Raw genomic sequence first — 72,089 nt, forward strand, 5'->3', positions numbered from 1 at the left:
ACTTAGGGTAGAGGTAAATATTTGAATTATGTGTATGACTAAGAAGAAAAAAACTGAAAATAATCCAATTCCACTACCCAAACCCGACAAAGCTAAGGGACCGGTGACCCTTGGGCGATCAACTTTCATAGACGACATCATAAAGAAAGCCGAATCTCAGCCATCAATAGGTCCTAGAAAAGTTGCTTCCAGACAACCTACTGGCTCCCTTCGGGCCATAGGCTCACCATCTGTAGCCTTCGCTGAGGTCCATAGCAAAACAAAAGAGACTGAGAAAAGTTTTCAAGAAATTGAAAATTCTCGCCAAATTTCTTTACAAGAAGGGAATTCTAGTAATCTTCATGAAGGAGGAGGAGAAACAGGGGAAACAGAGGAGCCAAGATCCCCTCAGGTAATAATTCAACTAGGAACACTCAGCACCCCAGATAAAGGGAGTGCCATTAAGTTCATTCAAGAAGGAGCAGGGGAAACAGAGGAGCCAAGATCCCCTCAGGTAGTAGTTCAGCAAGGAATGCTCATTATCCCAGACCAGGGAAGCGTTGTTAAGCTCATTCCCACCCCTTCTAGTCATCCTAGGAATAACTCTCTAGAGATCCCAGAAGGGTATTGGCACATATTTGATCAAATGGCCAACAACTCACAAACACCTCAAACCTCCACCCTGCAGTATCCCATCATTGACACAACGGTCAACATGCCTATGAAAGCCATACCTCTCCAAAATATTCCTACCTTTCATGGGCTAACATCAAAGGATCCAGACGCATTCCTGTTCGAGTTTGATGTATTGTGTCGAGGGTATGATTATACCACTGACCCCAAAAATTAAAATTGTTTCCCTCTATATTGAAAGGAGCAGCCTTGCGATGGTTTATGGGATTAGGTGGAGGCACAATAAATGATTGGGAGAAAATGAAGACCGCTTTCCTAAAAAAGTATTAGGAATACAGTAGATCTAGGGAATTGAAAGATGAAATATTCTAGATGGTAGCAAGACCAAGTGGAACATTAGAAGAATATGTGGAAAAATTTCAATATAACCTCCAATGATCTCCATATGCAACTCTGCCTTTACTTGATAATGTGCTGAAAACTACACTAATTAAAGGGATGAAAGAACAATGGGTAGAAACATTAAATATTATGGGTAAAAGAGATATATATCAGGAGAATTATGCTGACATCATTAATCTGTGTATCAGGTGTTCAAGAGGCAGCACGAGATTGAAGCCAATAGAATGCGACATGACCACAAAGGACAACAAAATCCCCGGTGGAGGCATAACTCACGCAGAAATTGGCAATCTACTAGAGGATTTCAAAACTGATATTTTAGGGACCCTGACAATGCAATTGGACATTATGCAAGCCAAACAAAAGCAGGCAGAAGCAGAACAAAATTTGGTGATATTCTGTCCTAGATGCAGAAAGAAGCATAGCCACAAAGAGTGCCCGCTGGACATGGTGCAAACCTGCACCATATGCACGAAAGATCACGCCACAGAAAGTTGCCTGTCACTCCCAGGGCTAAAAGCAGTTTATAAAGAGGCAGAAGAAGATACGAAACTAGTCTACCTGCTCAATTAGCATTGCCAATGGCAACTACGACAAACAGGTATGCAGACTGATCCATCCTCTTTCTTTCAAATGTCGCAATATAATTCACAACAATACATGGGAACCATGTGGCAGAACTAGCCATATTTTTCCAATTAGTCACAATAGCAATCCCCTATGCCACCTTGGCCCAGCCAATCAAATCAAAATAACAATTGGCCAAATTCCTTTTACTTCTTGTTGTTTTGAAAAAATAATGCATATCAATCCCAATGGCCACCCTCAACTTCACAGAACCAGAACTGGCAGTCAAGCTGGCAGAGACCTATAAATTAGCCAGCAGGAACAATCCCCCTAACTCAACCCACACTACCAGCACCCTACACATTGCAACAGAATCTTCAGACCAACTTACAACCACAGCTCACAGACGAACCCAAACAATAGACCGGTTCAATCCATACAAATTACTGAAGGAACAGAACTAGAAACCGTTTTAAGGGAGTGCAATGACCTTCAATTAAGATCTGGGTGGATAATAGAATCAGAGGGGGATGAAAATTTTCAAATTGAAGATCCATTACCTGTAGAACAAGCACCACAAGAAGAGAACATGGTTAGATAGAAAACTCATGATCAAGCAACCACCTCTTCTCCACCATTCCCAGAAAGACTAATCATACCTCGCCCAATTGAACACCCTGATTTTGATCTTCTGGAAGAATTGAAAATTTTTTGTATAGAAATACCACTCCTCCAGGCTTTTCAAGACATCCCAATTTATGCAAAAACTATTAAAGAATTATGTATGAAAAAGCCAAAGAGGAAAATAACAACAAATCCAATAGTCCATGTAGTTGGTACCTTATCTGATTTACTGGCTAGATGGATTGCTTTATTGGCTTGCTTTATTTGCTGGATGGCTTGGCTTGCTATTGACTACTCGCCGGGTGGGGCAGGAAGAGAAACACCTGTAAAATATGAAGACCTAGGAAATCCTATAGTCATGGTGCAAATAAATGGATGCTCCTTCCCCAACGCCTTAATTGATTCAGGAGCAACAATCAATTTTCTTACAACCGCAACTTGTCAAAAGCTTGGCATTACATCCTTGGACCCAACCACAACCTTGTTGGAGTTGGCTGACCAATCGGTAGTCAAACCAGAAGGCACGTTACAGGATGTAATGGTGTCTGTATACTCTTGGGAATACCCTGCAGACTTTCTGATTATCAATCCTAGAAACCGACTCGATGGACATCTCTTAATTCTAGGTAGAACTTGGCTAGCAACTGCGGATGCTTACATTAGCTGTCGAACAGGCAGCATGACTCTAGCAAGAGGAAGCAATGTAAAGAATTTAACCTTATATACTTCAGCTCAACCAAGCTTAACAATAATCAAAACCAGAAAACAACCTGTATCATATCTAACTGAAAATATTAGATCACCGCTAACCATAGAAGATGCTCTCAAATTTAAAGATCAAACAGAATATGACATCATTAACACTTATATTAACCAACTAGATGTCGGATCCCATCTAAAATGTCACATGATTGAGGTAGCATTCGATAGCGAAATAGAAGAAGATCCCCTAAAAGATATTAACGATCAATCAATACCAACTACCTTTGTTTATAACAACAAAACCATAGAAATTGATCCAAGAAAAACTTTGAATATTAACAAAAACCTGACTGCTAACGAGGAGAAGAAGCTTGTTAAACTCTTGAGAAAATATAAAGAGGCCTTTGCATGGGATTACCCGGACCTGAAATGGATTGATCCCCAATTAAGCATGCACCACATTTATACAAAGAAGGATACCAGGCCCGTTTGACAACCTCAACGGAGGTTATATCCTCATCTTAAAGATATTGTCAAAGCTGAACTACAAAAATTGGTAGATGTAAACTTTATCTACCCAATATCTAACAAAAAATGGGTCTCTCCTTTAGTAGTGGTGCCAAAAAAGAATGGAAAGTGGTGGATAAGTGTTGAATATAGAGAGCTTAATAAAGCAACCCAAAAAGACCATTTCCCCCTTCCATTCATTGACCAAGTCATGGACATGTTGGCAGGAAAAAAATTCTTTTCTTTCCTAGATGGCTTCAGCGGATACAATCAAATTCAGATTTCCCCTGAAGATCAGGATAAGACTACCTTTACCTACCCTTGGGGAACATTTGCTTACAGGGTCCTCCCTTTTGGGCTTTGCAATGCCCCTACCACATTTCAGAAGGCTATACTCAACATTTTTTCAGATCTGATAAATGAAGGGCTCGAGGTGTATATGGATGACTTCACACCTTACGGAGATGACTTTGAGCTATAATCTCAGCTGCTGGAATCCAGGTAGATCCAACAAAAATTAAGATAATCCTTTTAATACCTACTCCTACCACACAAACAATGGTACGCAATTTTCTGGGATTTTCTGGTTATTATAGAAGGTTTATAAAGAATTTTTCTCAGATTGTTGCACCGTTATATGCACTAACAAGTAATATTGATTTCATTTTGACCGATAAATGTGAGAACGTTTTTGAAAATTTAAAACAGCTAGTATCAACAGCCCCAGTATTAAGGGGCCCAAACTGGGATCTACCATTCCAGATTTCATCCGAAGCTTCAGACACAGCCATAGGAGTAGTTCTTGGTCAAGAAGAAGATAAAAAGCCATATGCAATATACTATATTAGAAAAAATCTATCTCCTGCTGAATTAAATTCTATTGTTACTGAAAAATAATTTTTGGCTGTAGTCTATGCTATCAATAAATTCCGACATTATATAACAGTGTACCTTGTGGTTCTATACACTGATCACTCTGCTATTAAATATCTACCCAATAAACCAGTTACAAATGGAAGAGTGACAAGATGGTTGATTCTTTTGTAGGAATTCGATATAAGAATTAAAGATCGACTAGGAAAAGAAAATCCAGTAGCAGACTTCCTATCACGAATGCCAAAGACAGATGACTTGGCAGCAGTGGAAGACCAATTTCCAGATGAACATTTATTTGTTGTAACAGTCAAAACACCATGGTATGCGGATGTCGCAAATTATTTGGCAGTGGGAAAATTACCCAAGCACCTAATGCCTAATGAAAGAAAACAAATAGTGCAGCGCAACACATGATTATCTTGGATCGGAGGCTATTTATTTCATACAGGATCTGATATGCACATTAGAAGATGCATTAGGGAAGATGAATTTTTCGACATTCTGAATGCATGCCATCACGGGTTGTGCGGCAAACATTTTGCATATTGTAGGACTAGTCACAAAGTTTTGCAGATGGGCTATTATTGGCCCACCATTTTCAAGGATGCCAAGAAGTTTGTCCAAGCATGTGACAGTTGCCAGAGAATGGGACGCCCCGGGAAGTCTGATGAAATGCCTCTGCACCCGGAGATGGTTATTGAACCTTTTGAGTGATGGGTGTTAGACTTCATCGGCCATTTAAATCCATCCTCTAATCAAAATAAATATATATTAGTTGCAACAAAGTATGTGACTAAATGGGTGGAGGCAGAGGCCCTACCAAGGGCAACAGAGGATTCGGTAATCCACTTTCTTTTCCAACTATTCGTGCGATATGGCTTGCCTAGAGAGGTAATCACAGATGGAGGGCCACAATTCATAGGCCATAAGTTCGCTGCAACATTAAAGAATTATCATATCATGCACAAGATCACAACTCCATACCACCCACAGGAAAATGGCTAGGTAGAAAGCACAAATAAAGTGATCGAGGCAATACTCACAAAAACAGTTGCATCACATAGATGTGACTGGGCTACCCGATTTCCAGAAGCCCTGTGGGCATATCGTATGACATGGAGAAATACCACGGGATATTCCCCATACCAATTGGTGTTTGGAAAAGAACCTATCTTCCCAATTGAATTCAAAATCCAGATGGTTGGGACCTTATGAGATACAAAAAGTGCATGACAATGGCACCATCACATTAGCCACCATCGACGGGTCTAGCTATTCTTTTAAATCAAATGGACATCGAGTACGACTTTCACAAACCGCTTGCTAGTGAGTCCTTTTTCCAGCAGTTATAGGAAGATTCCACCATACAAATTCTCACTGAGGAGGACAACCCATCCTCAGCATTGACCCAGTAAATAATTCATTTTGTCTTTGAATTTTGTACATAAATTCTTCTCTCTATTTTGATTGAATTTGCTTGTAAAAACTGTAAAGAAACTCTTTTTTTTTTTTCCTTTTGTTGTTCCCTCCAAATAATAGTTGCCGTCCCCTCTAAAGGAACACCAATTTTGTGTATAGATTTTCGTGTTGTTCCCTCCAAGGAACAACTATCGTTCCCTTTAAGAAATAGCAGTTTCGTGTGTGCTTGCTTTTGTTGTTCCATTTAAGGAACAATTGTTGTTCCCTTTAAGGAACAGTTGCCATTCCATTTAAGGAACAATAGTCTCCCATATATTTGATTTTTGTGTTGTTCCCTTTAAGGAACACCTGTTGTTCCCTCTAAGGAATAACTGTCATTCCCTTTAAGGAACAACAGCTCTGCATGTATTTGTTTTTGTTGTTCCATTTAAGGAACAACTTCCGTTTCATTTAAGGAACAACAGTCTCCTGTATATTTGATTTTCGTGTTGTTCCCTTTAAGGAATAGTTGTTATTCCCTCTAAGGAACAACTGCCATTCCCTTTAAGGAACATCAATTCTACGTGTATTTGTTTTTGCTGTTCCATTTAAGGAACAACTGTTTTTCCCTCTAAGGAGCAGTTATCATTCCATCTAAGGAGTAGTAGTTCCCTGTATATTCGATTTTCATGCTATTCCATTTAAGGAATTGTTTTTTTTCCCTCTAAGGAATAGCAGTCGTTCCCTCTAAGGAACAATAGTTTCGCGTGCGTTTGTTTTTGATGTTCCCTTTAAGGAACAGTTGTTGTTCCCTCTAAGGAAGAACAACCGTTATCTCCAAGGAACAACACTTTTGTGTGTGTTTGTTTTTTGTTGTTCCCTTTAAGGAACAGTTGTTGTTCCCTCTAAGGAACAACAGTCGTTCCCTCTACGGAACAACAGTTCCATGTGCATTTGTTTTTTGTTGTTCCCTTTAAGGAATAGTTGTTGTTCCCTCTAAGGAACAATAGTCTTTCCCTCTAAGGAACAATAGTTCTGTGTGCGTTTGTTTTTTGTTGTTCCCTTTAAGGAACAACTGTTGTTCCCTCTAAGGAACAGTAGTCGTTCCCTCTGTGGAACAACACTTCTGTGTGCATTTGTTTTTGTTATTCCCTTTAAGGAACAATTGTTGTTCCCTTTAAGGAACAACTGTTGTTCCCTCTAAGGAACAACAATTTTGTTTGGGTTTGTTTTAATGATGTTCCCTCTAAGGAAAAATAGTTTCGTTTGCGTCTGTTTTTCCGTTGTTCCATCTAAGGAACAACTGTTGTTCCCTTTAAGGAATATCAATTTCGCATCAAATTATTTTTCTTTCTTTTCATTGTTCCTTATAAGGAACAACTGTTGTTTCTTCTAAGGAACAATAGTTTCGGTGTGCAGTTTTGTTTCTTTTTGCTGTTCCTCCTAAGGAACAATTGCGGTTCCCTTTAAGGAACAACAATTTTGTGTGTTTTTTGTTGTTCCCTCCAAGGAACAACACTTTTTGTGAAATGTTTTCTTTAGAAAATAAGCACCTTGTGAATATTATTTCACTCTCTATGATCCTTTATAGGGAAAGAATGCAAACATATATATAAGGATACAAATTTGAAGGCTACTGGAACAAGCAAATCAAATATTATCATCTTTAATGAGATTGCTTTGTATTGACTAAAAAAGGGAAGGACACAACCATCCATATCACTTTGCTTTCCTTATCTTCGCTATAAATAAAATTCATTGATTATTTATACCATGATGGTTCTTCCCTAACCCCTATAATTCTCTTTGCTCATTATCATTGAATAAGAGTAAGGGCATATTTTTTTCTATTGGTATGTTCAAACTTCTTCCACCATCCCTACTCTTAAGAAGTGTTGAGCCACCCTCTATATATAAATAGGAAGTGTTATCGCAAATATATATATATATATATATATATATATATATATATATGTTTTCTAACAATTTCATGATTTGTCAGGTGGAGGATAGGGGGTCTCATCATGAGCCAGCCTACCATGATCATAAAGAAGCAGCGAAGTGGAATTCCCACTATGGCCACCACACCAGGGATATGATCCAATGGATGCATCAGAAAAAATAAAGTCCTTGGAACAGGAGGTCTCATCATGAGTTGTCCTACCAACTTTTCACTCCTCCCCAGTGAATGGCATTGTGATTCATCTGGTCACCAAACCAGCACAATGGCCTCCATTCTGACATCATAAGGCACTTTCCTAATTATACATAAAAGATCATGGTTCCAAAGGGTGAAAAAGCAACTCTGTCAAGGTTATAAACACATGTGGGCAACAAAAGCTCTGCTGATGGTATTGGAGTCAAATTTTCAACATCAATAGTGACTATAACTCCATTTTCTTATTCTTTATCTTTATTACAGAGAAGATTATATCCCTGATTTATTTTTTGAACCTTTATGCATGAGATATCTTTTAAAAAATCAATCATAATGGGTTAAGTGGAATAATGACCGCAAAGCATCTTACCCACGTAAGATGTCCTTTCTCCCTTTTCGAATCATTCCACGACATCTCCACATTTATTCATAATTCTCGTTTATGCATCGATTTCAGTACCCCGATATTTTTGTGATCCTATCATAAATATGTATACCTTGCCATTTTTACCACTCCTGTATGTTGTCGCCAGAGCATCATTCCTTCATTTAACTGATCGAAGGCGACCTATTATTTTAAGGGGGGGAGAGGGCGACTCCCAAAGCACTCATGCATGTGTGTTAGCCCTTTATTTGGTTATACAGGACTATACAACATTCCATAATAGCAAGTCTTTAACGCTAGCTATGCTGAAAAAGTATTATCTAATATTAACAACTTGTTGTTCCATTATTGTGTTACCTGTCTATTGCTGTGTTACTTGTGTTAAGCTAACAGTGTGCAGAATTTAGGAAAAATGGGAGGAAGAACGGTGTGCAGGGAGCCATTGATACTAGTTGTTTCCAATGCCGCCAGAGAAATTTTAGTCAGAGTTGGATGGGTTGCATATTTCACACGACTGCAACAACCAAATGAAGCCATCGCTATCGAATTCTTACAGAATTTACAGAATGAACATTCTATGATAAGAGGAAGGCAAATTACAGTGACAGGTGCAGTAATAGCTGAAGTGTCTGGATTACCAGCAGTTGGACCCATATGGACTCATAAAAAATTGAGGTTGCAGGACGCTATTGCAGTTTTTCAGGATGAGGGACAGACCTTGATTGTCAAAGACAAAGGAGTTCAACCTTCATCCCTTGGAGAACTATGGATAGAACTGGCCAGAATCATTCAGAGCTATATCACATGCGACGGAAGAAAATATGTGGTAAGGCCACAACACCTTAAATTATTAGTAGTTCTAAAGCAGAAATGTTCTGTAAACTTGCCTGTGTATTTGAATTTCTTATTGCATGATGCTACTTGAAGCATTAAAAAATCCCTGCATATAGAAACTGTCGTGAGTCATCATTTCTTAATTAGGTTGATAGTAAGCTATAATCTTACCCAGCAACAAACAAGTTGGGAAGAATTAGTATTTACCATAGAAGGTGGGTTAGCTTTACCTGCTCCTAACCCTGTCCCAAAAAGGAAGAGAACTGCCAGCACAACAAACAGTCCACAAAAATGCAGACGCTCTGCCAAGACAAGCTTGGGAACAACTAAAAACCTCCAGGGTAGCAGCAACCAACCCTTAGAACTATCTAGTCCTAAAAATGAGCAACCTTTACAGCTGGAAGGACGGGATGACCGGGAGTCAGAACTTGAGGAGGAAACAGAGCACTCTAGTGAAGAGGAGAGGAATGAATCAAAATTCCCCTTAACTCCCAACACAAGTCCCCTGCGAGACTTATTTGATATGGAATTGGCCCAGATTTTGGCCAATATGAATGAATTTATACAGCTTGAAAGCCCGCTCAACTTTAATGTTGAAGCAGCACAATCAGAAGAAAACTCTGCCCATAATAAGAGCATATCAGAAAATATAATCGGTAGAGAAGAATCAGGGGCAGAAGCCACTCAGGAAGAGGCAAACCGAACTAGTAATGCACCTCCAGAAGAACCTAGTCGGGTCAATTTAAATACCAAAGATGTGGGACAAATAGGAGAAATAGGAACAAGTCAGGGTAAGGACACAGCTCTTGAAGAAAAAAACGCAGATAAGAAACCAGCATAAATGATTTGTGGAATAGTTGTTCCTTCCAAAAAGAAGAAAAACAAAGTTAAAAGGCTTAGAAAGGGACAACAAAGGCTGCAGAAATTAGTGAAACGACTCAGGCAAAGGATAAGGACATTAACAGTGGGAAACGTTTCAGGCAGAAACCCGAAAATAATGAATGCAGCCATTCAAACTGAATTTCATGATACAAAGGTCAGTGGGACTCAAACTGAGCCCATATTCACTCAAATTGTTAAGGAACAACACGTCATTGTTGTAGAAGCAACTGCCCAAATAGAGAATATACATTTTCGTAGCATAGTTGTTCAAATGGAAGTAGTAACCTCCGACAACACGGCCATCTAGACAGAAGGATGGGTTGTCCATAATAAAAGTACACAAACTATAAGTATTCAGTCCCACAACAAAAATACGTAATAGATATTCATGCCAAGGACAATATGACAAGCAGCGATCCTAGTATAGCAAATCTTCAAGAAAATATAGCACTGGCTCGGCTTACCATAGAACGGCTTGAGGAAGAAATTGTCCCCCAATAGAGGTACCGGGAATTTTAGAGGCAACTGTGGAATATGAATGCGTCAAAAAGTGAGGCATTTGAGAAATATAAAAAGGTAGAAGAGAGGACTGAGAGAATAAAGCTCAAATTGGAAAAGGCTAGGGGTCAAATGGATACTATTTGCTCCTTGTATACTGACATATTGGCATGCAGATCTCTTGCCAATAACTATGCCCTATTTTTGATGGAAAGATACTAACAGTTGAAGATCAAAGCTGTCAAAGCTGGAAAACCAATAGAGTTGAAAACAATTGATGATTTTATAAACTGTTGTAAGCATCATGGGATAAAAATACAAAGGCTGTTGTGTGAATTTTATTTACACAATTTTATATTAGAAGAAGAAACCGAAAAGAACCCTAGTCCTTTTATAGGAGATGTGCAGTTCCAGGCTTTCATTTCATTCACTGTTAATCAATTGAAATGGTTCAAGGTCCATAACACTTTCCAGAGGCAGGAAAATGGACTAGACCTATGTGTCAGAGGTGAACCTAAGCACCCCTTGCAAATGCTGGCCAGACACAAAAGTCTAATGAAGAGGGAAGGAGTAATTCAAATCCTAGGGCCCATTCCCAAAGAGATTGTCCATAAGGGAGTAGAATACTTCCTTTCTATTCAGGAAAGCTCCTTGGCTGCAACCAAGTTGAGGTGGATAGTTTATAATAGTAATGTACAAAACAGGGAGCCATTCAATTATAAAAACTTTAAGCTTGTTGCAGAACGCTTTGTTACTTACAACAACCTCATCTTAAGGGAAGGGCCTTATTGGCTGGGCTGTAGGTTCTGTAGCCCTATTGTTTGGTACCCTGCTGAAGGTTATAAAGCTATATATGAATTGCCTGAAGGGCAGACAGGACCTATCCTTGAGTTCTTGGCCAAAAATCATGGCTTCAGACCACTTTATGACCTCCCTTCTCCAGCTTATTCCTTGACTGCTCTGCATACAAACTACATGGTTTTCATGAGGACATGAAAAAGGGTAAGTAGGGGAGTATGTTGAGTCATGGAAAAGGTATGCATATGTTATTTATTTCATCATCCTTTTTCTTTAGTTCTATCCCTTTTATATCCTAAAACGTTAATATATCAAAGTATTATGGTAAAAATGAGGAAATCATCGGTAATTACTATTTAGCTGATCATATCCTTCTTTATGCAAGAAAAAGATGAAAAGGGACAACTGTTGTTCCCAACCAAGGAACAACGAGGAAGCAACAAGATAAGGAAGGGCGCATCGGTTACAAATACGTCCAAAAGAAAATCAAACAGGATCAATGCAAGGAGGGAAAATGTCTGAGCTTAGAAATTGTGTGAATCCCTCATGATCGAGAGATCTTGAGGGATCGTTTTTACTACTTATCCTTTTATCTCTTTCCCATTGTAAAAAGGGTCCGAACAATTGTAAACATAACGGGGGGGATTATTATTGGAGAAATTGTAACATTTATCATTGACTCTCGTTGTTGAGGAGAGCACGAACTTGCTGTAATGTTTATGAAATGATTAATATATAAAACGGTTGTTGTTCCTTCACATATCCTGAAGTAATCCAGTGGTGTTCACTGGAGGATAAGGGCTCGGCCCTGGTGGATTCACTTGCTATTCATGTATCATGCATTTATGATTCCTGCAGTGTGATGGTTTGATTGAATTTCTACTTTCTGCAATTATATCGCTTTGCTATTTCCTGTTTTCCAATTATATTTGTTGTTCCTGTTTTCATGTATTCTGCAGTAATATCATTGATACAGTTTACTGTTGTTTTGGATCTAGTTATTTAGTTAAGCATTCTGATTCAAGATCATATGCCGTAAAGAGCATTGACTATTGTTGTCGAAGCTCTTAGATTTAGATCATCTGCCGCTTATATTAAGAATTGTGTTTGATTGAATGAATCAATTAAAAGAGGAATGAGTTATTATTACTGTATTCTCGACTGATGATTGTTGTTACTTTGATGAATGTCTGATTTAGTTTCATTAGAGGATTTATTTTTTCTTTTAATTGCTATTAGAATTTACTTTCTGCATCTGTTTACTCTTGTATTTGAAAGGACTGTACTGCAATTTAGAAGCACTACTCTCTGAGTTAAATAGTTTCCACATACTGTGTACACTCTTGAAATAGAACAACTTACTTGGATTGATAATTAATGTGAAGATAATTAGGAGTTAAAAAGGCACCTTTTATCACTCAACAGGTGGCTCTGCATTATGCAAGAATTAAGACATTTCATTTACTTTCCTGGTAGGTTGTGAAAGAAGTTTTGAGATTGTCCTCTATTGTGTCATGGATTCCTCGAGTTGTTATTAATGACTGCATCCTTATTTGACAACATGCATAGCAGCTATGTTGATCAATATTTGCAAACTCCCTCAACTGCCAAAGACTTGAGATTGTCAGCACAGGAGATTCCAAACAAATATTCGAAAACAAAGACATGGAACATGTCTCCTTCCCAAGGAATGCCTGCACAAAAAATAATTATGTTAGCAGACCTTCAGTTATCTCCCTCAATCAAAATAAATTTTGAAATTTAAAAACATTATATTAATTATCCAATACAATAGAACTAAATAGAATCCCAAAATTAATAAAAGAGCCTCATGGGAATTCTTTTTAAAAGATAAAGAGATGCTCATTAGGATTAGATATATGTGATCAGACCATATTAATGCTATTTTATGACATCTGGTGGCTTTGCAACAATTAACACATTCTGTTGATGTATATGATCAGATCATTTGATTGCTATTGAATGACATTTGGTGGATCTCCATTGTGCAAGAATTAAGACATTTCATTTAATTTCCTGGTAGGTTTTGAAGGTGAAGACGACAGAACCAGTGGTTATAAAGAGAAAATGTTGGGTATGTTAGCAGTTGGTTTGCATTGCACCAACATCGTGCCAAATTGTCGGCCTTCCATGAAACAAGTTTTAGATATGTTAGAACAGTTGTTATGATTGAGAAGAATCATGAAGATGACGTTGGTCGATGGGAGGAAGTTGTCAATGAAGGCGGGGGACATTATGGACATTGTTCCATCTACCATTTAAAAGTTTTCATTTTCCTTCAATGGCCGTTCTCGATTCCCCTGTTCCTTGATCGCTCCTCCCCTGAGCAGATTGCAGCGTAGAAGGAATTTCGCTCAGACATTGCGTAGCCTAAATTGCACAGAATCCCTAAGTGCCCGGAGTCGATAAAGTTGCCGGTGGCGGCATAGGTCGAGCCTCCACAACTGCATCCAAACATCGTGCAGGGTGGGGAAACTGCAACAAGGGATAGAGGGTGTTAGTCAAAACATGTTTTCCATGATTTGTCCCACCGTCTTCACCATGCAGATGAACATGTTGATGTGGTTTCCCTATTTAATTTAGTGAAGCAGATGCCCCTTTATTCAAAAGCTCTCGCTCCACTTGTTTTGACGCCCTGTTCTGGTCTATTGTTGATGGCTCTGTAAAGCTGGACAAATTAAAGCGAAGCAGGTTATTACTCTATTATGTCTTGCATTAGTGGTCAGTCAAGATGTGTGCGTTTAATATTCGTTTTTTCGAACTCTTGAAGATATATAATCGTCTCACTTACATTTTTTTTGTTACAGAAATCCTCACTGGCGCTGTGGGACACAGAGGCATGTTACTTCTTTATTGAGTCAAAGGTTTGCATATGCATTCTTCAGGATTCAAAAGCGTTTAGGCTTTTTACATATTGATGTTCTAAGGTATTGTGAAATTTCAAGCAGGTTTCTATGACTTGCTGTATAGTTATTGTGATTGATGGTTCTCTGCAGAAAAAATCCTTGGAGTGGTTTACTACTGTTTCTTGTGGTTTCGGGCTTCTTTTCTTTCTTTCTTTTTCCCTTAGGGATTTTGGATTCAAGTGCATCAGTGTTTCGGAAAGCATTATTAAGTATTTTGAGTTAGAAAATCAAGAAGTTTTCTTTATGTCCAAATACAATTTAGTTTGTTGCTTGAAAGATCAAGCCTCAAGGGACGTTTATGTATTGGTGCCTTGCTTTAATTTCTTTTGTAGGCTATTCCAGGTGTGGTGTGCATAAGATTAAGCACAAGGATAATCCTGCAAGCATAAGGTTATGATCCAGACTTTAAACAGGAACGCAACAAATTACAGAGATAACCATAAACACAGCTATGCAGCAGAAATAATACTTCATTTCATTATGTAAAATACTGAAATATGCTTACAAACAATAATGGAAATAAACTAGCTAGGGCGATGGTAGCTTATCTCTGAGAAGAGATGTGGTGGCTACATGCCTCTGAACTGTGTTACAATGAGGCTCGAAGGCCTATTTATTGTTGAGAAACAATGGAAAACCCTTAACATTCCAAAACCTAACCCTAGAAGAGGAAACGCCAAACTGTGGGCCCTGTTTGGGTAAATTGGTACATCAACTTCCCGTGGTCGTAACTTTGGCATACGATCTCCATTTGACGCGTACAATAGCTCGTTAGAAAGATCTATCCGAACACTACCACTTTGGAGGCAACATCGGAGAGAGTCTGAGTAGTGTGGTAGTCTGAGTGAAGTCTCCCTGCTCTGCATCTGCGAGAAGTTTTCTCGATCTGCTTGCATCACGGAGGTTAACTCTATAGTCTGTATTGTGAAGTTCTAGTTCTTTGAGTTTAGACGAGACGAGATCTCCCTGCTCTGCATCTGCGAGAAGTTTTCTCGATCTGCTTGCATCACGGAGTGCTAGTCTCATATCTGGTCTCATATCTGAAGTCTGTAATTATCTGAGAAGCAAATATATATCTTGGCGCATCTTTGTTGTATATCTGGTTCTTTCTATGTTTTATGGTATCGGAGCCATCTGGTTCTTTGTCCAAGAGCTGTTTTAAATTGTCTGGTTCTTCCATTGAGTAGTATTTGTCCGAGCTATTGTCCACGAGTCTAAGTTTGCGATAAGGCGCTGGTAGAGAGCTGTGAAGGTGAAGGACTACCGTGTTTGCTTTCCTGGTGCACAAAAGCTTTGATTATCCTCTGTTCAGGTGCTTACTCATACTTTCTTTCAATGGCTGGTTATATGAATGAGTTTTCTCTTCAGAAGCCCGAAGACAGAAAGATAGCTCATAAGAATCGATGGTCTTTTATGAATAAGTTTTTAAATAAAACCAGAAATGAAGATGTTCTCTATGATGAAAAGGTATTAGTACAAGAATTTGAACCACAGCCTAACTGGACATTGCCAGAGATTGATATTGATAAACTCTATAAAATGCCTGTTTTCCAGTTTCGAGCTGCTCAGTTATTTAGATTTACATCTGTGAATATTCCTATTTCCACTGGCCAGTCTGTATATCAAATCCCACTAATACAGCCAGAAGATATCAAATGGGGTTTAGAAAATGGTTATAGATATATCCATATCGGTATCGTACAATTTGGAATTAATCCTCTAGTCCGTCCTGGTCTAAATACTTCGTGCTTGACATGTGTCCTTGATACAAGAATGAATAACTTCGATGATGCTTTATTGGGAGGATTCCAAAGTCCCCTCAATAATGGCCCTGTTTGGTCATCAGTTATCCCTAGGTATCAAGTTTCATTGACAGACCCTTATATCAATGAATTCTTGAATGCTTATATTCAGTTTTATGGTTTTAATGTTGCCCCACAGTCACAGATCGCTCAACTCCATGCTTCTACATGCCTGAGATTTGTCTCCACTTCCATGCCTCCTCTGAATCCAAAATTAACTGGTAGAGCTTTAAAAGAAGGTGTTATTGTTGGCCCTGGTAACACTGCTCCCCTACAGATTGGTTTTGCAGAATGTACTCTTCCAGATGAATGGAATAGTACTTATGTTCCACTTTCACAGAAATATCCTCAACTGCAAACCTCTAAAGTTCCTCCGAAATTGTCTCTCATCCATCATCCTGACGGATCCACTGGTCTTAAATTTACTACTCCTTCACTTACTAGATCTATGTCATCCTTCCCTAGATCTACAATCTTGGGTGGTAGGAATCCACAGATACCCCCTGTTCCTAGAAATTTATCATCAAGACATTCTGCTCCAAGAAAATCCACCTCTCAGACTACCACACTACTCAGACTCTCTCAAAACTCTCAAGACTCTAATGCCCCTAATGAGCTTACAATGCTAGTATTTATAATATCCTAGCAGGTCATCCGGTGAAAGGTTTTACTGGGAACTTGAAACTTCAAAAGATTCATTAGATCATCATGCAAGATGTCTATCACGAATCACTAAAGAACTTTGTACAAAAGTAATGAATAGTCCTAAAGATTCGGGCAAGTGGGGACAACCACTTGTTATCTCATCCCTTGGAGGCTAAGCCATATGGGGACCGAATCATGACATCTCTGAAGTGAAAAGATGGCCGGAATCTAGGACATCGGCTCTTATACAAAAGTAATTACACAGTGGAGATTTTATTCGGAGTAAATCCCACGCAAACCAAAGAACAACAAGATAAAGTAATTACACAGTGGAGATTTTATTCGGACTAAATCCCACGGAAACCGAAGAGCAGTATATGTACAAATAAATCAGGATATGAAAGGATTTCATTTGATTGATCCCTTCAATCAGTCACTGTTAGCCCTGTCTTCATAATCATGTGCATGAGTATCTGGAACAGCTGGATTATTATGGCCAAGCCTGTTTTGGTCTTGTTCTATTAATTCTTCAATTAGCTCTTCATTGTTTGGAGCCAGCACTTCATATGGGACAGATTCATCTAGCCAATATGGTGCTACATCTCTGGTACAACAAAAGAATGGAAATGTGAACATGAATGTTGGCCTGTCATGTGGGTCCACTGATATCAATCCTTTGAATCTGACAGAAAGCTTAAAGGATTCATCTTCTTCATTAGGAATGACAATTGTGTGTTTGTGGATGAATTCAAATTCTAAGACAAAATCATTTTGGACAGCTACATGCATTTCCCAATGAAAGATTCTGACAAACTCAGCAAAAGTCCTAGCGAAAATGCTTTTAGCTCTAGGCAAATATCTAAACATGAATAGCTTAAACCATGGACTCCACCAATTGTTTGAGGGATCTATAGCGGCAGCATAAAATATGACCTTAACCGAACCATGTATCCTAGCTCTTTGGTGAATGGAAAAGTAGTCTGCCCATGTCCAGTCAGTATTTTGAATACACCCAAAATAAACAGGATCTGGTTCCCTAGACAATGCATAATAAACACGCCATGGCCTAATCCTATATGGTAACTCTTTTGTATATGACCATCTAGACTCCTCGGAATCAAACCATTTTTGCAGAATGATTTGTCTTAAGCAAAATGGCAAGACTTGGACCTGTTTTGATAGACATTCTTGACAAAACTCATAATGACAGTTACTACAGACTGTAACATACTTAACTCTTTTAGACTCGACATGACTGGACTGACTTGTAGAAGCTTCGTGCTGATTAAGTGGTCTGAACATCTTGATCTCCTTGGTTTCTTGAGCACCTTCTCTGGTAAGCATGTCAGCAAGATAATTTTCTGCACCAGATTTGTAAACAATATCAAAATCAAAACCTTCTAGCCATAGTGCCCATCTTAGTACTCTGGTACTGCCTTCTTCTAACAACCTTTTGTTTGCCAACATCTGTTTCATATGCTTTAGATCTGTTCTGACAATAAATTTAACACTTTTCAAGAACAAGCGAAATCTTTTTATTCCTCTCTTTACTGCAAGTATTTCTTTATGAGAAGAAGGATACTTTTTCTCTGTGTCATTAAAAGATCCTGAGGAATAGGCACAAACCAATTCTTTTCTTCCATGCTTTTGTAGCAAAACTGCAGCCCAAGTGTGATAAGAAGCATCTGTTCCAAGTATAAAAGGAAGATTAGTATCAGGAAGCTTGAGTTTTGGCAAATCATTAAGCTTACTCTTAATACTAATTACTGCTGCTGTCATTTCATCTGTCCATCTGACACCTTTCTTCTTTGGTCTGTCCTGCAGTATATTTGTATCCTCTGATTGGTTAGCATAAAATTTTCTTATATAATTCAGGCATCCAAGAAATCTCTGCAGGGTCTTTACATTGGCAATTATATCAGGAAACTTTAATAGATGGATTAGCACATGTGGCTGAAGTTCTACATGTCCTTTTTCTATGTGTAAACCCAAGTAATCAATCTTGACTTTTCCAATCTGAAACATCTCTTCTGAATCTGAAAGTACTAATCCATGCTTATATACAAGTTGGTAGAATTGTTCTAAATGGATCTTGTGCATATTTACATCTCTGCTAAATACAAGCAAATCATCAATATATACAATAATGTACTCTACCCCACCAAAAATGTCTTCCATCCTTTTTTGGAATTCAGATGGAACATTTTTCAAACCAAAGGGCATCACAGTCCATTGATATTGGCCATGAGGAACAGTGAAGGCTGTTTTATACCTATCATCAGGAATAATACCAATCTGCCAGAATCCACTTTTAAGATCAAACTTGCTGAACACATTAGCATTAGCAATTTTGGCAAGTAATAATTCTTTGTTAGGCAGAGGATATCGAATAGGAAGAAGAGCATCATTCAAAGCCTTATAATTAATCACAAGCCTTTTCTTGCCTCTTTTCTGCTCACTATGCTTATTGACATAAAACGCCGGGCAGGCCCAAGGGCTCTTGCAGGATTCAATAAGCTTTTGTTCTAACAATTGTTCAATTTCTGCTTTGCATAATTCTTGCTCTTTTGGACTCATATGATTTGCACTGGCTTTTTGTGGCTTAGGAATATATCCTTCTCGGTAAGGTAGTGCAACAAAATACTTTTCTCTTGCCCAAAAAGCATCTGGCCTACTTGAAGTACAATCTGCACGAAGTTTATCAGAAATTTGTTGCAAAGTTTTGGGACCATGTAACTCTGCATTTTTTACGATCTTATTAATCTTGGTGAGATCTTGCAGACTATACTGGAGAGGATCCTGTTCTTCAGGTTGCACATTAATTTTATAGTCACTAGAAGCAGGGACTGTGATAGGACCAGCAGTGGTGGAGAATGTAACATAATCTTGTCCGAAAGTGACTGGCAAATATTTCTTCAGAAAATCTTGTCCTAACAGAACATCAGCACCAGTATCAAAACTATACAAAGTGACAAAAACCTGGACATCGTTCAAGAAAATAGGAAATTCAGGAGCTATGTGACTTATTTCCATTAAATCACCAGTGATAGCCCTGAATTGGAGTTTAGTAGGCTGCCAATAATAATGAGGAATAGCTTTATATTTGCACCAACTACTCATAGCACCAGAATCTATTTGAGCATCCAAGGTATACTGTTTAATGCTAGGGACTTTAATTCTTATTGGAATAACTACTCTATCTCCGATGCCCATAACATTAAAAAGCTCAACATTTTTCTTTGGGGATATTTCTTCCATGACTGGCACATTTTTCATCAGTAGGCTGGTTAATTTGGAATTACAATCATCATAATCAGAAATAAGCATTTGAAGTTTGGAAGACAACTGTAACATTTCTGACCTTGTATGGTGAATTGAAGATTCCAAATCTGTGATCTTCTTTTTAAGAGCATCAATTTGATTCATACCTGGAGATACTGAAATCTGTAAAGGTCTGAACATTGAATCGAACTCTTTTCCGATGAAGTCGTCATCATCTATTTCTTCCTCTGAAAATTTTTCTTTCCTTTTGGATGGCAGTTGTTTCTCAAGATTTTCAAGTTTTTCAGTCAATCTTCTTCTTGCCGTAAACTGAACTGGATCTAACTGTGCTAGATCAGCTTTGACTGCTGCAATCTTTGCTTGTATCTCTCCTGAGGAATTCAAACTAAACATTTTAATATCAGGAATGAAGGTTTCATCAGAATCAGATGATTCTGAATCAATTGTTAATTTCCTGATTTCAGGAATTTCACTATCCGAAGATTCTGAAGGAGAACTTGAAACTTCAAAATATTCTCCATCAGAGTGGGATATGAGATCCCAATCTTGTGGATCATGTATTGTAGAAAAGATATTCATTATATTCATCTGCTTTTTATCCTTTCTTTCTCTGCAAGTGTTAGCATAATGACCTTCTTTACCACAAATAAAACACACACCTTTTTTAGAAGGTTTTGATCTTTTCCTAAATACTACCCTTCGTCCTTTAAATGATTTTTTGGAAGGAAAGTATTTTTTCTTTTTAGGAAAGTATTTATCAGCCTTGCAAGAGCAAGAATTATCAAACTTTGACTTTTTAGAAACCTTTCTTTCACTTTTCTTGTGACAACCAAAATTATAGGTTTCTTTGAAATTATTGCAAAGCTTTGTGCTAAAGTGCATCTGTTTTGAAAAATTCTTCTTGGCTTTGCTCTCTGCACATTCTTTCTGCAATATTGTGACAATCAATTGGTGAATAGCTGCAAATGATTGTCCTTCCAAATTTACTTTATGATCTGCTATGTACTGATTAATTAGATCAGGAATTTTTCCAGGCATAGACTGGATATAATATCTCAGATAGGCAACATTATGTGGATCACTAGCCTGATACAGAAGCTTTTGCATAACACAAAAATACTCTTGCAAGTAATCAATGTCGCATAACTTCTGGGAGAGAAATAACTGTGAATGATGGGCTGAATCTTCAGGGACTAATCCAACAAATTCATGTTTTAAAGCTTCAAACAGTGCTCTTAATGGATCAGTACTATGTTCAACTATTTGATCTTTCTCTTCCTCTGCAAGCCTTTCCCACCATTGCTTTAGTATGCCAATAAAAGACCATACAATTTGAGTAACTACATCAGACCATGACACTTTGGCTTCGGCTTTCCTCTGTAATGCCCAAGCATGGACATTATGCAAAACAGCAATTACTTCATTATAATCAAGGCAATCAATATTTACTAACAATGAATTTCCATATCCTCTGGAAGAAGGATTGTCTAGCCTTATAGGTACAGATTGCAGATTTTCAGTATATCTGCTGAACGGGCTGGATGCTGATGCTTCATGTGCATTGGTATCACTGGCACCTCTTTTCCCTTTGTTGGAATGGAAAAATGAATCACTTCTGTCTCTTTTAGAATTTGATTCACCATGTGTTTGCTCACCAGTTATTCCTGACATGGCCATTATTGAAGGAGCAGATGGTTGGCCATTTTGTTTTATCAAAGAACTAAGGCTAACATAGTTCTTTGGTAGTCTTAGACTTTCAACAGAAGGAATATCAGCTAGTCTATTTTTCATCAACTCTGTCTTTTCTCTAGCTAGATTGATTCCTTTCTTGATTTTCTCAAGTCTGGCTTTATCTATTCTCTATCCCTTTAAAAAGAATTTGCTTTGATTCATCAGATTTGGAGGAGAATTTCAGCTTTGAACTTAAGACATCTACTTCTCTATATCATTCATATAACCAGCCATTGAAAGAAAGTATGAGTAAGCACCTGAACAGAGGAGAATCAAAGCTTTTGTGCACCAGGAAAGCAAACACGGTAGTCCTTCACCTTCACAGCTCTCTACCAGCGCCTTATCGCAAACTTAGACTCGTGGACAATAGCTCGGACAAATACTACTCAATGGAAGAACCAGACAATTTAAAACAGCTCTTGGACAAAGAACCAGATGGCTCCGATACCATAAAACATAGAAATGAAGATGTTCTCTATGATGAAAAGGTATTAGTACAAGAATTTGAACCACAGCCTAACTGGACATTACTAGAGATTGATATTGATAAACTCTATAAAATGCCTGTTTTCCAGTTTCGAGCTGCTCAGTTATTTAGATTTACATCTGTGAATATTCCTATTTCCACTGGCCAGTCTGTATATCAAATCCCACTAATACAGCCAGAAGATATCAAATGGGGTTTAGAAAATGGTTATAGATATATCCATATCGGTATCGTACAATTTGGAATTAATCCTCTAGTCCGTCCTGGTCTAAATACTTCGTGCTTGACATGTGTCCTTGATACAAGAATGAATAACTTCGATGATGCTTTATTGGGAGGATTCCAAAGTCCCCTCAATAATGGCCCTGTTTGGTCATCAGTTATCCCTAGGTACCAAGTTTCATTGACAGACCCTTATATCAATGAATTCTTGAATGCTTATATTCAGTTTTATGGTTTTAATGTTGCCCCACAGTCACAGATCGCTCAACTCCATACTTCTACATGCCTGAGATTTGTCTCCACTTCCATGCCTCCTCTGAATCCAAAATTAACTGGTAGAGCTTTAAAAGAAGGTGTTATTGTTGGCCCTGGTAACACTGCTCCCCTACAGATTGGTTTTGCAGAATGTACTCTTCCAGATGAATGGAATAGTACTTATGTTCCACTTTCATAGAAATATCCTCAACTGCAAACCTCTAAAGTTCCTCCGAAATTGTCTCTCATCCATCATCCTGACGGATCCACTGGTCTTAAATTTACTACTCCTTCACTTACTAGATCTATGTCATCCTTCCCTAGATCTACAATCTTGGGTGGTAGGAATCCACAGATACCCCCTGTTCCTAGAAATTTATCATCAAGACATTCTGCTCCAAGAAAATCCACCTCTCAGCTACCTGATGATTGTAAGTTCTGTGTTCCATCTTCATCTTCTACATTCCAGACTGATGAAACTCCTAGCTCTGAAGTCTTTATACCTGATATCAAAAGTTTCTCACTTCCTAGAGCTCAGTCAGAAGTTACTGCAAAAATACCAGAAAGATATTTAGAATCTGGAAATTCTAGAAGGACATTTAGCAATGGAACGAAGAAAGCAGATTTCCAATGGTTATCTATGAAAGCAACTTCTGATCCCGATCAGAATGAAAATGAAAAGCTGCATAATTATACAAACTACCAAATAGTTTGTATGCTTCAGAATATTGATGATATAGCCCGAGATGTTTTAGAAATCAAAGAGCACATCAAAAAGATGCATACTGGTTATCTTGAGACATTGGGGATCCAAGATGAAAACACACAAAAGTTGAATAATATTCAGTCAAACATGGGTATTATCTCCAAGTCTTTAGAACATCTTACAAATGCACTCCCCACACCTGCTTCTCCACCTCATTATAGAGAAGTAGATGTCTTAAGTTCAAAGCTGAAATTCTCCTCCAAATCTGATGAATCAAAGCAAATTCTTTTTAAAGGGATAGAGAATATAGATAAAGCCAGACTTGAGAAAATCAAGAAAGGAATCAATCTAGCTAGAGAAAAGACAGAGTTGATGAAAAATAGACTAGCTGATATTCCTTCTGTTGAAAGTCTAAGACTACCAAAGAACTATGTTAGCCTTAGTTCTTTGATAAAACAAAATGGCCAACCATCTGCTCCTTCAATAATGGCCATGTCAGGAATAACTGGTGAGCAAACACATGGTGAATCAAATTCTAAAAGAGACAGAAGTGATTCATTTTTCCATTCCAACAAAGGGAAAAGAGGTGCCAATGATACCAATGCACATGAAGCATCAGCATCCAGCCCGTTCAGCAGATATACTGAAAATCTGCAATCTGTACCTATAAGGCTAGACAATCCTTCTTCCAGAGGATATGGAAATTCATTGTTAGTAAATATTGATTGCCTTGATTATAATGAAGTAATTGCTGTTTTGCATAATGTCCATGCTTGGGCATTACAGAGGAAAGCCGAAGCCAAAGTGTCATGGTCTGATGTAGTTACTCAGATTGTATGGTCTTTTACTGGCATACTAAAGCAATGGTGGGAAAGGCTTGCAGAGGAAGAGAAAGATCAAATAGTTGAACATAGTACTGATCCATTAAGAGCACTGTTTGAAGCTTTAAAACATGAATTTGTTGGATTAGTCCCTGAAGATTCAGCCCATCATTCACAGTTATTTCTCTCCCAGAAGTTATGCGACATTGATTACTTGCAAGAGTATTTTTGTGTTATGCAAAAGCTTCTGTATCAGGCTAGTGATCCACATAATGTTGCCTATCTGAGATATTATATCCAGTCTATGCCTGGAAAAATTCCTGATCTAATTAACCAGTACATAGCAGATCATAAAGTAAATTTGGAAGGACAATCATTTGCAGCTATTCACCAATTGATTGTCACAATATTGCAGAAAGAATGTGCAGAGAGCAAAGCCAAGAAGAATTTTTCAAAACAGATGCACTTTAGCACAAAGCTTTGCAATAATTTCAAAGAAACCTATAATTTTGGTTGTCACAAGAAAAGTGAAAGAAAGGTTTCTAAAAAGTCAAAGTTTGATAACTCTTGCTCTTGCAAGGCTGATAAATACTTTCCTAAAAAGAAAAAATACTTTCCTTCCAAAAAATCATTTAAAGGACGAAGGGTAGTATTTAGGAAAAGATCAAAACCTTCTAAAAAAGGTGTGTGTTTTATTTGTGGTAAAGAAGGTCATTATGCTAACACTTGCAGAGAAAGAAAGGATAAAAAGCAGATGAAGATAATGAATATCTTTTCTACAATACATGATCCACAAGATTGGGATCTCATATCCCACTCTGATGGAGAATATTTTGAAGTTTCAAGTTCTTCTTCAGAATCTTCGGATAGTGAAATTCCTGAAATCAGGAAATTAACAATTGATTCAGAATCATCTGATTCTGATGAAACCTTCATTCCTGATATTAAAATGTTTAGTTTGAATTCCTCAGGAGAGATACAAGCAAAGATTGCAGCAGTCAAAGCTGATCTAGCACAGTTAGATCCAGTTCAGTTTACGGCAAGAAGAAGATTGACTGAAAAACTTGAAAATCTTGAGAAACAACTGCCATCCAAAAGGAAAGAAAAATTTTCAGAGGAAGAAATAGATGATGACGACTTCATCGGAAAAGAGTTCGATTCAATGTTCAGACCTTTACAGATTTCAGTATCTCCAGGTATGAATCAAATTGATGCTCTTAAAAAGAAGATCACAGATTTGGAATCTTCAATTCACCATACAAGGTCAGAAATGTTACAGTTGTCTTCCAAACTTCAAATGCTTATTTCTGATTATGATGATTGTAATTCCAAATTAACCAGCCTACTGATGAAAAATGTGCCAGTCATGGAAGAAATATCCCCAAAGAAAAATGTTGAGCTTTTTAATGTTATGGGCATCGGAGATAGAGTAGTTATTCCAATAAAAATTAAAGTCCCTAGCATTAAACAGTATACCTTGGATGCTCAAATAGATTCTGGTGCTATGAGTAGTTGCTGCAAATATAAAGCTATTCCTCATTATTATTGGCAGCCTACTAAACTCCAATTCAGGGCTATCACTGGTGATTTAATGGAAATAAGTCACATAGCTCCTGAATTTCCTATTTTCTTGAACGATGTCCAGGTTTTTGTCACTTTGTATAGTTTTGATACTGGTGCTGATGTTCTGTTAGGACAAGATTTTCTGAAGAAATATTTGCCAGTCACTTTCGGACAAGATTATGTTACATTCTCCACCACTGCTGGTCCTATCACAGTCCCTACTTCTAGTGACTATAAAATTAATGTGCAACCTGAAGAACAGGATCCTCTCCAGTATAGTCTGCAAGATCTCACCAAGATTAATAAGATCGTAAAAAATGCAGAGTTACATGGTCCCAAAACTTTGCAACAAATTTCTGATAAACTTCGTGTAGATTGTACTTCAAGTAGGCCAGATGCTTTTTGGGCAAGAGAAAAGTATTTTGTTGCACTACCTTACCGAGAAGGATATATTCCTAAGCCACAAAAAGCCAGTGCAAATCATATGAATCCAAAAGAGCAAGAATTATGCAAAGCAGAAATTGAACAATTGTTAGAACAAAAGCTTATTGAATCCTGCAAGAGCCCTTGGGCTTGCCCGGCGTTTTATGTCAATAAGCATAGTGAGCAGAAAAGAGGCAAGAAAAGGCTTGTGATTAATTATAAGGCTTTGAATGATGCTCTTCTTCCTATTCGATATCCTCTGCCTAACAAAGAATTATTACTTGCCAAAATTGCTAATGCTAATGTGTTCAGCAAGTTTGATCTTAAAAGTGGATTCTGGCAGATTGGTATTATTCCTGATGATAGGTATAAAACAGCCTTCACTGTTCCTCATGGCCAATATCAATGGACTGTGATGCCCTTTGGTTTGAAAAATGCTCCATCTGAATTCCAAAAAAGGATGGAAGACATTTTTGGTGGGGTAGAGTACATTATTGTATATATTGATGATTTGCTCGTATTTAGCAGAGATGTAAATATGCACAAGATCCATTTAGAACAATTCTACCAACTTGTATATAAGCATGGATTAGTACTTTCAGATTCAGAAGAGAAGTTTCAGATTGGAAAAGTCAAGATTGATTACTTGGGTTTACACATAGAAAAAGGACATGTAGAACTTCAGCCACATGTGCTAATCCATCTATTAAAGTTTCCTGATATAATTGCCAATGTAAAGACCCTGCAGAGATTTCTTGGATGCCTGAATTATATAAGAAAATTTTATGCTAACCAATCAGAGGATACAAATATACTGCAGGACAGACTAAAGAAGAAAGGTGTCAGATGGACAGATGAAATGACAGCAGCAGTAATTAGTATTAAGAGTAAGCTTAATGATTTGCCAAAACTCAAGCTTCCTGATACTAATCTTCCTTTTATACTTGAAACAGATGCTTCTTATCACACTTGGGCTGCAGTTTTGCTACAAAAGCATGGAAGAAAAGAATTGGTTTGTGCCTATTCCTCAGGATCTTTTAATGACACAGAGAAAAAGTATCCTTCTTCTCATAAAGAAATACTTGCAGTAAAGAGAGGAATAAAAAGATTTCGCTTGTTCTTGAAAAGTGTTAAATTTATTGTCAGAACAGATCTAAAGCATATGAAACAGATGTTGGCAAACAAAAGGTTGTTAGAAGAAGGCAGTACCAGAGTACTAAGATGGGCACTATGGCTAGAAGGTTTTGATTTTGATATTGTTTACAAATCTGGTGCAGAAAATTATCTTGCTGACATGCTTACTAGAGAAGGTGCTCAAGAAACCAAGGAGATCAAGATGTTCAGACCACTTAATCAGCACGAAGCTTCTACAAGTCAGTCCAGTCATGTCGAGTCTAAAAGAGTTAAGTATGTTACAGTCTGTAGTAACTGTCATTATGAGTTTTGTCAAGAATGTCTATCAAAACAAGTCCAAGTCTTGCCATTTTGCTTAAGACAAATCATTCTGCAAAAATGGTTTGATTCCGAGGAGTCTAGATGGTCATATACAAAAGAGTTACCATATAGGATTAGGCCATGGCGTGTTTATTATGCATTGTCTAGGGAACCAGATCCTGTTTATTTTGGGTGTATTCAGAATACTGACTGGACATGGGCGGAAGTTCAGGACCCGAAAAACTGCTAAAAATAGTAAGTTGTGCTACAATTAAGGAAACTGAAAATGCTGAGAGAAACAATGATGGGGGTCTAGGTGGACTTGGCAGGTGGCCACCAATATCCACCTGGATCATTCCTCCCCCCTTAGGAAGCAATGGTCCCCATTGCGTTGAGTTCCTCCATGAGATGAGGAAACTTTTGCTGAACTTAATCCCTGGTGAGCCACTTGCCCTGGTGAAGGAGTTGGCCTGCTTTGACAACTCGATACAGTTGGATATTCTGTTGGTGAGTGTTCTTGATCTGTGTGTCCATAATCCGATCAGTTGCAGTTTGTTCCATGCAATCTGGATTTAATTCTATGGGTGTGAGCTGTTCTGTAATGTCGGATGTGTCTACCAATGGTGGAAAGTATGGCCGAAGGCGGTCCACATTGAATACTGGGTGCAGGCCAAGGAATGGGGGGATGCTGAGCTCAAATGCATTGTCTCCCACAACCTTAGTAATGGTGTAAGGACCATATCGGAGTGGTCTCAGTTTCCGATAGGCTCCAGTAAGGCATTCCTTTTGCAAATGCAACCAGACTTTGTCGCCCACTTGAAACTTGTGTGGCACCCGATGTTGATCATGTCGCTGCTTGTACTTGGCATTTGATTTCTCCAGAATTTCATGGACCTGCTGGCGAATATGTTGGATGCGCTCAATGAAGCTGGTGGCCTTATCTGTTTCGGACTAGACATGAGCTGAATTTATGTGAGTAGCTGCAAGTGGCATGGCCACATCAATGGGGCATAGTGGCTGGAATCCCAAACCCACCTAAAAAGGGCTATGGCCAGTGGAGTTGTGAAGAGCTCGGTTGTAGCTGTGCTGAACATAGGGGAGGATCTCGTCCCATGTGCATGGATTCTTTGAGTTATACATGCGCAAAATGTGCACAATCATCCTATTGACAACCTCTGTCTCGCCATCAGTTTGAGGATGGAAGGCTGTGGACTTCGTGAGTTTGGTGTCTAGCATTGACCAGAGACTGGACCAAAATGTGTTGAGGAACCGACTGTCTCGATCTGAGATGATAGACTGTGGGATCCCAAAGTGCACCCATACTTGTTCAAAGAAGAGTTTAGCAGTGGCTTCTGCTGTGATATTCTTCTTGCAGGCCGCCATAATGGCCATCTTCGAGAACCTGTCGACGACCACAAAAACACAGTCATTTCCATGCTTAGTGGAAGGAAGGCTTAACATGTAATCCATGGAGATGGATTCCCAAGGTCGACTAGGGGTAAGCAACGAGGTATAGAGGTTGTGCTTCTTGATGGTCGGTTTGGCAATGACACATGCAGTACATGATCTGATGTACTTCCCAACATCTTGTCGGAGATTCGGCCAATAGAAATAATTTTGCAGTACTGCCATTGTTTTCTCGACCCCGAAATGCCCAGCAGCCTCACTGTAGTGTGCTTCCCAAACCATCTTGGCACGCTCGCTTGAAGGAACACAAAGGTGACCCAGGTGGCATAACAGGGCATCCTGGAGGTGAAAATCTGGAACATGCCGACCCTCCAAGAGTGTCTGGTATGTGTTGCCGAATTTTGAGTCGCTTTTGTAGAGAAGTGGCCAATCAGAAGTCTCGTGCCCACAAGAGTTGAGCACGGTGGTTAACGCCATGATCGGTGGTCGACTGAGGAAATCTACAACAGTAATGGAGGTGAAGATTTCCTCGTACTCCTCCACGACCTTGTCCATCTGTAGTTGTCGTGCGGAGGGGCCCTGTCTAGAGGCCGCAGTCACCGTCTTCTTCTTTCCTTGAGGGCATATCATCAGGAACACAAATTTCCCGGTTTTGGAAATGAGCTTACTGCATTGTTTTGCAGTAACCAAAGAGATGGCGGTAGGTGGTGCTACCTCTGGTATCCTGTACAACTTATTTTCCAATGTAATAATAACAACACGGGGCCTTGATTCATACACAGCATGTTGCTTCCATAAGTATGGCTGTCCTAATAATACATCACAAACTTCAAGGGGAGAAATGTCACATAATACCTCATCCATGAAGGGCTTGATGTTGTATGGAAGGCGACACTGTTGACTCATGCGAAGATCTCGTCCTTGGTGAAGCCACTGGATGGTGTACGGTTGTGGATGTGCTGTGGTCGGTAAGCCCAACCGCTTCACGACCTTTGCCGGAATGAGGTTCTTTTGGCTCCCGCTATTAACAATGAACTGTAGCGGGGAGCCCTTTACCCACATTTGGGAATGGAAGAGACGCTCCTCCTCCTCTGGATCTTCGGGTTCATTTATCTGGATCTTGGCGGTAGCAACAGTGGCGTTGGGATCCGCATCAATTATCTTCTTCCCTTTGTCATTCCCCTTGTCAGGTTCTGACTCAGAGTCGGAACATGCATCTGATTCTGAAACCTTTAGCTCAGCCACCAGTGACTACTTGGCCCGACACTCACTTGTGTTGTGAGTGGAGCTCTTATGGAACTCACACCATTTTCCCGTGTCCTTTTTCGGCTTCGTGACGCTGTTCTTTGCTTGAAGCTTCGGCAGGTTGTCTTGGGCTGCCCGCCTTGGCTTTGTCCTTTATTCTGTGGTTTAGGGGCACCTTTCCCCTGCTTTGGATTTGCAGATCCAAAGTCCCGCTTCTTTTGTTTAAACTTCTGCTCGACCTTGACTGCATATGGGTATGCTGTGCCGAGCGAGGAGATGTTCAGGAATTGTATTTCTTCCTAGATGTACTTGTGCAGGCAGCCACGGTATTTGAGTATCAAATGTTGCTCCGAATCCTTGATACCCAAATTTGTGCGAAGGGTATGGAAAACATTGGTGAACTCCAGCACGTCCTGGTCCCTTCCCTACCGCAGTGTGGTCCACTTTATGTATTCATCCTCATAGCTCCGGACAGGGTAGTACCGCTCCTTGATGGCATCCCGAAATGAATTCCAGTTGGGTGCGGTTGAAAATAGTGAGCCAGTACTTTCATCCTTCTGCTCACAGTAGGTTTCCCACCAGTCCTTGATGTGGGGGGATGCTTTGAGAAGAGCGAAAACCATCTTTTCCGACTCAAAAATTCATGAACAGAAAAATAACCCTCTAGCAGATTTAACCATTTATCTACGGCATCTGCGTCTATCTGACCCTCGAATATGGGAATTTCAAAATTAACTTGTACCTTAAAGGGCATGGCGTTTCCAGAGTAGCTGCTAGAAGCCGATGCGTCACTTGTGGGTAGCCGCTGAAGGATCTGGGAAAAGCTATCCATCATCGCGTTTCGTTGTTGCTCGAGGGCTTCTTCGAGCAAGATTTTGATAGGATCTCCTGCCCCCTCATCTTTCTTCTCATCCGCCATGGGAGGCCGTCGGGATTTACGAGGCTGGTTTTGCAAAGGTTTGACTAGTTCAAGCCCTAACTCCTTATATCCTGACCTTGTTGGGGACATGCAAAGAAAAACAGAGAAGAAGCCGACCGCTCTGATACCACTGATCCGGACTTTAAACAGGAATGCAACAAATTACAGAGATAACCATAAACACAGATATGCAGCAGAAATAATACTTCATTTCATTAATGTAAAATACTGAAATATGCTTACAAACAGTAATGGAAATAAACTAGCTAGGGCGATGGTAGCTTATCTCTGAGAAGAGATGTGGTGGCTACATGCCTCTAAACTGTGTTACAATGAGGCTCGAAGGCCTATTTATTGTTGAGAAACAATGGAAAACCCTTAACATTCCAAAACCTAACCCTAGAAGATGAAACGCCAAACTATGGGCCCCGTTTGGGTAAATTGGTACACCAACTTCCCGGGGTCGTAACTTTGGCATATGATCTCAGTTTGACGCGTACAATAGCTCGTTAGAAAGATCTATCCGAGTACTACCACTTTGGGAGGCAACATGGGTCCACGGACCTGGACCCATGTTGCCCCAGATTTCCCAAAAAACGTCGTTTAGGGCCTCAAAACGGCTTCGGAAGTTCAAGACCCGAAAAACTGCTAAAAATAGTAAGTTGTGCTACAATTAAGGAAACTGAAAATGATGAGAGAAACAATGGTAGGGGTCCAGGTGGACTTGGCAGGTGGCCACCAATATCCACCTGGATCAGGTTAACTCTATGGCTGCTGAGCAACGTCTAAGTATAGATTTTGCTCAGATCTATAAACAATGAACTCTTCAGCTCTATTTTGCGAAGTACAAGAATAATTCTTGGAACCAATACATTTCTAGACAATATTTTCTTTTAAATTTTCCAACTAATTAAATTCTTTCTTTCAAATACTAATAAATCTCATTTTATTAACACAAAATAATTAAATTCTTTCTTTCAAATACTAATAAATCTCATTTTATAAACACAAAATAATCAACTTGTTAATAAGTTACATATCCCAGCCCCTGATGCAAAGGATCATTATTTTCCCACTGACTATGCATAGTGTGCTTGGAAACAATTCACAACCTACTTATGGAAACAATTTTGAGCATATTGTGAAGTCCTCGTTACAATTTAGTGAACTTTAGTTTTTTAACTGCATGGCTATTTGGCACTATCTAGTGGCAAATACGGACAAAAATGTACATCTAATTTGTTATAATCAGGAATATGTTTTTTTTTTTTAATTTCCTTTACAATCTATCACTTTTAAATTTTAAACATGGTTCTTTGGTTTTAGCTCTCAGCCACTTTAAATTTTAAACATGGTTCTCTAGTTTTAGGTCGCAGATTATGTGATAAAAATGTGCTCATCATTTTCATTACACCTATATTTTTTTCAATTTGTAAATATTTAATACTGGCAAGCAAATAAATTTGCAACAAAAATGATCAAGAATAGTGGTTAATGATAATTAAGCCCATGCATGATACCATGTTGTTTATAGGAATAAATAATTTCTCATCGGTGAACTCCTTGCTGATGTGGAATGCCAACTTTTTTTGTTGAAAAAAGGCATCTAAGATGTATTCTTGAATTGTATATGCTTTAGTCCAGGGAAGAAATCACAGGTCTTGTCAAAGGAGATCTGTGAAAATTACTTATTATTTTTATTATATTATTTTACAGAAAGTATGACCAACAATTAGCTTACAGAAAGTATTCCTAACAGTTATCTTATTGTTGCACAGTTTAATCAAATTTGACATCATTAAGGAAACTCTGTTTTTTACTATCAACAACATTGATACATACATCTCAAAGAAGTCTCAATCTAATATTCTATATAGGTTTTGGAAACTACTCCTTGGTTATTTCCTTTGACTACTATGATTTTTTTTTGCAAATTCTCAATGTATAACTTGATGTTGGGGCATTTTCCTTCTATAGGTGATATTAAATTTGACCTCATTAAGGAAACTATGTTCCTCCATAATTAATTGCACCTAAGAAGCTCTTCCAGACTCTCATCTCAAAGAATATTGCTCTGGTCTGGCTCAACATGATTCTTCTCCCCCAATCAGGGTGCCAACGCAGTGAAGTGAGGTGGTGACCAGACATGGCCCTCTAGCATGCCCCTCATGTCAATCATTAAAGGATTGTATTGGAGATCTAACACGCCACCCTACATGGCATATCATGCTGAATTTTTTCATGTGCGAGATGTCTACAAAATCGCTGCAAGGGTTTTCTAAGCCAAGTTCCTAGGAAATCTTTCTATATATATTTTGGAAACTAATCCTGATAGACTCACCAATGAAAGCTACAAATTGCAATCCTCCATAATTAATTGCACCTAAGAAGCTCTCATGGACTCTCATCTCAAAGAATATTGCTCTAGTCTACCTCAACATGATGCGTAGCCACTATGTTGATCAATATTTGCAAACTCCCTCAATTGCCAAAGACTTGAGATTGTCAGCACGGGAGATTCCAAACTAATATTCAGAAATAGAGATGGAACATGTCTCCTTCCCAAGGCATGCCTACACAAAAAATAATTATGTTAGCATACCTTCATTTATCCCCCTCAATTAAAATAGTTTATTAAAGAAGTGCATACCTTTTCTACAATCAAGGTTGAATTCAAGGCATGGCAAGAGCCCTTGATGAAATTTCTGCAGGACCCACTTGGATTTTTGAAGCTTGCAAAGCTTATGGATGATATGCGTTGCCCTAAAGAAAATTGGAGACGAAGCTCTGGAAATTTCAATGAGGTGACAATAGGATGAGCTTAGACACATGGGCGTTGAAAGAATGTTGAATTCAAAATCAATCCACAAATTGTGCTCCAAACATCATTCAATTACCCTCAAAATAGTGCGAATTAACCACACAAAAATAACCCTGAATAAATGTGAATAAGAAACTTGCTCAAGGCCAAAATGATGTGTGCGTGATTACTAAAGGCCGCAGAAATTAGAGAATAAAATCACAAATGATGGCATGTTTAATTCATGAATTTATGGAGGATCCATGCCCATATTTATAGTGATGAAGGCAGGCAAGCCAACCCTCCAAAAATTAATAAAATTTGAAATTTAAAAACATTATATTAATTATCCAATATAGCAGAACTAAATAGAATCCCAAAATTAATAAAAGACCCTCATGGGAATTCTTTTTAAAAGCTAAAGAGATGCTCATTAGGATTAGATGTATATGATCAGACCATATAAATTCTATTTTATGACATCTGGTGGCTCTGCAACAATTAACACATTCTCTTGATGTATATGATCATACCATTTGAATCCTATTGAATGACATTTGGTGGCTCTGCATTATGCAAGAATTAAGACATTTCATTTACTTTCCTGGTAGGTTGTGAAAGAAGTTTTGAGATTGTCCTCTATTGTGTCATGGATTCCTCGAGTTGCTATTAATGAGTGCATCCTTATTTGACAATATACGTAGCAGCTATGTTGATCAATATTTGTAAACTCCCTCAACTGCCAAAGACTTGAGATTGTCAGCATGGGAGATTCTAAACAAATATTTGGAAACAAAGATGGAACATGTCTCCTTCCCAAGGCATGCCTGCACAGAAAATAATTATGTTAGCACACCTTCAGTTATCTCCCTCAATCAAAATAAAATTTGAAATTTAAAAACATTATATATTAATTATCCAATACAACAGAACTAAATAGAATCGCAAAATTAATAAAATACCCTCATCAGGATTCTTTCTAAAAGATAAAGAGATTCTCATTAGGATTAGATGTATATGATTAGACCATATGAATGCTATTTTATGACATCTGGTGGCTCTGCAACAATTAACACATTCTGTTGATGTATATGATCAGATCATTTGAATTCCATTGAATGCCATTTGGTGGCTCTGCATTGTGCAAGAATTAAGACATTTCATTTACTTTCCTGGTAGGTTGTGAAGGAAGTTTTGAGATTGTCCTCTATTGTGTCATGGATTCCTCGAGTTGCTATTAATGACTGCATCCTCAATGGTGATATATTCCATATCTCTCCAGGCAACTCAATGGTTAGAAAACTACAGAAGGTATGGCCAACAATTAGCTTATAGAAAGTATTCCCAACAATTATCTTATTGTTGCACAATTCAATCAAATTTGAACTCATTAAGGAAACTCTGTTCTTTTACTGTCAACAACATTGATACGTACATCTCAAAGAAGTCTCTATCTAATATTCTATATAGGTTTTGGAAACTACTCGGTTATTTCCTTTGACTATTATGATTTTTTCTGGCAAATTCTCAATGTATAACTTGATGGTGGGGAATTTTCCTTCTATAGGTGAGATAAAATTTGACCTCATTAAGGAAACTTTGTTCCTCCATAATTAATTGCACCTAAGAAGCTCTTCTAGACTCTCATCTCAAAGAATATTGCTCTAGTTTGGCTCAACATGATTCTTCTCCCCCAATCAGGGTGCCAACACAGTGAAGTGAGGTGGTGACCATACATGGCCCTCTAGCATGCCCCTCATGTCAATCATTAAAGGATTGTATTGGAGATCTAACCCACCACCCTACATGGCATATCATGTTGAATTTGTTCATGTGGGAGATGTCTCCAGAATCACTTCAAGGATTTTCTCAGCCAAGTTCCTTGGAAAGATTTCTATATATGTTTTGGAAACTAATCCTGACAGACTCACCAATGAAAGCTACAAATTGCAATCCTCCATAATTAATTGCATCTAAGAAGCTCTTCTAGACTCTCATCTCAAAGAATATTTCTCTAGTCTGCCTCAACATGATGCATAGCAGCTGTGTTGATCAATATTTGCAAACTCCCTCAACTACCAGAGACTTGAGATTGTCAGCATGGGAGATTCCAAACAAATATTCAAAAACAGAGATGGAACATGTCTCCTTCCCAAGGCATGCCTGCACAAACATAATTATGTTAGCAGACCTTCAATTATCTCCCTCAATCAAAATAGTGTATTAAAGAAGTGCATACCTTTTCTACAATTAAAGTTGATTTCATTGCATGGCAAGAGTCCTTGATGAAATTTCTGTAGGACTCACTTGGATTTCCAAAGTTTGCAAAGCTTATGGATGATATGCGTTGCCCTGAAGAACATTGGAGACGAAGCTCTAGAAATTTCAATGAGGTGACAATAGGATGAGCTTAGACACATGGGCATTGAAAGAATATTGAATTCAAAATCAATCCATAGATTGTGCTCCAAACATCATTCAATTACCCTCAAAATGGTGTGGATTAACCACACAAAAATAACCCTGAATATTTGTGAATAAGCAACTTTCTTAAGGCCAAAATGATGTGTGCATGATTACTAAAGGCCGCAGAAATTAGAGAATAAAATCACAAATGATGGTGTGTTTAATTCATGAATTTATGGAGGATCCATGCCCATATTTATAGTGATGAAGGCAGGGGAGCCAACCCTCCAAAAATTAATAAAATTTCAAATTTCAAAAACATTATATTAATTATCCAATATAGCAGAACTAAATAGAATCCAAAAATTAATAAAAGACCCTCATGGGAATTCTTTTTAAAAGCTAAAGAGATGCTCATTAGGATTAAATGCATATGATCAGACCATATTTTCACAATACCTGAGAACATGAATATGTAAAAAGCCTAAACGCTTTTGAATCCCGAAGAATGCACATGCAAACCTTTGACTGAATAAAGAAATAACATGCCTCCGTGTCCCATAGTGCCAGTGAGGATTTCTGTAACAAAAAAAATGTAAGTGAGACGATTATATATCTTCAAGGGTTTGAAAAAACGAATATTAAAAGCACACATCTTGACTGACCACTAACACAATACATAATAGAGTAATAACCATAATAGAGTAATAGCCTGCTTTGCTTTAATTTGTCTAGCTTTACAGAGCCATCAACAATAAACCAGAACAGGGCACAAAACAAGTGGAGTGAGAGCTTTTGAATAAAGGGGCATCTACTTCACTAAATTAAACAGGGAAACCACATCAGTGTGTTCACCTGCGTGGTGAAGACGGTGGGACGGATCATGGAAAACATGTTTTGACTAACGCCCTCTATCCCTTGCTGCAGTTTCCCCACCCTGCACAATGTTTGGATGCAGTTGTGGAGGCTCAGCCTATGCTGCCACTGACACCTTTATCAACTCCGGGCGTCTGTCTTCTCAAACGTAAACCCCCATTTCGAATAATCTCCAGTTTGAGATTCTATAAAACTGCGAAGAGAAACCACAAAACCTTGGAGAAGTTGCAGAGAAACATTTCGCGGTGGCAGAGGACGAGAATGAGGATTTGGGTTTCCATCTAGGAGAGGAAACACCTGGAAAGTGAAACCACAAAGGCTTGGGGAAGTTGCAGAGCAACATTTCACGGTCGCAAAGGACAAGAATGAGGGTTTGGGTGACCAGGTAGGGGAGGCAGCACCTGGAAGTAGTGCCGAGCAAGAAGCAGTGTGAGCAAGGGAGGTCGACTTGCGGCGTAGTGTCGAGCAAGAAGTAATGTGTGAGAAGGGCGGTCAACCTACGGTGTAGTGCCAAGCAAGAAGTAATGTGTGAGAAGGGCAGTCGACCTACTGTGCTGCATAGCGAGGTCACGAGAATTAGAATTGTAACTAATTTAATATCTAATTTTAGAATCAATCAGATGGTTGAAATTATTTGAATCATCTAACACTTAAATCAAGGGCTGATGAATGTACACGTAGGTTTAGAAGGGAGTTGATTTCAAAGGGAATGCCTTACAACATAATTACAACTAATCAAAATATATATTATTTTTTATATTACTAAATATAGTTTTCTATTTAGAAAATATTTAATTTAATTTAATGAAAACACGTGTAACTCTATATTGAGTATAGAAATAATTATATATTTCCCTCATATTAAATTATAAAATATTTTTAGACGAAATCAATCATTTTATTATTTTATTTTAATTATATTTTAAAATTATTTTGTATTTTAATATTGACCTCAGTACAGATTTTTAAATATAATCTAATAAGCTCAAAATATTATTAAAATAAATATTTAATTATAAAATGATTGTAATTTTTCACCATTTATTTTTTTAATTATTAATTCTAAAATACATAAATATAACTAAATAATAAATTAATAAAACTATATATGATTGATTATAGAAAATAGTTTAATAAATTAATTAAATTATAGAATATAAAAATGTAATAAATAAGATAATTAATTTACATAAATATAAATAAATAATCTAGAATAAATTTTTTTATTATTTTCTATATTTTACTAGCATACATCCATCTTAAATAACCCAATCACCATTTATTAAAAACTCAAAACACTTTGTTTTATTAAACACTCATTTATCAGGGTCACCTCCATTTAGACCTACTAAAAATTTTCGTGTTCAAAACACTTTGCTTTATTAAGCGCTCATTTATCATGGCCACCTCCATTTGGAGACACTAAAAATTTCCATATTCAATTATTTCACTGCAATCCTGGAATTTGAAATCTACCGCAATTTCGCAATTTTCCATTTATCAATGGACATGGACATTCAATATTCAAGGCACAATACTTTATTATTGACTATGGTTTCCATTATCTCAAGCTTTATTGTTTAACTATGGTTTCCATTATCTCAAGCTTTATTCTTTAAGATGATCCACAATTTGGATTAAGAAATGTTTTTATGAAAAAAATATTCAGACTTTTTTAAAATTGGTAAATATTATGGTGACTAGCTAATAACCATCCTACTATATTTGCATGAGTAATATATGCACCGTCACATTGCTTTAATGCTGAAGCTTACCTGGTTGTTTATAGCATTTCGTCTTTACTAGATTTTATACACTACTAAAGGGGTTTTAAGACTATTTAAGATTATTTTTTAGTAAAACAATTTTTTTTATAAATTGTTTTAAATATTGTTTTAAACTAAATGTTTCAAATTATTATCTTAAAAAATTGTTTTTATAAAGATAATATAGAACACAAGTATTATTATTTCTTAAGAGAATTTATTTTTGTCTATCAAGAGACTATAACTATGATTAAAGACATTGTCTCTATAGAGACAATGTGTCTTTTATCCTAGTTATTGTCTTTATAGAGACAATATGTCTTTAATCCGAGTAATTGTCTCTTTAGAGACAATAAAAAAATCTTTTTTAAAACAAAATATAGAATGATTATTTTTTTTGTTTATTCAGTGATTAATTCATGTTAGGGAACCATGGAATTAAACCACTAACCTCCTGCTAGCAAAGTAGGTGCTCTTCCATTGAGCTAGCACCCTTTAAAGAAATTTGTTATCTTGATCACAAAAGATAAAAATCAATGAGCCAACATGTACCGTCATAATGATGAAGAAAATTTATGTTACCTGTTGTAGCTACATGACGAATTTCAGACAAAGGGAAAAAATTTAGCATATTTCAACACATTTGATGTTGTAACACCCCTCCTTATCAACTCTGATAAGTAAAAGTGGTTATTGAGAGGAGTTAATTCCCAATGAAACTTATTGGGAATGGGATCTAAAGGTCTTTTTTTTTACTTGCCAAAATTTCAGACACTCACCCTACTTACTAGCCGCATAAAGCTCAACTGATGCACCATCTCGTAAAGACTACTTTTTGGGATCTGCTGGATTGTTCTATTTCCCAGAAGGAAATATGACTATTTTGTTTTAGTTCTCAAGTCATTATAGTACATAATAAAAAGTAGTCCATTCACCATATTATAGCATATGAGGCATAATTCCATAAATACAATACTGACGACAAAATAAAAATTTGCACTTAGGTTCAGAAATATTATTCCAAAATCTGGAATCCCTCCCCATGCAATTCCAAAAATGAATTTCCTCAATTCCTTACGTTCCTCTAGTCTTCCACTACAACTCTTATATATTCCATGACCCAAAAAGCACCAAAGTTTCCGAGTGGAAGAAAATTACCACAACATAATAGAGAGATAAGTCAGAACTAGTGAAAATGACAATGAGATTTCTTGACGTTCACTCTTGCATGATATGGCAAAGATTATATTGTTAAATGGTTCCATGTAAAGTAGTAGGCCTTTTCATATTATATGTGAACTGCCAATCTCTCACAAAAAAAGCCATTATGGATCAAAGTTTGATATGATCACCCAAGTCTCCAACCCATATATTTAAAGTTCCTTTACAATATTTAGATTACTCATATCCCATAGACAATTCAAAAAGGGTTTATTGTTAGATATGAGTCTCCTTATCATTTTCAAGAATATTTTATAAAAGCCTCTTGGTTAGGAGGATCCTACACACAAAATGTCACTTTCGTACACTAAGGCACCATGCTTCAATATATTTGCTAGATGCTTCACTCATACTCAAACTCAAAGGAAACACGTAGCCAATAATAGTCTTTTCCAAATTACTTGCAATCCCAAATTACTTATAATAATACACTCCCTGAAAAGATGCGTACTCTAATTGTTAACAACCTCTTTTTAGCTAATCTTCCCACTTTAGCTTATGTTTTTTGCTTAGCTTATGACCATAGTTAGGTACCAAAACAACAACACAAATTGTAAGTTATTATGCTAAGTTTTTCCTTCATCCTTGTTTTCTATAATCATATATTTTCCTTCATATGCACCTTGAATTATGTAGTTCTTCTAATGTTCCATTACCACTCATGGTATTACATAGTTTAAGTTCTTCTATCTATTTTTTTTCTCAACTATATGACAAAATTCCCATATGAATTTAAGTGTCCTATGAGAAATGAATTTGGTAGCCTAACAAAACAATACCAGTGAAATATTTGCATCCCAATTTTGCAATAATGTAGAAATTCTACAAACACTCAAACAATTAGCAGTCAAAGAGCTCAATGTGCTAAGGAGATATATAAGAAACCAATTAAATCAATGCTAAGCATATCTGAGTGTAAAGTCAAGAAGCTCACAGTTGGAGCAAAAATCTAACTCCCATAAACCTACATTAAAGAATATAAAATTTTAATTATCATGTTTGTAGAGATCTCAAAAACACGTACAACAAATCTAAAGCAAACTAAAATTAATTGATGTTGCTGATAAATCTAAACTAGAATAAAAACAAGAAAAAGTGTGCAACTAATTGGGACTACTTTAGAAACTACAAAGTAGTGAAATGAATATCGATAGATGAAAAATGGGAAAACTTAATATATGCTAATCCAATATTATCTCACAGACTTCAATCTTCTTATAAAACATGATACATATATTAATAATATGGTTGAGGCATATAATGTTTTCAATCAAATGAGGAAATGAGGCTTGTGTGAAAGGTTGCAAAATCCTTTGACACTAACAAGTCCCATGTACTTCTACTCATAAATATATAGATCCAAAATGCCAGAGCAGAGTTTGTCATTATGAATTCATGATTTACCAAGGCATGTCATACCTCTTGATTTGAAAAAAAATGTATAGAATGTGAAGTCTGTGGCACTAGAAAATTTAAGCATGCCACCTCATTCAAAAAATATATTATTAATAAAATAAAAAAAGTATTCCATGTTTTAAAGATTCAACTGTAGTCTGCAGAAGATTAGTTTTAGAAACTTCCCCAACTATTTGAGAAGTACCTCTTTTATATGGAAGAAAGTCATTCCCAAACAAACTGGCGAGAAGAAAAACTACATAAACCGCAACCTTTCATTCATATACCTAACACACGATAAACTTCTATAGGGTATGCACAAATACCCCTAAGGCAGATTTGTAACTCAGTTTGGCTACTATTTCTCACTACAATTAACCTAACTTTGGTTAGCTGGTATCAGAGAATCTACACACCTAAAATATTGGTTGTGAATGATCTCAATACACTGCAATATTTTGACCCCCATGAACCACTGGCTACATATCTTTATGTCCAACATAGAACATGGATTACAAGAAGATTGAATACTGAATGGTGCATACTTGGACACCTGACACGGTACTCCAAATGCTAATAACATGCAGGGTATCAAGAGAATGAAGTATTATTCTCATACACTATACATCTATTCTTGCTTAACCGCTTGAATAAATGGTATACACTTGAAGGAATAGATTACAATGGTATTACCATAATGATGAAGGATAAAGCCAGATTTCTACTCTGAATAGCTCCATTGATTTATATTGAGCTAATAGATCTACATTCTGAGTGAGGCAAAATATCATTAAGCTACATGTTTGTTTAGACTTGTGACAGGGCATGATAGTTTCACCAGTTCCCAACCATACAAATAGGGGAAACTCAAAAATGAATGAGAGATGTCAGAGTCCAAGCCATAATTATCCAAGGAAAAATTATTAATAGTGCAGAGCAGAATTCGGTGGGAACCTTAAGGTACTTGAATGATGTTAAAGGTGGAACGAGGAGCACAAGATCACATAGAAAGTGTAGAGAAACATTCCTTAATGTTTTCACCATCTTGACCACACTCTATATATGCAAGAAAAGCCCCTTAGGCTATAAAATAGTAAAAATATTTCCATCCAAACGACACAAACTCTGCAAACTCCAAGGCTAATATATCAATCAAAGGAGTGATTATTTTAGTTATGCTTATCACTTCAAACGGTTTATCACCCCCTAGATGCACATATCATATTTAAGCACATGAATAAGATGGAGGAGAATCAAAGTTGTTAAAAAATGTCTCTGTCTATCTGGAGTAGGTGACTACAAAATTCGGATTCAAAGCATGAACATAAATTTACATAAGGAGCTTGGATTCATTTGAATATTTTAAGAATGATTGTGTGTGTTTAGTCTAGCAAGGGCACCTTACTGGTAAATAAGACACAAACGTTTTCTATATATATATATATATATATATATATATATATATATATATATATATCCTATCTCTCAAACTTTTGTTCCCAGATGGAATAGGAAACCGAGTGAGGTGAATGATATTATGTAGATCTAAGTATATCCACCCTTTTCATATCCTCCATAGTTCAACTTAATCATGCTAGAGTACTAGGAGAAAAATAAACAAAATCTAGGTAAGTACTTTAACATTCCCTTTCTAGAATCAATAGCAGAGTGAACCTCCTACATGTTGTCTCTCTATTTTTTATTTGCTCACACTACTTATAATACCCTTGTGCCTTTCCACATTACTCTCATATAGATTAATTTTTATTTCCTTGAGAAAGCAGCTATGATAAAAACCTCCTCTTCTTACTTGGCTAGGACCTGAAGTCTTCAAACAATAAGACATCTTAATATATTTAGAACTGAGCTCCCCACTAAGTGGAAGTTCGATGGGGGTTGTGTCCCAGTATAACCTGTGATTATTTTTTCTCAATGCACTTAATTGTCACCTACATTACAGTCAGTTGCAGGCAATTTTTGGTCATAGATGTGATATTTGCATTATGTCATACTTTTGTCATTGTTATTTCTAGTCATGCAAATGAAAAAAAAAATTGCAACAGAAAACATGAGTAGGGAATACTCCTAACTTCCAAATGATATCCTTAACCAATCTTACTTTCTCTCATGAAATTTTTCTTTGAAACCTATAATTTTGTTACAGATCGTGTTTGCATTAGCTATCTTGTCAGATTGAAAATTCTAATATGAATTCTCAAGCATAACCGACTACATTCTTGAGAAGGAAAGAAATTAGATGAATGTGCACCAATTGGGTCACTGAGATCCATTTAACAAAAGTGTAAACCCTAAAAATTAAAACTTAAAAATAGTAGAATGTGACAAGTATCATAGAAATAAAACCCTTGGTGTCAACTTTAAAATACATCACAATTTAACGCGGGTCTTAAAGAACAGATGATTAATACTGAAGCTTAGGATTTAGATCCTAACATTCATTATTAACTCCATAAATGTTGCACGCTCCATCCTTCCATCCTCAGTGAAAAAAAAATCCAAAGCATAAAATTTAGATCCTAGCATTCATTATTATCTCCATATATGTTGCACACTTGATCCTGCCATCCTCAGTGAATAAAAATTCAAATAGAATATTATCATTAAAATACCAGACAATTTTTTGATTGTTTTTTATTGGCACCTACAAAAGAGTGTTTGATAGTCTAGGAGATATGTTTTGAAATAATACCATTAGTGTTGGACACCTAATCCTAAATGGGTTAGTGTGGAAGCTGAATGGACAAAAGGAGTCCAAGAGACCTTGGGATGTGAAACCCAACGGTCACATGTTGTACTATAAATGTTTATCTCTTGTTAATAAAAAAATGTACTGCATGTTTTATCTTTCATATTTTTTCTTGCTGCCCATGTGTGTTTAACATGGTATCAGAGCAGGCGTATTCCTGCCCTGCATAATTAATTTGAGCCATTTGCTTTATGGCTTTTCTGTGCAGTTTATTTCTACCATGAACTTCATGAATATTTTCTCATGAATATTTCTTCAGCTAAATATTAGTTGCAACCTGTTAATATCGATGTTGGTGTCTGCTCTCCATATAGAAGCGCCTCCATACCCCTGACAATGCCTGCGCTGCTCCTCCATATAATTAGCTGCTCCTGACACTGCATGCGCTCTGTCCTGAGAATTTTATGCCTGAAATCTGCTGCTGACTGACATCTCTAACCTCTGTGTTATGAAACCATCTCAAGAAAAGATAGAAAAGATAGAAAAGATAGATCAACGCCTTAGAATTCAGCCTCTTCGAGGGGGCAACCTCCTTTACATTACATAAATGAAAAATTCTTGGATGATACAAATGAAAAGACCTCCTTTCTATATATAGGAGTCTAAGGGGTCATAACATAATCAGAGCCAACATAACATTAATAATGTAAGGGCACAATAATAACAATAGTGGGCTTCTATTGGGGCACAATAGTAACAATATGGGCACTACATGGGTACATAAATATAATAAGTGGGTTATACTAATAACAATAAGGGGTTACACTAGTAGTAGAGGGGCCTAACACTCTGTCTGCCATACCGGCACTCTCTGTACCTGCGCTCTCATTCTCTACCACTACCTGCTCTCTGTCCATAAACGCCCCATTTAAAAGCGCTACTCCATCTGTGATTTACCATTATTGGTTGTCCTGACTGCCAAGCGTTTCATGATAATTAACGTTGTCCTGTTGCAACATAAACCTAATATGCGTTACGCCCCCGCCTGTCTTTCCAATGCATCTGCGTACATCTTGTTCTAATCAAAGACCATTCAGGTTCTGTTTCCATGTGAAAGCGGCTGAACCTGTGGGTTGAGGCGTGAATCCAAGTGCGTGTGAGAGAGGCATGAACCCAAGTGCGTGGAGAATCCTTCGAACAACGCTGTGGTTTAACCTGCCTATGGTTTAACGCTGGAGCAGTATACTTTCTGACAACGCTGTGGTTTATTTGATTATGTAACGATTTTTATGTCTAATGAAAGTGGTGTTCTGGACATGGTACGCATATCGTTTTCTAGAACAGCGAATATTAAACCATAAACTGCACGCAGAAACGAGGTGTATCGGTTGTAAGCAGCTCGACCGGTATAAGTATTAAAAAATTCGAAGTTTTGGGTTCTTTTTCCTGCATTTAGCGCACCGATTTGATTGAAATCTGTGAATTTCTGGCTTGTATGGAAACTCGCCTATGATTTTATTGTGTTTTTGTCAACTTTTTGAGCGGTCTGGCCCTGGATTGCTCGCTCTGTAATCTTTGGCGGTTTTCTGGAGTCTCGTCGTGGAGAGATTGCAGTGGATCTATGTTTGAATGGTGATGTACTGAGCGTGGCGCAACGAAAGCGTGGAGATGTGCTGTTATTCATATAGGTGCAGAGCCTTGATCTTCCGACATGTTTCACGATGGAATTCTTCTTTGTTTGGAGCTTTGTGAAAATACAAATAACCTCCAAAAATTTCATCTGCCCCTTCTCCATGAAGAACCATCTTTACACCCAGGGACTTGATTTTGCGAGACATCAGGAACATTGGTACACTCGCCCTTACAGTGGTGACATCAAATGTTTCAATATGATAGAGAACATCCTCTATTGCATCAACACCATCCTGGACAGAAAAATGAAATTCATGATGTATGATACCAAGACTCTCTGCAACTTCTTTAGCAGCTATTAAGTCAGGAGATCCATGTAAACCAATGGAGAAGGAATGGAGCTTTGGTCCCCACTCTTGAGCAGCCTTTGTGCCTTCCAAATAATGGGAAGCAACCGCAGCAACTAATGATGAGTCAAGGCCTCCAGATAACAGAACTCCAAAAGGAACATATGACATGAGTCTTTTAATCGCGGCACACTCAAATGCTTGTAGAAGAGCCAAGGGATCATAAGGAGTAGATGGTATAGCTTCCGAATACCAAGGTGGGAGTGCAAGCTTCAGTTGTAGCTATTGCTACTCATTCATTGTGTTAACGCCTACTCCAAGTGGTTAATATCCTCAACACATATCTCAGATTGTGCATTATCTGGATTGCCCTCGTTTGATCCTCTGCGTTTTTTCTGAAAATCGTGGCTCCAAGCAATGGTGGAAAGACCGTGTAATGGTGGCATAAAGATGACTGTAAATCTGGCATGAGCCTTGAACGTTGGTCAAAACGCTGTTGTGGTGAATGTTGGTCCAACCTGGACTCCTCTCTCAACACCATCGAAGAGCTAATTCCATGAATTTTTGTGCCCTGTAGAGCCCGTCGTACATTGATTCGAGCCATTCTGAAAATTATGGTGTGTTGGTCAACATGACTATGCCTTGAAATATTCTGGTATGTTGTGTATTGAATAATCCTTTTCTAGCCGCAGCCATGTTAAGAATTCTTTTAAAATATTAAATGGTATGATGGCATAGTGTTGATAAAACTGCGGATTTATTAGAATGGAATATGTGCGATGACCTTTTTATATATGCATTATGGTGGGCATAAATGAGTAAAAAAAAGAACGGGGGACATTTATAAAAGTCTAATCTTTCGTGTGAAATGATTTTTTTGAGGAGAAGCATTTACAATGTTCGGCTTGATTCTGAGCAAGTTGTAGTATGTGAGCTTTGCTACAACCAAAGAATGTGGGTGGGCACCATATGGTAGAGAATCTGCTATTTCGATGAACAACTCTGATTAACAGCAGACTTTGGAGTAGAGAAGTTATCACTTTATTTTTCGTGTTGTACACATTTGTGTCACTTTTAACCTCACTGTTTCTATACTATAAATATGCAAAAGAGGGTGTTTATTATAAGGTAATATTCAAAAAATGCATCCTTCGCTTACAGAATATAGATAGAAGGTTACAGTTTTGAGTGTTCAACAAACAAAAAGAGGTTATAGTTATCACAGTTATAGTCCATTTGGTCTGCGAACTTGCAAATTCTCATTTAATCAACCAGTTTTGTGTAAATTATAGCGCAAGGTATTATAGTTGGAGAAAATGGCTAGATTTGATGATGTATTAGAGTTACTGAATACACTAATACACTCCACTATTGGTGGGATGGTAAATTTCAGCAAAGACACTCTTTGTGACATTCAGACCTGCCTGCATGACACAAGATTGATTGCAACTAGAATCTCAGTTCCAACAAGATGAGCTTCAACAGATTTTTCATTCCAAATTGTTTTCTGCTCAAAACAATATGTTGTTCAAGGTTAAAACAAACACCCATCAACAACCAGCAAGTGGTGAAATTAGTAAGATTGAGGTTGAATCAGATCTAGAACCCAATAAAGCAGCAGTTGTACATGTAGATGCAGAAACTCAGTTTGCACTTCCCAAGCCCATCATTAGACCTTGGGAACAACTTGTCCACAACAAGCACAAAACTGGTCTTGGATATGACAAGGACTTGTCCTTTCATATTCCAGACTACGCCAAGCCCATTCAATTTCAAAGTGCTGGATTCATTCATGACAGTTCACTTTCTCCTCATGACAGTTCAACTTCAGCTGATCCAGACTCTGCCTCTCTTCCACAGCAACAACAACAACAACAGATTGTGAAATGCCAACACTGTGACCGAGTTTGCCATATGAAAGATCATTGTTTTGATCTTCATCCATGTAAGCACTGTCATAAAACCAGTCATTCTTCAAACAGATGCTTCAAAAAAAAACGTCCTACAAGAACAAAGATTCATCTTGGATGGATCGCTTCTTGGCAATGGGCATCAACAGCCAAGAATATATTCCAAACAAATGTCAAAACTTGTTCCAGAGTATTGAACAATCTTGCAGTTGAGTTTTCTCCATCATCTCACCTTGTATCTGACAGGGGGGGAAATGATGGTCATCTACAAGCTTGAAAGTCACATCAAGTGAGCCTAAGCCACAACCTGCCACACCAGTTTCAGAGTTGTAGCCAAAACAAAGATTCCCGTGAACATGCCTTCAGTTGGCAATCTGGGACACTTCCTTTAGCAGAAGACTTCATCTTCTTTCTAGTTTTGGAAGAATTCCAGGAACAAAATTGAGAACACTTCCTCTAGAAGAAGACTCCAGCTTCTTGCCAGTTTCGGAAGAGTTCCAGGAATTGCATTAAGCATTCCAGAGTTATTGGTTATCCTTAAACCATCACAGGTTGAGACTTCCCTTTTCAGGTTGAAGTTCTCCCTTTTATGCGAGGTGAGACCTCCCTTTCATGGTTGAAGGTTTCCCTCTTTAAAACAATAGGATCACTTCCTCTAGCAGAAGACTTCAGTTTCTTGCCAGTTTTGGAAGAGTTCCGGGAACTACACTAAGCGTTCCAGTGTTGGTGGTCATCCTTAAACCACCACCCTTTATACCAACATTTCATAGAGCACATTTAGCCTAGTGCTGCCATGCATTTTTGCACATTGTGTATTACAACTCTCTTATTGGACTCATACATAACCCTTCAGATTAAGGGGGGGAATGTTGGAAACCTAATCCTAAATGGGTTAGTGTGGAAGCTGAATTGACAAAAGGAGTCCAAGAGACCTTGGGATGTGAAACCCAACGGTCACATGTTGTACTATAAATGTATATCTCTTGTTAATAAAAAAATGCACTGCATGTTTTATCTTTCATATTTTTTCTTACTACCCATGTGTGTTTAAAAATTAGCAACAGTGTGTGTGTTGAGCTCCTAGGCTACAATGGTGGTACCAAATTTACTGGGAACAAAACTTCGAAAAAGGACTCAAAATATATGTTTATCTACATCCTATTAAACTAGAAATATTTACAGTAAATAGAATTAGTATTTCAACTATTTTCAGATTTTATGTATTGTACCTGTAGAGGTCCATCAACTCCAAGACCGAAAGAGTTATTCTAAAACTTCAAGCTGTAAAAATTTTGACCATCACACCATATAAGTTTCCCATTTCATTTGAAGGCCTTGACCTGCTGATGATGCAAGTAAAACAAGCAATGGAGGAATGCACAATGCATTAACCAAATATCATAAGTTTCTTTAATCAGGTTGACACTTATCATAGTAAATAGAATTCACATCTAACAACAATAAAGCTATTTTTTCTATTTGTTCTTTACATAATGAAATGTAATTGACTAATCTAATACTCACCCAAAGACTATTGCTCGACAATCTCTAGGGACAAGTGCATTGTATAAACCTATCAAATAACCAAGAAGATCTAAGACAAGAGCTAGAGGTGGAGTTTCTTCTATGGGTACCACTTTTGATTGAACATTGGGAACATTGCTTGGACCTTGGATACGTGAAGCATTGATTTCTGACTCAGTGGCTGATAATTATTCATACGGAATGTAACATTTTACTTGCAAGTTTGGGAGGTAACAAGGTACATATGGACCACAACTAGTACATGTCCTAGTCCTCAGCATGGATTCCCCATATAAAACATGTTCAAAAAGGTTAGGTACACATACAAATGTTACATTGGTTTTCCCATTCTAATATGGGGATTTTGTGAGAAACTTTTATTTTATTTCTCTTCTCAACCCACATACATGCCACCACAAAGGAAACAACAAACCTTTAATTAACTAAATTTCACTTTTGTCTATAACCTAACTTAAAATGCCATTTTGGCTACCAATAACTCTTTTAATATATTTTTGTTTAGAATAGTAGGGGATTTGTGAAGCCATAAAAAGAGTGATTGATGCAGAATGAAATTTTCCATATAGATATGTCTAAAAGAAATAGAAATAAGACATATAAGAAATAATTAAATGAAAACCAACGCAAAATATATGACTTAAATGACACCATAGGATGATGTAGATAAGATTCAATAATAATAAAATTAAGAAATAAAAAGGGGTGTGTTGCAAAATTTTCTTGAACAATATGCCAGGAACCATTCTCTTGCATTTGATAATGAGCATAAACCCTCTCTATCTAGACTTAATAATCCTCTAGAAAACTAGGTACCCAAATGTAAAAACTCTACATAATTGTGGACTTGATGATGTTATCCAAAAGGTCCATCTTGGGAAAAATGTCCTAAAAATGGTGTTGAAAGCATTAATGCTAAAAAAGGGCAATGGAAACATATCCCTTATTAATTTGAGGCTAGAGAACCATTCTCAATCTAAATTGAGATCTTGAAAAATAAAACACCTAGGTAGGTATAAGCTATGGTGATCTCAATCTCCACCTACAAGAAATGGAAAATCATAATCTATTAGGACATTCTTCAAGCCATTAAAGATCATAAACCCTAAATTTCCCAAGGTTGATCCTTTGAATACCCTCCAATGTAGATGCTAAGAGGACCACATTATCAATAAGAGGAGAATGGATACCAAGGCATGTTGAAAGAAGCAAGGGTTGAATATGCTTATACAAAAATGAATCTTGCACATTGATATATATCCCGAACAACGTGGGTGAGAGAGGATGATTGTGTTTCACCCCAATGGTATTCTTGATAAAACTAGACAATCCATTCATTATTTGGAGGCACCCAAGAACAAACTATTAGACATATTATAGCAGTAAACTATGAAAATTTGGAGACCCAAATTTCTACTGCAGCAGTTGATTAAGTTTCTTATTTTTGTTAAATTACTAAACATTTTTTTATTGCATCCTACAACTACTCAAAATAATTCTATGTGATTCCCTTCATATCAGTGTATTCCCATGCATAAGCAGAGAAATTTTTTTGTAGCATCTTTATCAAATTTATCTTTCGAACTCGAAAGAAAGTTTTCTCCTGAGACCTAGCCGCCCCTTGCTGCTGGTTTTGGCCGCCGGCCAGCTTCGGCTCACTGGCTCTTTGCCGGAGGATTCAGCCTCTCTCCTGCATGCCTGACGAACTGCTTCGGATCTTTCATTTCTTGAGTGTCTGCCTGCGAGGCCTGCGGCTGCTGCGCCCCATCGCACAGCCTTGCAGAGCCCTTCATGGAGCCCAGCGGGGGCTCTGCCCCCCCCCCCCCCCCCCCCCATACCCTTCCACCGGAGGTCTCGGCGTTCAAAGCCATGGTAGCTGCCAGCTCGAAACGCCCACCCTCAGCTAGCCAGCAGAAATTCATCAAGAAGCTTGATTCCATCCCAACGGTTGCCCTACCCGAAGAAGAAATATGCAAAGCTGCCATGAATCTAGCTGAGAAAGGGTTGATAGGCCAGTTTACGGGTCTCTGGCCTTCCCCCAAGTCGGTGGAGGACTGGACACAAAGAAACTGGTCTCCCTTGATCAAAGAAGGGGTTAAAAGCTACTTCGTAGGCAAAGGATTCTATGTGTTCGTCTTCGAGAGCTCAGATGACAGAAGCCTAATCTTCAGAAATGGCCCCTATTTTATGGGACAGCAGGGGTTGTATCTAAACAAATGGTCCCCGGATTTCGACCCCTCCCAGGACATCCCCTCAGCAGTTCCTGTATGGGTGCGACTTCCCCATCTGCCTCTACACTGCTGGAACCAAAAAACTCTACAGATCATAGGCAACGCGTTAGGAAAGTATATAGATCAAGCAGTAAGGAAAGATCAGTACTCATGCGCCCGAATCTGCGTAGAAGTTGATCTTGAGGAGGGTTTGCCTGAAGCAATAAAGCTCTCGGTGGCCGGGTGGACCCACGTTCAGGAACTGGATTACGAACAGCTCCCATTCAAGTGCAGATACTGTCATGAACATGGTCACTTTGCAAAGAACTGCAAGAAAAAGATCGAGGAGCAGGCAGACAAAACAAATGAGGACCAGTGGACTGTAGTCCAAAAAACCGCCCGACAAAAAAAAGGAAATGGCAAAGGCAGCTTGTCCGGAGCTCCAAGCAGTTTCAAGCCCAATCAAGAAAAGGAAGTAACCCCGAAAGGCGCAGAAAAAACCCAGACTATCCCTTCTACCTCGACTCAGGAAAATCTGGAGCACACAGCAGACCCATCCCCCATCAAAGAGGGGGAAGAAGCTCCACAGGTCGAGCCTATGCAATGAAGCCCCTCCAGCCCCTCATATGCTGATGTAACAAGGAAAAAGCCAGAAGAAAGCTCAGGTTCTTCAGAGGATGAAACCTTTGAGCGACCTTCCAAAAGAGCAGGCAGGAAATCTCGCAAAGAGCTAAGGGAAGAGGAGGCCGAGCGACTCAAAGTTCAAGGAAGCCAGGCCACCATAGAAATGACCATGGGAAGAAACACTAGACCTAGGCCTTCCAAGGGAGGCCACACCCCCTTCCTCAAGTAAATGATGAAGCTCGCCTCTTGGAATTGCAGAGGACTGGGGAACGCATCCAAAGCCGAAGCAGTCATGGACCTTCTGAAAATAGAACCTTCAGATATCCTCATGCTCCAAGAGACGAAGATAGAAGGGGGTGCTCTTCTAGATATCAGCAAAACAAAATGGAAGAAAAGCGCAGGCAAAGCAGTTAGTTCAAGGGGATCCTCTGGAGGGCTGGCAACTCTCTGGACCGAAGACTTATTTCAGCTAAAAAAGTCCCATGAAACCCAGCACTGGATCTTCACGGAGCTGTCACACTGTACAAGTAAGTTGTCCATCTCTTTGTTTAATCTATATGTTCCTGTCACATATTTCGAAAAACGAGATTGCTGGAACTCCCTCTCAGCTTTCCTTGAACAGCATAATCCAGACAATATTATCATAGCAGGTGACCTCAATATAGTTCTGAAAACAAAGGAGAAAAGGGGTGGATCCAGCAGCAGAGATCCAATGCTGGCTTTTGTCGAAGAGCTCTTACAACAATGGGATTTAATAGACTTCACCCCAGTGCGCGGCCTATTCACTTGGTCCAACAATAGATCTGGGCCGGATCACATTGCTGCCCGCCTGGATCGATTCCTGGTTCAAAGTTCGATCATGTTGAACAAAAAAATTATCAAGACCAAAATTCTGCCCAAGCTCACCTCAGATCACAAGCCGATTCAACTTCTCCTAGAAGATGAAGAAAATCTGGGGCCCCTCCCTTTTCGCTTTAATCCTCTATGGATCGAGAGAGAAGGATTCATCGACATTGTGAAAGAAGCTTGGGCCAAACCTATCTCTGGATCTTCAAGTTTTGTCTGGGAGCAAAAACTCAAGGCTACAAAGTATGCGTTGAAGGATTGGATAAGGAAACCAGCCCCCAATCCAACCAATACAAGAAAAGAAGCAGTGCACACTTTGGAGAACCTGCAAGATGATATGGAAAGTAAAGAGATCACAGCAGAGCTGCTGGAGCAAGAAACAAAGGCCCAATGCTCAACCTATCGAGCCTTAAGAAAAGAAGAAGAATACTGGAGAATCAAATCCAGAAGTCTGTGGTTAAAAGCAGGGGATCGGAACACCTCCTTCTTCCACAGACAATATAGAGCTCGGTTGTCCAGGAACCACATCTCAGAAATAAAAACAGCAGATGGCCAAGTTAGACAGGGCTTCACCCAAGTTAAAGAGGCCGCAGACAGTCATTTCAGGAAATTATATAGCGAGGAACCTCAGGACTGCGAGGAGGAGATAACAGATTTCCTCTCTAATATTCCCCAACTGATCAGACCTGAAGATAATGCCGTTCTCATCAGCGAAGTCACTGAGGAGGAAATAATCAAAGTCATCTGGTCCATGGAACCTGATAAGGCCCCTGGTCCAGACGGCTTCACAATACACTTCTATAAAGTATGCTGGAACATCATCAAAGCTGATCTTCAAAAAATGATTAAAGGCTTCATGAGAAAAGCAAAGATTGGTGGAGGCACCAACTCCACTTATCTAGCCTTAATCCCCAAAGAATCTAACCCGGAAACTTTCACAAGATTCAGACCTATATCGCTATGCAATGCATCTTATAAGATTCTGGCTAAACTTCTTGCAAATAGGATCAAGCCTCTGTTAAAAAGGCTGATCTCCAGTCCCCAGGGAGGATTTGTGGAAGGTAGGCATATTCTTGATAATGTTATTCAGGTCCAGGAGACAATCCACTCCAGCAAACAGAGAAATGAGAAAGGTATGGTGATAAAGTTAGATATGGCAAACGCGTTTGACAGAGTAAACCGCTCCTTCCTCTTTAAAGTTCTCCTTACCTTTGGCTTCTCGCCCCACTTTGTCCATCTCATTAAAGCCTGTATTGAAAATCCCTGGATCGCCCCTCTAGTCAACGGACGCCCTTCCAATTTCTTTCAAGCCCAGAGAGGCATCAGGCAGGGATGCCCTCTCTCCCCCTTCCTGTACATTTTAATGGCTGACTCCCTTAGCAGAAAGCTTACTGCTGAAAGATCTGTTGGCACCCTTCCTGGACTCAAACCCTCCCCTGGTGTCGATCCCCTGAACCATGCACTTTTCGCAGATGATTCTCTTCTTCTTGGAGGCGCTTCTTCCAGAATCGCCAAAGTCTTCGACTCAGTTCTCAAAAGCTATTGTAGAGTCTCCGGAGCGCAGGTCAACAAAAACAAGAGCGAAATCTACACCTGGAATATTGATAATCAAGAGCTAACAGGTATTTCGTATGCCCTGGGGTTCAGAGGCCATACCCGATGGGATCGATTCAAATATCTAGGTCTTCCTATCACAAATGGGCCTAACAGGAGGTCACTCTGGTCAGACATCATCTGCAAAATTAAATCAAAAATAGCAGCATGGGGCGGCTTCTGGCTATCTAAAGGAGGCAAAGTCATTTTAATTAAGTCTCTTTTATCTGCGCTTCCAGTCTATCAGGGAGCATTCTTACTAGCCCCCAGAAACGTTATGGATCAGATCTCTAAGCTCTTAAGAGACTTCTTATGGCAAGGAGGGAAAGGTAACGAAAGGAAGATGCATTTAGTCAATTGGGACTTGGTTAAAAGGCCAACAACAGAGGGTGGCCTTCAGATCCGCGATCCATCTCTAGTCAACCTTGCGCTCGGAGGCAAACTCCTGTGGAAATTGGTTAACGAACCCAAGCATCCGACCAACGCCATTCTGTTGTCTAAATACGCTCAGAATTCGTCTCTCAGCAACTTGCAATTCGAGCCTCCTGTCAACAGTTCGCAGGTATGGGCTCTCTGTTGCAAAAGCAGCTCTTTCTTTAAAAAATCGCTTTATAAAGTCCCAGGCAATGGTAAGCGAATCAACCTGTGGAAGGATCGAATCATGGGACGCGACCCTTTGGAGCAGATTGAGGAAATAACAGAGCTCAGAGTTTGGATGATGAGCGCAGGCATCAATAGGCTTCGCGATCTCTCTGTATGGGATCACCGAGGAGAGTGGGCCGGGTGGGATCTCCACGACGCCCCTGGCTGGTTATCTGCACAGAGAAATCAATTAATCGAACTTCTGGAAGAATCGACGCCTGAGAATCGGCATATAAAAGATAGTTGGGCATGGGGGCAGACAGGCGTTTACACTACTGCAGCTGGTTACAAAGCCCTTCAGGAATTAAGGAACAACAACCACAATCCAGCCTTTTGGAAGCGAGTATGGGACAATCTTGCCCTCCCAAAAGTAAATTTTTTCTTCTGGACATTGATCCATAACAAAATTTTAACAGGTGACAATCTGGAGAAGAGGAATATAGCTGGGCCTCACAGGTGCGCGCTATGTAGAAGCAACCAAGAAACAACCCAACATTTATTCTTGGATTGCCATTATGCTAAGGAAATGTGGGGCCTCATCCTATTGGGACTACAGATTCCCCCCTTACCCCAGTGTTCTGTAGCTGACCTTTTTGCCTCTTGGAACAAGCACTACCCGCAAAGCATTCCCATTAAATCCTTCTGGAACAAAGTCTGGACAGCCATTCCAAAATTTGTCTGTTGGCAGATTTGGTTGGCCCGCAATGATCAGATCTTCAATGGACATCAACTCTCCCCTCTCCAGGTTGCAGCTAAAGCCAAAGCCTTCCTTTTGGAAGCAGCCCAACAGCAGTTTCATAAAGAGGATCCTCTTCTCCTCCCTGAAGAAAGGAGATGGCTATGCCCCCTGGAGCCTTCTCCTCGAAAATCCCCTCTCACTCCCCAAACAGCAAATCTGGAATGGCGCAGAAGAGACTCTGAGGACACTTTCTCAAACTGGTGGAGATCCAAAAAGCTAACCACAATCTTCTTTGATGGGGCCTCCAAAGGAAATCCTGGGACTGCTGGTGCAGGAGGGATCATTTATTCCACAGATGGGACACTAAAAGACTGTTTTTGTTGGAGTTTAGGCCAGAAATCCAACAACCAAGCTGAAATTTATGGCCTTCTCAAAGCCTGCCAAATAGCAAGAGATCAGGGTGTAAAAGAGCTGCAAGTTTTTGGAGACTCCGAGATCCTAATAAAAAAATTAAATACGGAAGATCTTTTTAGCAATGCTGCTTTAAACAAAATCCTGGGCAGATTGAAAAGAGTGTTGCAAGAATTCAACACCTATAAGTTCTACCATATCCTCAGAATCTTGAACGGTGAAGCTGATCAAATGGCGAATAAAGGATGCTCTCTCCCGAAAGGGCAGCTGATTGTAAATGGCAACATCTCCTTCCAAATACCATGAAATCGATGTAATCCAAAATCTGAAGCAGAAGGATGCTCTCTTTGTAATCGGGGCTGCCATGGCAAAGTCCCCTCTTATCTTTTCCACGTAAATAAAATTCATAACCGTTTCAGTTAAAAAAAAAAGAAAATAATTCACTGCATCCTTCACCAATTAAATTAAATGAGGAAGTAAGAAATTAAGCAAGAAATAAATACACAACACATGACACTATTATTTTTGGACAAATATCCCTAGAAAAACCAAATGCAGGAAAACTAGTGTAGCACTTGAGGGTTTGTATCATTAAGTAGTAGTTTTCTAAATACAATCTTTGGATGCCTTGCTGGATATCTAATATAGAGAATCTGACTGGCAGAAGATTAGTGAGAAATACCTCACACTATCACTAGTGATACGACATTGATCCAGGACACAGGTGGCACACTAGCTCTGTGTAGCTATTATGTCAACCTACACAGTTCTATGTCAACCTCTATGGGGATCTGCATCACCTCTCCTGGATCTCCTGTTGTTTGGAGCTTCGTTCCTCTAACTCTCCAGTCTCACACCCTGACTTTTGGCTCTAGAAATAAACTTCCCAGCTGAATTTCATACTCCCTCTAAGGATAAATGTTGCCTCTGCGTGGCCCTACGCTTCCCAGGATGGCCTATGCACTACCTCTTCTAGATTTCTCTCCACCTCCATTGCAATGTATTCTCACATCAGGAAACTCTCCAATCAAAACTATCCCTGCCCCTCACTACAAGAAATCACTTTGATCTTCTCTCTAGCAACTGTTGCGCTACCCTCTCTGAGAAATTTGATCTCTTGATCTCTCTCCGATGTGTTTTCCAAATGGCCATTGAAGTCCTTCTTATAATCCTCCAGTTGAGTAATCAACAACCTAGATTAGATCCTAATAAATGCCTCAGATCATTTGGCCTTGATCTTCTTCTCCTTCTAGAAGTTTCACCCCCAGTTTGATTAATACCCCTTAATTATTTTAATTCCTAAGTTTAGAGTTAGGCACCCATTAAAAATAACTAATTATTTTAATAAAAATGTCTCTATGTGGAATTTCCCAAAACGATTTCTGGGTATTGTGGAATACATGTGTCTTAGACTCCTTGCAAATTTTGAGGCTTAGAGCACATATGATGCTACAAGAAATCAACATAAAAATGTCTCTATGTGGAATTTCCCAAAACGATTTCCGGGTATTGTGGAATACATGTGTCTTAGACTCCTTGCAAATTTTGAGGCTTAGAGCACATTTGATGCTAAAAATAAAAAATAAATAAAAAAAAACAAACAAACAAACTTTACTTTGAACTTCTAATGTCATCCATGTAACAATGCCTCCCTCAAGATAACATCAAACAAATTTGAAAAACAAACAAAGTAGAAGAATACTTTTGAATAAAAATCTCTCCCCTCCTCCATGATGGCACAAAGGTTGAGGATATGGTTGATGGTTCGATATTGAAGTCAAAATCCTTCCTTAACCCTTGAGCCAAAGAGGTCTCTCCTCAAGTATCTCTAATAATATCCTATGAAGAGTCATAGCATTTATCTTAGAAAGTGTGACCCACCATGATCATCTAATAATTAATTGAACTAGTAGTAGACTCCAATCTAGTGTGTAACAAACCCCTTTATCATTATTTATTTATTATACGTTTTTTTGTTTGTCAACCACGATACCCCTTTACTTCCTAGTTATATATATGGATCCAAAAGCATACCATTCAACTATTGTTTTGATTATGAGAAAATTTATAGGATCTCCCCACAAATTGATCTGCAAATTTTAGTGACATCATCATATCCTTGTAGTCTCCTGTGTGTTGAATTAAATGTTGGCGCAATAAAATATTGTTGTTACATGTCCTTGGATCAGGTAATAGGTCTAATCTCCATAATATATGAATGGTTTTCCTGCTACAAAATCTAGCTTATAAAGAGCTAAGAGTGTTCCAAAGTAATACAGTTACTATCCATGCCCTTTTATGCTACCAAACAGTCACATCAAATAGAGTACCCCCCAGTGGAAATAATTATGCAATAGGTGGAACTACGGAAATAGGAGATATGAATCTGATAAGGGTTGACATCCTGCCACATGTGCCTACAGGAATGAGGGTTTACCCACTGTGCCTCCTATGAAAATTCCATGGGGAAATATTTGACAATGTCATTGCAAACTCAGTCCTACCATAATTCTTCTACAACTAACACCCATTGATGCTTTCTCCTTACTTTATTATAGGATAAAGATGAGAGTCTGAATCCATCACACAGATATTGCATTTTCATACTTGTTTCCAACAATAGGGTATAATTCAAACCTCTCTAATCCTATACTTTGGAATAAGGTCAATTACAGTACCATATTATAGAGGTGTAAGTAAGGCATTAAAGGTTTATGAATATGATGCAATTGAAGGACATACAAATACCAATTAGAAAATATATATTCTTAGGCTTCAACCATCTTTTTGATATGTGCATCCCTGTTGTAATGGGTGTCCACAAATTTTGTTGATTTGTGCTACTTGATTGTTTCTATATCGAAAATGCTTATCTGGGAAACACAAACACAAATAGTATCACCTTACTTTGTAATAACATCCCTGACATGTGTATATAACACTAGTGGATCTACTTACACCATTAAGCAATGGAGTATATTGATGCATTGAATACCATATCAACATATACTACTCAATGAGGAAATAAAAAGGAATGGCTCATATTAAATATGACTTTTGGTGTGTTGATCACCTTAAGAAACAATGTCCATGTAGGAGTAAACGTACATCTGCTCAAGCCTTAGAGGTAATATTACTCTTACATATTTCACTTACATACTATTGGGTAAAATCAACACACAATATTTACTCAAGTCATTATGCAGGGCTGAAGAAATTATGACACTAGATTCTTAAGATCAAGCATACTAAATTTATGTAGCCTCACTTTGAGACAATGCCTGTCAATTTCTCAAATAATTGCACTCAAATCTAGACCATCATAACTTGGTTATGTTAAATATGATAGAAATATAAGGCTACAAAGATATATCATCTAGAATCACTGTCATGGATGAAATAAGATAAATATATAGTAGCTTCAGCCAGGTAACATGCTTCATGCACAAGCCTTAATAGGTATTAGTAACATCAAAGTAACTTATTGTATACCAATAGTAGCACTGTACTCACAGAGGTCCACAACTATATATTGGGGTCAACACAATGATCTATTCCATGTGCACTCCTTAATAATTAGTAGAGATAGAAAATTCCCTTAATAGTTGTGTAGACCTTGATGAGGCATAGAATATCTATTATGAGCATTGACACTAACAGAAATAATCTTAGGAGTAGCTTTGTAGCCAGTATTGGTTATTACATATGTCAGAAGAAGTGTTATAGTCCAAACTATTTGTTCTAAGTCTAATTTGTGCATAAAATAAATAATTTATTTATGATGGTTTCAGATCACTAGGCATGCTTAATACAAGGGTACATTCATACCTAGTCTTCACAAGATCCTTCAAGTATTAAATTATAATGTCTCGTGATCCAGGATTTAGGAGATCTGAACTTCAAGTCATGTAACTATTTCCCCAAGAGTGAACAATAAGAATACTTGCATTATGGCTTAAGGAGGTACCTTTGGGCTTAAGTTAATAACAATACTTAAGGTATTGAGCCCCTCCTACTGCAATTCATAGCCCTAATATATGGATTGTTTAGACAATTCATTAGTACTCTGATATATGGACTATTCTGATTCAAGGTATTGCATAAATAAATTCACTGACGAGCTTATATTATTCTCACTCTAAAAAAGACTCCATGCACAAAATCTAAATTCTCAAAATTAGCAGAAGCTATGTTTTTATACAAAATATTGAAAATGAGAAAATTATATTACTTCACTTGACTGCAAACTGTACAATTCCTTTTAAATGTTCAATATTCAACCATACAAAAGTGTACTTCATAGCATCCACACTAAGCCTCTTTATAACATAAAATTCATAAAACGGTATCATCCATGACAGGACCGTGATTTTCATTGTTTGATACACTTGTGATACATGTAAAATGCAAGGGTTAACTTTAGAAAACCTCAAGAATTCTTGTTTTAGAAGACACAAGAGAGTGTGTACACTTTAACACCAAAGTGTAAGAAATATACCAAATCCAATATTGTCACACCATATGGAATAAAATACTAGAGACGAATGAGTTGAAAAAAGTAATAATCAAATTCCCCATCATATTTTGTAAGTTGTGTAACTCTAATAGTAGGCCACAGTTAAAATCACAAGTACTCACAACACAAAATAATATAAAGCTTGAAATGAAAGTAGGAATTAAATCCCATTACCTATTGTAACACTCTCAAAGCAGTTAGCCTTTCTAAAGAAGGAATGTATTGCTCCAATTGCACTTGTTGGACCAGAGAAGCTGAAGACGATTTGTCATTAAGCTTAGAGAGCCTGCCTAGCAGTGATTGAACTTTATCAGCAATATCTAAAAGGTGTAAATCACTTTCCAATAGATGATACAACTTTTTCACTTCTTACAGAACATATGTCATGACACCTTTGGAAACCTAAAATACAATAAAGATACAAATTACCCACATAAGTAGATGTTGCCAGTTTCTTTTAATGAACCCAAAGAGCCTTTAAATTCAGTACAATCAAATTATATTCACATATCCTCAAATGTTAACTTATATTTGAAGGCAACAATTAACACAAACCAACTTTTTATAAGCAATTATGGAGATATTTAGAACCAAATAGTTTGAGTTGAAGATGTTTTTGAATTATTAAAAAATGACATGCATTATGATTATATGGTACAAAACTTTAGTATAAGATATAAATATAAGTAGATATAGTAAAAATTGTCCTAATTTTGCACCACATTCTATCCAGTTATAATTGAAACCTTGTGGCTTGCTATAACAAAATATTGTAAAAGCATAAAAAGTGCTTAGTAGAATATATGTGTGCTCTGACTTCTGAGAAACATCAAGGAAGGAATTTTAATTTCATCATTAAATGCTTTAATGAGCTCTATACATATTACTTACCATTTCAGATAGAAGTGTTGAGCATGACAACTACCAAAAAAACATATTATTATTAGACATATTGGAAGAAAATTACTTGAACTAAGCATAAAATATAATACTTATACTATAAAAACCTATACAAATGCAAACATCTCAAATAGTGAAAGGTGAATTTAAGCCCTTTCATTGAAATAACTTACCACTTCTCTGTTATTCATTTTAGAATCCAAACTAAATATCAAAAGACTCGCCATTCTTGAACTTCTTTCCTTCTCATTCTCCGGTTCAAAATGGTGACCCACATGTTTGTGATCATAGGGCATAATAGAAATGGAAGCAACAATTGAGATGATGCCATAAGGTGAAAATACTTCTGTGCTAAGTATTTATTATATATTTTCTAGAGGATATAGAGCTTCTACCATGCATAAGCATGACACAAATGACTTTATAATATCCAAAATGCTTTGTTAACTTTGAATAGTAGATTACCATCATTTGAGGTTTAGGAGTCTTCTTGATCATACACATAAGGCCATGAATATCTTCTATAGAGTGAAAATCTTCTTACACATCATATGTCATCTGTCATAGGAAATAGTATAAGGAAAAAATATATTATAAATAAAAACTTTAGCTTACCAACCTGCCAGAACTGAAGCTCAATTGCAACCTTCAAATTCTCAAACGTTGTATCAAGGTAAAGCTACAAACTCTCACGGAGATTCAGGCCATCCTTGTCTCTTTGATCCCTGTACTTATTGAAATTCACAAGATGTTTTTGTATTATTTCACTAAGTCAACAAAACTCTGTTGTCCATTTATATTACAAACAGAACTAAAAGGCTCAATGTGTAGTCATCTATCAATCCAATTAGGATTTTAGCTAGCCATAGTAGAATAAATACCTTATTCAATAAACTTTTTAACAAGAAACTAAAATTTAGGTTTTAACCCCGTACAAAAATTAACTACATACGAATTCTAAAAAAATAAAATAAACAATAGCTAGAGCATAACGCATAAAACAAATACAGACAGAGAATCTCCCCTACATCCCAAAACTGGGACTACCAGATTGATTTTTCATTATGTTCCTTTCAATGTTACAATACATATATATACATGCCGAAGCATACAATACCATGGACTGAAAACCATCGTGTCCAAAACCATGTGTGAAAACCATGCAAAAAACCATAGGTAGGTTCACCCACCTAATATAGGGTCTGAAAAAAATTTCTCGGGGCGCTATCCCGAACCTCGTAGAGGGGGGATAACTACTCCCCGCTCTGCATCGATGCAACAAAGGGGGGGTTTTGGTCCCCCTCTAACCCCACGGTTTAAATAGGAGAGCTAGTTGTGGAAAGAATATAACACAACCCAACATTCTCCCACTTGTTGTTTTCTTTCCATAGGGGGCACAGGAGAGCTTGGTCATTTATCCAGCCCTGCAATGCCCATTGTTTCTCTACACCAAGAGAACTTCTCAGAGCTCATAGATTTTGTTAATGCATCTGTAGTATTATTCAAAGTGTCCACCTTTACCAGCAACACCTTTTTGTCTTCTATCATATCTCTCACAAAGTGATATTGAACATCAATGTGCTTTGTCTTTGAATGATAAGCAGGGTTCTTTGCCAAGAAAATTTCACTTTGGCTATAAAAGTCTATCCTTATAGCTCCCTATACTAACACCATACTTGAACACAATTTCTACAACCAAACTGCTTCCTTTCTTGCATGAGTGGCTGCCATGTATTCTGCCTCTGTAGTTGATAGTGCCACTACAGATTATTTCTTACTCATCCAACTGACTGCACCTCCAAATAGGTTAAACACATACCCACTTGTAGATCTTCTTTGATCCAAATATCCAGCACAGTCTGCATCAACAAAGCCATAGATATCCAAAACTCTATCCAATCATGGGCTTCCTTGGTAGCACAAACCATACTCACTAGTGCCATGCAAATACCTGAAAACCCGCTTCACTGTTGTCCAATGCTCCTTCCCTGGTTTTGACATAAACCTGCTCAATACACCCACAGCATGTGCAATGTCTAGTCTAGTACAGACCATCGCATACATCAGGTTAACAATTGCACTTGCATATGGAACACGAGACATGTCCTCTTCCTCTTCTTGTGTCTTGGGACACTGTTCAATAGATAGCTTTACACCTACAAGAATCGGAACCTTCACCGGTTTATTATCCTGCATATTAAACCTCTACAGTGTTGTCTTGATATACTTCCTCTAGTTTAACTAGAGTTTCCTCTTTGCCTCATCTCTCTTAATTTTCATTCCCAAATATAGTTTGCAGCACTAAGATCTTTCATGTCGAATTTGGAGGACAATTGAGTCTTCAAATCTTGGATAATTTCCTTTTCATTTCCAACTAGCAACATATCATCCACATACACGACCAAATAAATAACATGGTCACCAGTTGATTTAAAATACACACAGTGATCTTCTTTGCTTCTAGTGAAGCCAAGTCCCCATATAAATGTATCAAGTTTCTGATACCACATCCTTGGTGTCTGTTTTAACCCATACATAGACTTTTTTAACTTGCATAGCAGTTCTTTCTTATCTTTCACCACAAAGCCTTCAGGTTGCTTCATGTAGATCTCCTCTTCCAGATCCCTATGAAGAAATGTTGTCTTCACATCCATCTGTTCTACCTCAAAATCAAAAGAAACAACAACAACAAATAAAAGTAATCTAATAGAAGCTACCTTGACAACAAGAGAATAAATACCACCAAAATCAATTCCCGAAACCTGGGAATAACCTTTTACTACAAATCGATTTGTATTTCTCCACCTTTCCTTCTGCATTCGTCTTCTTCTTAAACACCCATTTGTTGCCAATGGGTTTCCTTCCAGTCGACAACTCCACCAGATCCCAAGCCTCATTTGTGTGCAAAGATAACATTTCATCAACGATGGCCTCTTTCCAGAGTTTGAAATCCTCTGAATCTACCACTTCCTTCATAGTTTTGGGATCATCATCAGTAATATATAAAATAAAATTTGAACAGAAAGAATGTGGACTATACCTTTCCGGATGTCTTCTTTCTCGAATTGATCTTCTCACAACCAGAGTTTGTGGGTCTTCATCTTCTGATTCCTCTTCTGTTGTAGAGTTTGATTCTTCCTCCTTAAGCTCAAACTCTATCTTCTCAGGTTCCTTTGGTGTGACTTCATGTTTAATAACATCTTTCACCCTCTGAACACCATATCTTGGCTATACACAATATTCCTTGTTACTAGGTTCCAAAGCTTATAACCATTTAAACCATCCTTACACCCAATAAAGATGCACTTTTCATATTTTCTATCCAACTTTTTTCTTTTTACCTTTGGAACATGTACATATGCATCACATCCAAATTCCCTCAGATGTGAAAGAGAGGGTTTTTTACCAGTCCATACCTCTTGTGGATTCTTATCCTCCAACGCTGATGAATGTGATACGTGGACCAGGTAACATGCAGTCTCCACCACCTCTACCCAAAATTCATGTTCTAACCCAGCACCATTGAGCATACTTCTTCCCCTTTCCATCAACATCTTGTTCATTCTTTCTGCAACTCCATTTTTCTCAGGTGTGTATGGAGTATTCTTGTGTTGTGCTATACCACACTTCTTACAAAATTCTTCAAATTCCTTCAAGCAAAACTCTCCACCATTATTTGTCCTTAACACCTTTATCTTCTTCTCTGTCTAGTTTTCTACCAAAGCCTTAAATTCTTTAAACCTGTCAAAGACTTCAGATTTCTTCTTAAGGAAATATATGCAAGTATTCCTTGGGAAGTCATCTATAAATGATACATAGTACACAGACTTACCCAGTGATGGAACCTTCACATGTCCAAAGACATCACTGTGCACAAGCTCTAATATATGTTTCACCCTCTTACCACCAGAGGGGAAACTCACCCGATTCTGCTTCGCATATACACAATTTTCACAGAAATCAAAATCTAGAGAGCTATTAGTCATACCTTCTACGATACCTTTACCATGAAGTATTCAAAGGCCCTTCTCTCTAATATGTCCAAGCCTTTGATGCCATAGAATGGTCTTTTCTCTAGAGACCACTAGATTTTCTGCTCCACTTTCAGGAACCACAGAACTGTTGCACCCATCAATAACAGTGCTACCTTGCAGCTTGTACAAAGTTCCAATCTGTACTCCCCGCATCAATACTAGTTCTCCCTGAACCATCTTGCATGTATCTTTCTCGAACACTGTTTTTACACCTGCATCATCCAACTTGCTTACATAAATCATATTTCTGGCTAATGTAGGAATATGCAGAACACCCGGAAGTGTTCTAATCCTTTTACCTTGAAACTTTAACTTTTTCAACGACTAATGATTCTAGCCTTCCTGTCATCCCCTAAGAAGACATCACCACCATCATATTTCTCATATTCGCAAAACCACTCTCTATGGGGAGTGAAGTGAAAGGATGCACTTGAGTCAATCAACCATGCCTCATGATCTACATGTGTACTTGAAGAAGCCAAGTACACATCCCCACCTTCATCTGAGGTGGTTTTCGGCTTTGTAGAAGGAGCATCATCAGATCCCTTTCCTTTGTCAAGAGCTTTAGATTTATAGTCCCTTTTGTATTGCCCTTCCTTTCTGCATTTCCAGCACACCTTTGCAGGTTTTCTTGTATATTTAGATCTCGCACTCGATGACTTATTTTTGTTTCTGTTATGGGACCATCCTTGTACAAACAAGGCATCACCATTCTAGCTCTCCATATATTTCCGTCTCATCTATTTTGTCAACAAGGATGAGACTATTTCATTAAACTACAAGGCAGTTGCATTGCTACCTATTGCAATAACTAGACCATCCCATGAATCTGGTAGAGAACACAACAAACTAATGCCCTTCTCTTCATCTGAAATTTTAAAATCAACAGATAATAACTGACTTACCACAGCATTAAATGTGTTCAAATGCTCTGTCATCGAGTCTCCATATTTCATCCTCAAGTTATACAACTTTTCCGTAGGAACAATTTATTTACCAGAGACTTAGATTGGTACAAAGTCCCTAACTTGTCCCACAAAGCCTTCACCGTAGCTTCCCCTGATACATTCAGAAATACTGAATCTGGGACATACAATCATATTGTGCTCTTTGCCTTCTGATCCAACTTCTTCCATTCTTCATCGGACACTCCCATTGGTTTAGTACCCAGATCTACCGCGATCCACTGATTTTTATCCACCAACAGATCTATTGGGCCTTGAAATTGTCATTCACTTCCATTACATTTTAATTTATATTTCCATATTGTCACCTTCACTCCACCTCTATTTCATTACATTTACCTCCATTTCATTATATTTACCTTACCATTATCATTATTGGGTCACATTTATGTTTTCCCAAACTTTATTAATTCTTAGCATTTTTAATGAATTTATGGTTAAAAATTAGAAAATAATGTGCATATGCTTACACCTAACAAGTGGGATGAGATTGTTGACATGTGTAGGTTAAAAGGAAGCTTCTAAAAGACCTTTATGTGGCCTCCCAAAACCAAATTCGAATTTGAGTGGAGAAGATCATGGGATCATAAGGATATGTGTCTCATTTCCTATTTGTATCGAAACTCTAAGAAGACATGTGTCTTATCATTTCGTATTTTGATTGTAACTCTAGAGATATAGGGAGAGATTCATGGACTCTCATTAATGATATAGCTTCTCATCTTTTTGTATAAATAGGGGATGTTTTCTCCTATCATAGGGTAAAAAAAGGAGGAAAATAAGAGAAAGAATTATAGAATGTTTTGTAACAAGGCGTGAGATGGAATGGGATGTAAAGTGAAGAGCTATTGATCTAATGAGATTAGGAGTGTAGATTTCCATTGTGTAAAGTTGGGAGTTTATCAATAAAGAAGGTTCTTTTCTATTATTGAATTTTAGAATGTAAGTTTTGCAAGTTGGAATGCTATTGGACAATGGAAGGGCCCCCATCAACCATGTGCATCCGTTTGTAAATTTGTAAGATTAATTGGTTTGTTTTACTTTGATTCATGCAAATAGTTTAGCTTTCCATTGCAAATGCTATTTTATTTTTCAAATGTAGATTTACCTCACTGTGTAATTTTATGTTTCCTACGAACATCTCAAGAAAGTAATGTTTTATCTATTTTCTAAAATTGGATTACTTGAAGAATTAGAGCATACAGTGACTTAGCTTTCTTTCACATGTCTTTACAATGCTTTCTTAAATTCAGCTTTACATTCACTATTTAACCCTATGTTTTCCAAAGAGCTTCTCAAGAAGGTAGCATTCGGTTATTTTCCAATATTGGTTGCTTGAGGCATTAAGAATAAACAGTGATTTAGTTTCTTTCCTTATTCTTTTGTCATGATTTTTAGATTAAGCTTTTATCTATTGTGTAATCTCATGATCAGCAGGTCCAAGAAGGTAGTTCTTCCAATTAGGGTTTCCTAAGAGGCATTAGATCACATAGTAGCTGCAAGTTTTCCTTTCCATGCTCTTATGATGCTTTCTTATATCACATATAATGTATTACTCAATTGATTAAGTCATTTCAAGAAGTTGATTTTGACATCTTCCTATATTGAATGTTGTTTTTATATTTCTTGCTTTCATTTCATAGAATATGATTAGTTTTATTTTTGATCAAGAGTTTTCAAGGATAAGGATAGGAGTGATTTCATTTTCATCCTATCAATGAATACAATTGTATCTAGAATAATGCTCTGCTTTTCATAGACACGGTGTCGGCTTAGATTAGACTAAACATTCAAGTTTTTTATTTGATTTTATGCAAATTAAATTAGTTGAAGTGCATTTCCTTTTCTTCTATTAGTTTTTATATTAAACATCCATTAGACTTAGTTGATCATTGACACTTAACATCCATTAAAATCATTAGGCATAAAAGGAAAAACCCTCAAAACAATACAAAAACATACTCAACAAAGTAAGAAACAAGGTTAACTAAGCACATATTGTGCACCACAATTCATCAGTTTACTAACCTTGGTCGATAATTTATGTTCGCAATTTAAGACATTAAATTGAGTGAACAAGATCCTCCATCTTGAGTTTCCACAACTCAAAACTATGACCATTAAATTTCTCGATCTCTATCTTTCCACTGCTCGCCATCTTTTTTCACCACCTGAATCGATCCCGCAAATCTCCCACTCAACATGCTTTACCATAGGCCTGAATGAAACCCCTCAGCAACAAAGGCATTCCCTTGAAGCCAAAACAACTCTGATACCAAATGTAGGTTTTAACCCCGTACAGAAATTAATTGCATACGAATTCTAAAAACAGAAAATAAACAATAGCAAGAGCATAACACATAAAAAAAATACACACAGAGATTTTCCCCTAGATCCCAAAACCGAGACTACTAGATTGATTTTTCATTATGTTCCTTTCAATGTTACAATACATATATATACATACCGAAGCATCCAATACCATGGACCGAAAACCATCGCGCCCAAAACCATGTGCAAAAACCATGCATAAAACCATAGATAGGTTCGCCCACCTAATATAGGGTTCAAAAACAATTTCTCTGGGGCGTTACCCCAGACCCTGTAGAGTGGCCTAACCACCCCCCGCTGCACATCAGTGCAATGAAGGGGGGGCTACGCCCCCCTCTAACCTCCCAGTTTAACTAGGAGAACTAGTCGTGGAGAGAATATAACACAACCCAACATAAAAAACAACACAATATTTTTCGTTTATGTAAACATTACATGTTATATCCATTGCACATGCTAGAAGGAGTGTAGCATGTGCCTCTATCATTCAAACATAATATATACTCCATTGTTGAAACTCGATATATAGAACAAACTTTGCCATACTTGCCATACAAAAACATTTAAAGCTCTTAAAACAAGATATCTTAGTATTAATCAATGTCAATGCATCCACTCCTGGGATTGGGGCAAGATATTTGGAGTTGTTAGTGAAATAATTAAATGGAATAGAGGTTAAAAACCATTACTATAAAATTATCCAAATTAAGCAATTGTTCCATCTATTGCAACACTATTTAATATGCACTCATCATATATGGTGCCTCCAGCTTTGAATTGTCAAGTAAGGTCCTATAGGTTTCCCAAAGAAACTTAAACCATGGGGTAAACAGTTCCCGATCAGACTTGTCTTTCCTTTTCTCTCCACTAACATAACTAATCATCAAGTCCTCTAGTGTCTTCTTTGCCTATAAGTCATCAACATCAAGATCAATCTCAGATGTCTGTGCTTGAGCTTGAGCATGTTGAGTTGTAGCACCCTCCTCACACACCTACTCAGGTAACTAACCAACTGGAGTAAACATGTGAATAGAAGTTACTAAGATATGATACAACCTCCTAAGTCACCTTAACGAAGTAGAACCGATGGAAACACACCATACAGACCTTCCACATCAGCAATAGGACTCCCAGAAACCATCCCAACGACTTAGGTAACCAATCATTGGGTCCCACTGAGTTTTTAGACCATTAGACCCCTAGGCGTTCCCTTGATATGGGCATGCATGCATCCAGGGACTTTTCACCTCAGACCCATGCATGCATCTTCGGTATTTGTGCCACTTTTGTATGCCTAGATCCTAGGTCACTACCAAGAACTCAATGACACTTTTAGAACTGAAATCTAACAACCGAATAATGATACAAAGAAAAATTACTTGAATAAGGACTTGACTAGATCCCTACTAGCCGTGATAGACATTTCGTCAAACATGTCACAAATATGTAATCTATAGGTTTAAGCAAAAAATTCGAGTATAGGGGTATGATACTCATCTGAGAATCGCTAAGAATCATTGTTAACTCAACACATTAGTTGCAGTTTCATCAGTTAGGCCATAGATACATTGTTCATTCATTTACAAGTAAAAGCATTATGAGATCCATACATAGCCACTGTCATAATACATGTTCATAACCAACCTAATAACAATATAAATACCAAGAAAATCACAAGAATTTCATCCACATATAAACTAGTATAATTCTCATGAAATAACAAGGAGAAATAACCTCATATTGATGATGAAAAGGCCAACCAGTTTGGGACTTTCACAAACTGCCCGACCATAGACATGGCTGAAACAAATCTCTCTTCAACCAGTGACCCCTATGCCATATTCAAAGGATGAATGTGGGATCTCATAAAACACATCAATCAGGCCATTTAGGGGTTCCAGAGGCCAAACCACATCAACCCATCAAACAGTGATTCCACCTCAAGGTCAGACATCACAAAACCATCACCAGATTGGTCTCTACCTAAGTCTTTCAGGGCTCTAGAGAATTTTTTTCCAACCAAGGATTCCAGGACTAGTAACTCAACCCACAAATTATGTAGGGATCCAAAGCATTTGTCCAACCAAGGATCTAGGACTAGTAAATCAACTCACTAAGGGCTCCAAATAATTTTTCCAACCAAGGCTCCATGACTAATAACTCAACCCAATTTGTTACAGATCTCTAGAGCGTTTGTCCAACAAAGGCTCTAGGAACTAGTAACTCAACCCAAGCTAAAGGAAACATAAGAACCAACAAAAAAAAAAAAAAAAAACCCACAACACCATGGCTATCTAGGAAATGGAAAGGCTAGGAAAATCCACTATCAATCCAGGCAATCCTCCATGGCATTGATAGATCATGACTAATAAACCACATGCATATTCCATGCATGCCAAAACTAGAGAGGAAAACATACATGCAACTTGGTACCTGCAAGAAAACCCCATTGTAGTTGTTGATCCCAATTACCTCTTGCACATTCCTACTCTTCCTTTGCCTCCTTGCTCCAAAAATCCATATATGCCACACTCCTCCAAGAGCTTGTGCACAGTGATGTGTTTGGACCTATGTTGGTTGCATCACTGGGTAATTATGTCTACTATGTATCCTTTATAGATGAC

The 72,089-nt window shown here is 37.8% G+C and overlaps 1 protein-coding gene and 1 pseudogene across 1 annotated transcript; one reads left to right on the forward strand and one right to left on the reverse strand.

Annotated features, from left to right (window-relative positions):
• Positions 1–45,959: 45,959 nt before the first annotated feature.
• Positions 45,960–46,866, reverse strand: LOC149215907 (asparagine synthetase [glutamine-hydrolyzing] 1 pseudogene; annotated as a pseudogene).
• Positions 46,867–51,583: 4,717 nt separating this feature from the next.
• LOC149215908 (uncharacterized) lies at positions 51,584–52,531 on the forward strand. Its single transcript, XM_089389762.1, has one exon. The coding sequence runs from the start codon at positions 51,584–51,586 to the stop codon at positions 52,529–52,531; it is 948 nt and encodes a 315-aa protein (XP_089245888.1).
• Positions 52,532–72,089: the final 19,558 nt, after the last annotated feature.

This window comes from Pinus tabuliformis, chromosome 1_1 (genome assembly GCF_031772625.1).
Source record: "Pinus tabuliformis cultivar Carrire ecotype Pingquan chromosome 1_1, CPIR1, whole genome shotgun sequence".
In the NCBI taxonomy this organism is placed as follows: domain Eukaryota; kingdom Viridiplantae; phylum Streptophyta; class Pinopsida; order Pinales; family Pinaceae; genus Pinus; species Pinus tabuliformis.

Bases quoted from the DNA above. Each gene is read 5' to 3' on its own strand.
- LOC149215908 (XM_089389762.1), top strand. From the start codon at position 51,584: ATGGTAGCTGCCAGCTCGAAACGCCCACCCTCAGCTAGCCAGCAGAAA.